General features: G+C 39.2%; 5 protein-coding genes and 1 long non-coding RNA gene across 9 annotated transcripts; 2 read left to right on the forward strand and 4 right to left on the reverse strand.

Annotated features, from left to right (window-relative positions):
* Positions 1-794: 794 nt before the first annotated feature.
* LOC309495195 (GTPase IMAP family member 7-like) lies at positions 795-2528 on the reverse strand. The gene is made up of 2 exons (XM_082164829.1): positions 2454-2528; positions 795-2228 (listed from the first exon to the last, which is right to left on the reverse strand). Exons 1-2 carry the CDS (start codon positions 2470-2472, stop codon positions 1114-1116), a joined length of 1134 nt encoding a protein of 377 aa, XP_082020955.1. The 5' UTR covers positions 2473-2528; the 3' UTR covers positions 795-1113.
* Positions 2529-12075: 9547 nt separating this feature from the next.
* Positions 12076-13401, reverse strand: LOC309495245 (GTPase IMAP family member 4-like). The gene is made up of 2 exons (XM_082164919.1): positions 13326-13401; positions 12076-13220 (listed from the first exon to the last, which is right to left on the reverse strand). The coding sequence occupies exons 1-2, from the start codon at positions 13347-13349 to the stop codon at positions 12345-12347; spliced, it is 900 nt and encodes a 299-aa protein (XP_082021045.1). The 5' UTR covers positions 13350-13401; the 3' UTR covers positions 12076-12344.
* A 3863-nt stretch (positions 13402-17264) lies between these two features.
* On the forward strand, positions 17265-22195 carry LOC309495191 (galactose-3-O-sulfotransferase 2). Its single transcript, XM_082164821.1, has 3 exons — positions 17265-17462; positions 18970-19233; positions 21173-22195. The coding sequence occupies exons 1-3, from the start codon at positions 17344-17346 to the stop codon at positions 22077-22079; spliced, it is 1290 nt and encodes a 429-aa protein (XP_082020947.1). The 5' UTR covers positions 17265-17343; the 3' UTR covers positions 22080-22195.
* Positions 22196-24441: 2246 nt separating this feature from the next.
* On the reverse strand, positions 24442-34196 carry atg4db (autophagy related 4D, cysteine peptidase b). 2 transcript variants are annotated; one of them, XM_082164714.1, is made up of 11 exons: positions 34047-34196; positions 33182-33448; positions 32346-32429; positions 32093-32266; positions 30777-31065; positions 29600-29661; positions 28009-28151; positions 27683-27761; positions 27519-27595; positions 26318-26437; positions 24442-25110 (listed from the first exon to the last, which is right to left on the reverse strand). In XM_082164714.1, the coding sequence occupies exons 2-11, from the start codon at positions 33351-33353 to the stop codon at positions 24940-24942; spliced, it is 1371 nt and encodes a 456-aa protein (XP_082020840.1). In that variant the 5' UTR covers positions 33354-33448; positions 34047-34196; the 3' UTR covers positions 24442-24939. The 2 variants fall into 2 exon arrangements, with proteins under 2 accessions (XP_082020840.1, XP_082020839.1); XM_082164713.1 differs by having other exon boundaries at positions 27519-27761.
* A 12338-nt stretch (positions 34197-46534) lies between these two features.
* Positions 46535-48908, reverse strand: LOC309495179 (zona pellucida sperm-binding protein 3-like). 2 transcript variants are annotated; one of them, XM_082164797.1, is made up of 8 exons: positions 48354-48908; positions 47725-47843; positions 47544-47647; positions 47285-47462; positions 47035-47152; positions 46870-46952; positions 46702-46793; positions 46535-46632 (listed from the first exon to the last, which is right to left on the reverse strand). In XM_082164797.1, exons 1-8 carry the CDS (start codon positions 48888-48890, stop codon positions 46565-46567), a joined length of 1299 nt encoding a protein of 432 aa, XP_082020923.1. In that variant the 5' UTR covers positions 48891-48908; the 3' UTR covers positions 46535-46564. The 2 variants fall into 2 exon arrangements, with proteins under 2 accessions (XP_082020923.1, XP_082020924.1); XM_082164798.1 differs by having other exon boundaries at positions 46538-46632; positions 46702-46764; positions 46862-46952.
* A 3378-nt stretch (positions 48909-52286) lies between these two features.
* Positions 52287-55807, forward strand: LOC309495367. Of its 2 annotated transcripts, XR_014204637.1 has the most exons (7): positions 52287-52323; positions 54186-54304; positions 54429-54726; positions 54827-54887; positions 55054-55147; positions 55238-55356; positions 55464-55807. It is a non-coding gene; the product is annotated as an uncharacterized lncRNA (long non-coding RNA). The 2 variants fall into 2 exon arrangements; XR_014204636.1 differs by having other exon boundaries at positions 55054-55356.
* The last annotated feature ends 15886 nt before the right edge of the window (positions 55808-71693 follow it).

The following is a 71693-nucleotide window of genomic DNA, read 5'->3' on the forward strand; positions in this document are numbered from 1 at the left end:
TAGCAAATCAATCATTGAAGTTATTCAAACTTGCCAGATGTTTAGAAACCTGGTGCATGTGTGATTGTGTACAAACTTACTATGAAATTAGATTAAACTGAGGCTTTTCTGAAATCAGTTTGGCACCACCTGCTCATTCTCTATTGTTCATTGCACATTTACACTATTATTGAGATTAACATTTTTATAAATGAATATTGTTATAAATTAACATTTATAAATGCTTATGAATATCTAGATGGGCTGTTGTGGCAAAAATTAATTAAACAATCATCAACTGCGTAAGAGACACTCTGAGATTCAAATGATCATTAAAAAGTATTTTATTCTTGCAAGAAGGCCCAGTTGAGACACAGAAGTCACCAGTACAGTCTGTGAAACAAGTGTGACGACGAGAGGGAGGGCAGAGGAGCCTTTATACTGCTTTCAACGTCTTCTGCTTACAGGTCCTTATCTAAACAAGGGAAGGTTTCTCTGCTAGTCATCTAATCCTGCTGAGTTTATTCTTACAAACTCACAAGTTCTAAATTGGACAGCCTCTGACCCTAGGGGTCAGAGCCCCTTTTCAATCTGCCTCCTCCTGATGTCTCACCTGTTTCCCAGTGTTTAAAAACACACACACATTAGTCATATGTTGGCAGACCACGTACAGTCCAGCAAGGATCATTTCAATGTCTTACTGAAATAAATGAAAATCAATGAAAATCAAAAATTCCATTACAGGGCCTAGAAATGTAAGAAAAGCCTTAGTGGCAATTCACTTATATTTATATCTTAGGGTTTTATTGCAACTCTGGTCTTATTGTCTAATTGATGTACAGTATGTTCTACCCTGATAAGACAATCCATTTTTTATTTTGCTTTTAAAGATATTACAGAGCATAAACAACTTGATGTGCTCCTGTATCTTTGAACTCTTCAAATAAATGTGAATAATAATCATGAATGTTGATTGTAAGGAATGTTTCTTCTAAAAGTTTATGACACCACACAAATCTTGAGAAATACAACACAGTTGAAGCATGCATTCAGTAGAATATTTACAATCACATTTGTTAAACCTATAATATAGGCTAAAATTGAAAATTAAATGATTATCTGAGTAAAGCTTTTTTATGAAATTACACAATTGTTATTTTTTCTGACACTTTCCTTTACCATTTTTTCAATTTCAGCCCTTGTCAGCCTTTTCTGCTCTTCCAGCTGATGACTTTTTGCTTTATATCTCGTTGATATTTCTTGCTTCTCTTTTTCAAGCCTCTGCATCTCCATCTCCAATCTGCGTCTATGCTGTGCCTCTTCGTTTTTTCTCTTCAACTCCTCGCTCTCCATGTGACGCTGATGCTTTCGCTCCTCTTCTTTCTGTTTTTGCCTTTCTAGATCCATCATTCTCTGATGCTCTGCAGCCTGGACACTTAATGCTGTCTGTATTCTTTCTTCTTCTTGCCAACTCATGCGTTCTATAATTTCCATTTGATGTAGCATAGTAAATACGCTTAACTTTTGGCGCTCCTCCTCCTCTTCTCTCATTTTGATCAATCTGTGAAGCTCAGCCTCTATGGCTTCCTTCTCCCTCCTAGCAGCGTCAGCTTCCCACCGTAGCTCAGCCTCTCTTGTCTTATATTGCTGTAGTAGCTGGTATGTTGTGTTTGTATAGCATCCACCACCATTGCACTGTACCATGTCTTGTATATTTCCCAGGAGTTTGGTCACTTGTGAATAGCTTTTATCTCTATTGTTGAAAACTTGGCATCTGCCATCACATTTGGCAATTAAGGCTTTGAGATCTTCTGTGGCCCCTTTCAAAAAGTCATCAAAAGTTTCATCCTCCAGGTTGTCTCCCTTTGTGAACAGAATCATTGTATATTTCGTAGCTCCTTCCCCAAAGATCTCCTGTATCTGCTGCACTGATTTCTTCTCTTCAGCTGTGAAGCGGTTGCCAATCGCCAAGATGAGTAGAAAGACGTGGGGTCCTGGGTATGACATGTCGATGCACTTCACGGTCTCCTGCGTGATCTCAGCCTCAGAGAGCTCTGTGTCGCACCAGCCAGGGGTGTCCACAACTGTGATTGATATGCTTTTGAAAAGAGTGGTAGCCAGACGGCACTGCTTAGTCACGGACTTGGAGCTCGCTGCTTTGTGAAATACATCTTTTCCAAGTATAGTGTTACCGGTAGAACTTTTCCCAACGCCTGTTTTGCCAATTAGGACAATCCTAATTTCTTCCGCTATATAGATGAAGAAAGAAAGAAAAATAGCAGTGCTGAGAAATAAAACAAAAAAACTATTGTTGCTAAACATTTAATGGACTAGATATTTATTAAAGAGAATATAACATTACAATATTAAAATAACAGATTATCAGTGTGAGCCATTAATGGATTAGATCCTAAATTAGATCCATCAAACTGGAAACTTAGCTTCTGAAAAATTAATAAAAATCTGTTACAGACCTGTGACTTCTGCACTCATTTTGTCTTAGTTTATCAGAGACCTAGAATGAGAGAGTCTTTAGACGAGACACTACAAGAGAGTTTATAAGGGCTTTCTTGTTCCAGCCCATTTTACATCTTGACAGTTTGACAAATTATTGTCTCAAATAGATGACAAGATGAGGCTGCAAGTTTTTTAAGTTTTTTATTGGCAATAATCCTTTTATGATGTTATTATATCTTGTCCAGTGTTACATGCACGCACTTGATTGTCTTTCCACCTGATTTGCAGTAAAGAAGGAGTGACGTTAGATTTATTGCCCACGTTTAAATCAGTGTGATGTTCTTTCTTGCATTTAACAGGTCTGAAGAGTTATCAGGATCAAATCTCATCTGATCTATCTGTAGGGTATCTGTAGGATATCTCATGTAGTTTTGTTCAATAAAAGCTTTAGTGGAATATTCATAATAAAAATGCAGAAAGATTTGTGTATAAACATTACATATTGATTATAAAAACAAGTACCATAAAACAAAGTCTGTGTGTATATTTGAATGATTGCATTGACCTAGTTAGTGTTGAATGTGTTTGATCCTGAGTGTTCACATATGTGTTGGGGTAACAGTGTTTGTGATCAACAGAAATAAAAAAGAAATAAACAAAACATTTCTGAAAACAGATATTTACAATGAAATCAAAGTCTTATTACTGCTTTGTGTGCCTATATTACTGTATGTGAGTGTGCCTATATGCATTTATTTGAACATTTCTATATATACTGTACATTTATCATGTGCAAGATGATGATGCATCAGCCAATGTGTTAGTAAGGGTATATACTGTATATGTATGGGTAAGGGTGTACATTTGGGTAAACGCAATAAGGAAGCCCCTACCAGCACCCTCTTAGAAGAAAAGGTTAGAAGAAACAGCACATGAACAAACTTAATCACTAGAACCTCTTAAAGGAGAACTCCGGTGAATTTTTAAGTTAATCTTGATCGTTTTACCTTTGTGAGTACTGTCTATAGAAAAAAAAACGAACCGGATCGGTGCTTGCAACACGGAGCTGTTACAGTTAATGCCCAGAGCTCCCATTCAGCTAAAACGGCAGTTATGGGGGCATTAACCTAAAGAGTGTCTTTGTGCCTCTTAACAGACACAAAATGCAATTAAAATGTCTGTCCAACATGACCAGGGCCCTTACATGACAACAAGATGCGTTTAGCAACTTAGCCATTGTTTAAACTCACCTAAATAGTGTTTTAGACGGCTAGCTGTAGTCTCGCGCTGAAGTCCCGTGGGAACTCAGTTGTAGCCGGAAAAAGTGCGCGTGATTTTTTTTCCCCAAACCACTTCAGCGGAAAGGGCCCTGTTCATGTTGGACAGACATTTTAATTGCATTTTGTGTCTGTTAAGAGGCACAAAGACACTCTTTAGGTTAATGCCCCCATAACTGCCGTTTTAGCTTACTCACAAAGGTAAAACGATCAAGATTAACTTAAAAATTCACCGGAGTTCTCCTTTAAACATGAAAGTATTAGTCGTTTAAAACATTTTTCTTTATATGGAAACTTTTTTTGCATTAAGGGTTCTTATACCTCATTGAAACATTTGTTTGTGTTATTTCATGAGTAATTTTTTGGCAATAATTTACGGTGGCCGAGAGAGCTCAACTTGAAGAAAACACATGCAAATAGAAAAACACCTGCAAATTAAGAAAACATCTTCATCAGTTTCACAACACATGTGTGCTCCAAATACTCACAACACAACCAAATACAGAAACGCGCTGCAAAAGTTCACAACACAACCAAATACAGAAACGCGCTGCAAATAGGACAGAACACAACGGAAATGTTTCCGGGGAACCCAATAAGTGACGGACCCGGCTGGGACGTTTTTTATTGCTCGTGAGCATTACCAGAGCCCGTCTACGGAGAGCCTTGGCACTTCCTATTAGCCCCATTGTATCGATCTTGGTTGCAGTTCCATTAGAATTCCACTGGAGGTGATCGCGGGCGAGTGCAGACTGAATGGGAGTCTATGGGGCTAGACGGCTAAATTTGTCTCTTTCACCCGATTGCCGTTGAGAAATCTCAGATTTTATTGTAGGTTTTGCAAGTTCAACATGGGTTATAGGTCGAAAGTTGAATGAACGAGTACTTATTTCTTTTCGATTTCTTACAGTTTGAGTTGTTGTTGCCCATAACACGCTAGCATTCTGCTAATGACGTCAGCATTCTGACGTCATTGACATTTTAAAAGACTTTTTAAACCAAATAAGTGACTCTAAAAAATCTAACACCCAGCAATGTGTCATTTCTTTGCATCTCCTTTCGAATACAACATTCAAATTACTAGACAAAAAATTATATCCTGAGAAAAGTGGATTTTGAGGGTTTTTCGCCATAGACCTCCATTCATTCTGCACTCGCCTGCGAGCGCCCCCGCATGGACAGAGACGTGTTACTGCAGCCAGTCCAGAAACCGGAAGTAAGCAGAGAGTGCCAATTCTCTTCCTATTAGACATTCTCTGGCATTACCTATGCCCTAACGTTACTCCCTTAAAAGGGCAGACGGCAGAGCCCTTGACGTGGGCACTTTGGAGGGAGCGGGGCACTTGTGTGCCATTATGTAGCCGTTTGGAACGGACTTGATGAAGGGAGCAACGAAAGCCAATGTAATTTCCTCATTATTTTCTCCTGGGATGTTCCCATGACAACGCAGCGTCGTCTCATATTTGGACCTCTTATATAGCCTACTGTCTATGATTTGGACCCTTCATTCTAACATTTCTTATGAAACTTATTTTAACATAACATGAATGTGTACAATGTAACTGATGTCTTTCCCTCATGTTCTTTTTCTCTATCTTTTTTTTCTTTAATTTATTTTAGTCTTCAGCTTGTTCTTTTCTGATTAGTATTCTTATGACATTGAACATATTACAAATGCATTTTGTATATTGTATACAAAGTTGTATGTCATAAACGTGTAATCTCTGTACGTTTTGCAACAAAAATAAAATAATAAATTAAATTAAATTAAAGTAGACAGCTCCGTAAGCACGTCCCAGCCGGGTCCGTCACTTATTGGCTTCCCCGGAAACATTTCCGTTGTGTTCTGTACTATTTGCAGCGCGTTTCTGTATTTGGTTGTGTTGTGAACTTTTGCAGCGCGTTTCTGTATTTGGTTGTGTTGTGAGTATTTGGAGCACACATGTGTTGTGAAACTGATGAAGATGTTTTCTTAATTTGCAGGTGTTTTTCTATTTGCATGTGTTTTCTTCAGTTGCAGCGCGTTGAGCTCTCTCGGCCACCGTAGGGTTCTTGCATTTGGTTGCAAAGTTCATTAAATGACAATGCATCTAAGATCTGAAGAGTTATCAGGATCCTTTTTTTTTTTTTTTTTTTTTTTTTTGGTTGATAACATATTTTATAATGGCTGTAGAAGAGATAGAGGACATTTAATAAAACGTCAATTCGCCCCACACACTTTTTCATTGGCCCTTTTCAAGTCTGTTCATGAAGAGTTCTTTTATGGGGCAATTTGCATGTATAAATAAGATTTAAAATTCTAAGAGACAAGATAGTATCTATGTGACCTGCACAAAATGGTGTAAAATTAACAGCAAATACTGGCAATTTTGGTTGCCAGTAAGCTTGTAAATTTTACAAGAGTACTGTAAATCAGCACACATCACATGAATGAGTTAAAGAACTTCAATGCATCAGCAACTACACAGTCACTGCTTTAAATAAAGCAACATGCAGCATATCATCAGTGTTTCTCTGCTCATCCAGCACTGAAGCACAGGCTCTTCAGCACAACGGTGACACACAAATAGATAACAGATCACACTAACAGATCTCCACTATATCATTATGTGCAAAAACACATAAAATCACATAAAGTAATTCACATAATTTTACTTTTTTTTTTTTTTTTGTAAATTTGACTTAGATTTTACAGTAAACAACTGACTTCAGACACAGCCTCAGATGAAATCAACTGAAGAGAAAAGAAGACATTAAATCTGTGAAGATCTCAGCAGAGGAGGATTAAACAACTCCACAAACAGCATTACCAGCTTCACTTATTACTAACCAGACTGACTTTATCAGTCAGACTGATATTTCATAATCAGAAGGTATTTTTGAGAATTGATTTCTTTATTTTGTAGTCACCATGATGGTGATCAGTGTTGGCTTTAGTTGGGCTCTTGCCCTTGACATTTGCACAATAGTTATAGCAAAAATGGCAAGAGAAAGGTGATCTGGTGCTTATGGCTGTGTATTGATGATCTCATCAATAGAGCTTATAAATAAGTAGAAACTTTCATCCAGATTTTAATCTCTTCTGTAGTAATCATAAGAGTCTTTCCATATGATAGATTATTAAAATCCTGTGATTTCACATGAGGATGTGTAAAACGTGAATTTTCCAACAGCATTGATATAATTTGAACAATTTAAAGGGATACTTCAGGATTTAGCATTAAGCTTTGTATTAGTAGAAAACCTGTAGTATTTACGAATTACCGTGCTTTATACCCTCATATCCCCCTGAGATGAGAGATTTATGTATTTTTTGTCTGGAAAAAAATCCTCCGATGACGCAAAAATCGTCATTTTGCATCATCTGAGGATTTTTTTGGCCAGAGGCTAAAGACTACAGCCGGTAGTAGGAGCTGTCCCGCATGTTTTCAACCCGCCCATAGAGGGTGGGATCTCACTCACAGAATGTACACATAGTTCAGCTGTCTTTCTTTGGAAGCTAAGCTAGCAGGCTCTTGTTCTGTGGAGAAAGCTGAGTAGTAGGAGAAAGCTGAGTAGTAGGGGTTACCATCCTCTTTTTCCCGGACATGTCCGGCCATCGAGATCGTCCAAAATGTCCGGGATTCGGCTTTTGCTTTCTGCAGTCGCCATTCATTGTTTACATGCAAATCTCTTGTTTCAATCTAACTGAATTCATTCCGATTGGTGAATCTGAATGTAGTGTTTACATGAATGCTAAACAATTGATCGGTTGATGTGCGTTTTAGCATTGCTAAGAAAATTCCCGCTCCTCCGTGAGAGATACGAGACCGGTGCGTCTCACAGGTGTCGCTCATCAGTAGGCTAATCACGTCACCGGCCTCACGCCGTTCTCCCGCGCCCCTCAGTCTCGTCCTGCTCGCCACAGTTAACATGATGAATGGCGACTATAGAACGCAAAAGCCGAATCCCAGACATTTTGGGTGATCTCGAAATCCCGTGCAGACTCGTCACGGAGACTCACTAGTAGCCTAGCCTTGTTGTTTAACTGCGCGCTCTTACCAGTAGGTGTGGCTTGGGAGTGGCCTCCTAGGGCAGCGAAGCAAGTGCATTCTGGGAGTTGTTGTCTTTCATCCACATAAGCCAAAAATACATTTTCTGGCTTTTCTCAGTCTAGAAAGCTCCAAATTCAAAAATAATTTCACATTTCTTCTACATAAATGACCCAATTTAAATACACATTCATCTTTCCAGAGGTGAAGTATCCCTTTAACAAACATTATGCAGAGAAAGTTTTAAAACATCATGTTATTTTGTCAATCACAGACATCAACAATCTTCATATGAATCTCAGAAATGGTGATAATCAAATGCAAAGCTTCATGTTGCAATGCATGCTGGGTACCACCATAGTACAGAACTCCCAACATGCATTGCTGCATGCATAACTTATGCAGCTGAATTGTCTTATTTTCTTTATTCTTTATACGTACTGAATTATAGTTTCTCCTGGTGCCTGAACACGTTTCCTGAAAGCACGGCTCTCAGCCACTATGTTCCGTCGAGGGGTAAAATGCACTTTCAAGGCCGCAATCGCATCTTCCATCGTATCACCTTGATTCGGCAAGGAAAAGAACAATCTTTGTCCTTCAGTCCCCAGACAATGTAGCAGTAGTGCTTGTTTGTGCTCGACCGGCCATGCATCTCCAGAAGCACCAACAACAAGCAAATAATTCTGGAACATCCGTAGCCACGTGTTGAAAGGAATAGTTGGTTCACCAGGACATGGCAAAAAAGGCATGGAAAAAGTAGAAACAGCTGCCATCTTCAAAAAGAAAAGTACCTTGTCGCCAATTTGTTATATCAAGAAGGAATGAAAGGCATTCTTAAATATGTAATTCTTTAATGAACAATAAAAGTAGCAAAATAGAACAGCGCAGATAGCAGCTGGTGCAATGCTTCAGACTCTCTTATTCTTCTGTTCTCAATATACACGTCACAAACATCTACCGCCACCTACTGGCCAATGTGCACAGAAGAACACAACACTATTTAAAGGGATAGTTCACCCAAAAATGAAAATTATGTCAGTAATTACTCACCCTCATGTTGTTCCAACCCCGTAAGACCTTCGTTCATCTTCGGAACACAAATTAAGATATTTTTGATGAAATCTGAGAGCTGGATCACATAGTGTTTTAGCGTAGCGCGTCTGTGTTGCACGTCACACGTAGGCTCACTATTGGCCGACGCTGGTCATGTGTGTGATGCGTGTGACGTACAACACAGAAGCGCTGCGCTAAAACACTACGTGAACTAACTCGAGGGCCAGAGAGAAGGAAATGAATAGTGGGATAAAGTTTTTTTTTTTTTTTTTTTTTTTTGCACAAAAAGTATTCTCGTCGCTTTATAAACTTAAGATTGAGCCACTGGAGTCACTTGGACTATATTAATGATCTCTTTAATAACTTTTATGGGCCAGCAAGTTCAAATCCCTTAGAAGTCTATGGAGGAGTGATCCAGCTCTCAGATTTAATAAAAAAAAATCTTAATTTGTGTTAATTTGTGTCTTACGGGGTTGGAACAACATGAGGGTGAGTAATTACTGACATAATTTTCATTTTTGGGTGAACTAACCCTTTAACATCGTTCAATTTATTAACAGGCACCTACTGCACATTCATTCATTCAACTATTTTAAAAGACTGGAATAAAAGCACCAGCGCACACAAGCAATCCTTTTTATTAGTCAAATTCATTTAAAAATGTAAACTCAAAAGGTATGAAATATGATCAGTAGAGAAAAACACTGTTAATGAGAAGACAAGCACTGGACTGCTGCAGCTTATTGGGGAAATATATTAATTTATTACTCAGAATGCACAGTTGGAAAGAAAATATATTTTGGAACATTTCAACAGGCTCAAGATAGTTCATGTTAACGCAGAGAATATGATTATTTTAGTCAATTGGCAGCCATAAAACCTAGTGATAATCTGCATTCTCACGTAGCCTATGTAGGTGTGCTGAACGCTGTTACTGGAAACTCCAGAGTTGTAAAAAGTAGAACGCAGAAGTAGTTGTGCAAGTATAATTAAGCGACAATAACACTAAAAAATGTCACTGCTATTTACTTTAAAAAAAAATATGGTAACAATATTACACAGAATATTTTTGAGTAGTTAAGGCTTGATTTCTTTCATGGAATCTACCTGAATAAATCATGTAAAATCCACTAATTTATTTAGTCTATGACTCAATGAATTTAATATTTTTAATGAAAAATGCTTTTTTTATTTTAAGTCTCATAATTGTGTGAATGGAAATAACCTGTTTATGTTTGACTTTGAGTTATATTGTATTATTAAAAGACTGCAGATAGAACAGCAACTAACTTGTTACTGCACTATCATTACCAAAATTATTGCTCAATGATCAAAGCAACATGCTTTATTAATACATGCAGTTATTCATAAGCCCTACTCTTCTGCACAATGGTAACGATCAAAACTTAAACCTAACTGAAACTCTTTCAAATGTCAAACATAGCTGAACATTAAACATTAACAGATGTTTCCCTTTACTCAAAAACACATTAAATAACACTTAATTTCAATACTTACTCTCCATTTCCAGCCATATGCGAAAAATGTTGGAAAACAATGGTGTCTCTATATAAAACCGCATAATTGAGCTAATTCTCTTAAAATAAATAGGTAGCCTTTTTTCCTTAATTTTATCAGCTGAATCTGTTTCTCAATTCAAGCCTCATGTTTCCTTAAAAACATTCGTAAACAAATATCTCTTGATTTTATTGGTGAAATGTTCTCAATATTTTCAGTAAAACTGAACCAAAATTTTCTTAATAAAATATACACAATATTTTTTTAATTATCACCTGAATGTTTTTAATTAAAATTACAAGAACCATGATTCATTTTTTATGGGTAAAGGGCGATATTATTTCGATATTATCGAATAAAAAAATAAAATAAAAAATAAATACAAAAATAGTAGGCTATAATAATGCAGCCTACAGTATGCTTAAAACTTGTTATACAGTAATTTTTCTGTGGTATAAAATACAAAAGCCTGCTGGTTATTTGTTGCCTGTAAGTTACTGTTGATACGTTACATACATTTCTTTACAGTGTAGTTATATTCATAACTGCAAATCTCCTGAGTCTTCTTTGAATTATTAAAGACTATCTTTCTGCATCAAGCATGTTGGACTAGCACACTAAGTTTCATAATAAACTAATTTTGATTATAACTTTTGAGGAAAAAACACGTTTGGAGGAGTTTGGTGTAGGATATTTTTTAAAATAATCTTTATCTTTATATTGAGATTTCACATGCCATATATGGGTCCTGTTTTATAAGCCATCTGTTGAACTTTGGACTTAATGGGCATATTGGTTTTTGTGCAGAAAGAGAGGTTTTATATAAATGCATTGTGAAAGTAATTCATCAACTTAAGTAATAAAACAGGTAGGCCTAAAGTATATGGAGAAAATGCTTTTTTTTCCCCTCTTTATCCTCAGGGCAAATGTCCTTATTGTTTGGAATTAGATATTACAAGTCACCTGTCCTGTTTATGTAACACTCAGCAAAAAAAGTATTATAAAACAAAAGACAAAAAAACTCTGCACTTCTTTGGCTTATCTCTTGTAGTCATTTTATATATATATATATATGAAGAGTTCAGATGCAAAAGCCTCTAAGTGCCATCTGAAATTTTCTTCTAGAATGATCATTTTTATCAAGCTCGTATATTTAAATTCAGTAATTTCACTTAAATGGCAATGCAAATTCCCTATTAATTGTCATTTAAGTGAAATTACTTAACTTAAATATACGAGCTTGATAAAAATGATCATTCTAGAAGAAAATTTCAGATGGCACTTAGAGGCTTTTGCATCTGAACTCTTCATATATATATATAATAGAAATGTCACATTAATTCTATTGTGGGACAAGCATAATATAGGCTACTGCTTATATTTTCCAGAGGAATAATATAGAGGAAAAACCAGGTCAAGATGTTCTTTTAGTTTTTAGTTTTTTTTTTGCAAATTAATGAATATGTTTAATGCTTTCGTTGGGTTCAGTGGGGTTGTGATAATGCTCTGTGTTCTGTTCTTAATGAAGAGCGTGTTTTTTTTTTTTTAGAAGTATTTTACTCTGATTTTCATTTTAATTTGTAATTGTAAAGTGGAGCAAAATAATGTTTGAAAAAAAACTGTTCAGTGATCGTTAAAATCTCTCTCTCTCTCTCTCTCTCTCTCTCTCTCTCTCTCTCTCTCTCTCTCTCTCTCTCTCTCACACACACACACACACACACACACACACTTACTTTGAACACGGTGGTTATAGGCTCATCTTGATTTATTGAAAGATAAAACATTTTGATAGCAATAATGAAGGGCAGGGCAGGAGGTCTACCCTCCGCTTTATCCTGCCATCAAAATAAAGTGATACCAAGAATACATTTTGATTTTGCACCTTTCATGGCTCATGATCATCTGGCTAGACAGATTTTTTTAATTAAATGTATTATTTTTTATGTATAAATGACCAAAGATGACGAATTTCACACAAAAATCCGTTCTGTGCATATGAGCCAATAGATTATTAATATTCTTGTTGTAATTATTGATTTTGATATAAGTTCTGTTGCACTGGAAGCAGTTCATTCTTTGTTTTGCCAACTTTCATTATATCATCCTTCTTGTGGTCTATCGCTTTGAGGAAATTCAGCAGTGTCTTGTGGAAGGCTTCAGTTTGCTCTACCATATTCTGCATCAACTTTCTATCAACCAATGCTTCTTTTTCTTCAGCATCACAACTGCTCCTTTGGTCATCATTTTTAGTAGGACTTTTATTTTTTTCTGGCTCTGAATGATCTGCTTCAAGTGTTTGTTTACTCTTGTTTTCATTCATGGCTATGGTGTAACGTTTTCCTTCATTCTTCTCCACCAAGTCATTGATCTTCTTCAGAAGAGAAGAGACTTGCTGGTGATCTGTTTTGTCTCTGTTGTTGAAGACGTGATATCTTTCTCCACATATCTGAATGATTTGCTTCAGATCTGGGTGTCCTTCCTTCAGGTAGTCTTCAATGGGCTTACCTTCCAGATCATCCCCTCCGGTGAACAGCACAATCATATATTTGCTGACTTCATCTCCAAACTCCTTCAGAATATTCATGACTGTTTTTATCTCTTCGTTGGTAAACCTGCCAATAGGCAGCAGCAAGAGAAACACATGCGGCTTGCACTTGTTTATGAAGTTGATGATGTCCGGCTTCATTTCAGTCATAAATTGAGGAGAATCACACCATCCAGGAGTGTCAATCACTTGTACTGTTTGTTTGTCTACAGTGGAGATGCTCATTGAACTCGCTTGAGTGACTCGCTTCGAGCTGGACAATGTGTGAAATGCATGAAAACCCAGAAGAGTGTTTCCAGATGCGCTCTTCCCTGCTCCTTGCTTACCCAACAGAACGATTCTCAGCTTCTTCATTTTAGCCTTTCATTGACAAACAAAAACAAATACATTTTAAGTAAAAAATGAACATGTAATGTAGCCTATTGGTTGAATAAAGCATTAAGTAAACAAGCAATTTCTCTTTACCTCATTATTCAAACCTTTTTCCATGATCAAATAATTATTAGAGTACCTTTTAGTCTCTGTGCTTTGTTGCTGTCTGTTTCTGCTACAGTGAACATGTTGTATGACTGCGCAGAACATTTATACTTTGAGCAGATGCTCCACCCCGTCTATATGATGTCAAAGGCTCTGCTCTGGTTTATCAAGATCCCCAGTCACTGGAACACAACTGACTCAGCAGGTCTTTGCTTTTGTGTTTTATAGGGGTGTAACGATACCCTCATGTCTCTATTCGATACACATCACGATACTGAACTCATGATATTATTGCGATACTCCAAGACATATGGTAAAAGGTTAACAATTTTTTTTTACTGTTGATTAAAATTCTGAAGCTGAAAACTTATTTTAGATGAATATGGATGCACTCTGTCACTGGCTAGATATATTTAAAATAATGTAGGTTATAAAATAATGTAAAAATAACCCATTGCATTATTATACATTATATTCAACATTATATACAGTAGTTTAATGCAGCACTGACACTAAAACTCTGTAAAATTGAATTGTTTCTCACACAGTCATTTTTATTTTGGGTGAACTATATTATACACAATATATATTGTCACTATCCACGATATACTGTTACACCCCTAGTGTTTTATATTTTACATAGATGTATTTTACTATTATGGCATTAGGGAAATGCATGTATATACATTAGGTGTGTCACCTCAGATTTCTTGCTTCTCATTATGAAATTTTATTTTGCACAGAAAACTGTGCTACAATTAATGTAACAAAACATCTCTGGTTACTGATGTAAACTCGGTTCCCAGAGAAGGGAACGAGACGTTGTGTTCAGCTTTAGCTTCTCCTGAGAATACTGAAGCCTGATTCGCTTAATGCCATTATTTCATTTCACTATTTCTAGATTGTATTTTGTGCAGTCCTTAAGTTAGTGAACTTTACACTGTTATTGAACACTTAGTAAACTTCGAGTAATGTCCTGATTTTATAACTAGTGGTCAACTGATATTTAGCTTTTTTTAATGTATTTTTTTATATTGGCATCGGCCGATAAGTTTTTCTGTTTGACCGATGTATTGGAAGTGGGACTTTTATTTTGACTGCACTGAGAATGGCAAAAAAAAACAAAACAAAAAAAACATGGAAATACAATTCTCTTCACCTTTGACACATAATTTTAAACATACTATAATTTAGGAGACATACTAAAAATGAGACTTATCTAAAAAAAAATTAACATTTAAGCATTTGGCGGAACACTTGTTTCCAAAGTGACCACAATCAAAATATGCAAATGTAAGAAAAAAAATGTAAATTGTAATTTAGTATGTAAATATTATAAATTGGAAGTTGTGACACAAATGCAGGAATGTTCAATAACATGATGCAATAATAAATGTGTGTTCTTTCCATACGAATCACATAATACAGTTAAATAAATGAAATAAACCAGTTGAACGTTACAAATCTAAAGGATTGTGGGAAATATCAGTCCTAAAAGCATATGCAGGGATGCACACTTTGAAAAACCAATACTTTTTTTTAAAGCTTCTGTGACATATATAATAAACATGTGACAATGTTAAAAAGGAGAAGAAAAAACTTCCACTGAAAATGTAATTTCATTCACCCTAACCCTCACATATTTACAGGTGACATATTTGTCTCAAATGCTGCACTAGTGACAATCCTGATCTGTAAAGGCAAAGACATCAGAATATAAGAGCCTCCATAAAAACATCTTCTACAATATAAAGATACATTTTTGCAATAAATTTGTGCTGCATTTTATCAGAATGCATTTCTCATATTGGTGTCATTAGAGCATCTACCAGCAGGGGCTAACTAGACCAAGATGTATATCGTATATCAAGGTATAAAAGGTACAAAAACTGGGGCGGATGTACCCGTTCAAAAGGTACTAATATGTACAATTTAAGTACTAATATGTACCTTTTAGGTACTAATATGCACCCTTTAGGGATAAATAAGCAAGCGGGAAGGAAGTCGACCGGAAGTTGAAGCCGGCCGCGTGCCACCATCTTGTAGCAGAACTTCACCTGCTGTTAGCACCCCATTGACTCCCATTCATTTTGGCGTCACTTTGACAGCGAATAACTTTACATCTGAGGCGTTTAAAGACTCCATTTGTCCATTATTTATTTCTAAAGAAACACGACAATGTATAAAATGCCCCATTACCTTGTAGCTTACGTTATGGCCCCGTAAAAACAGTTTTTGTAAAAGTAGGCTAACGATTGCGTCATAACCACACGACTCTCTGTCGCACAGTAGAGAGATTACCGTATTGACGGGAGGAGAAGCTCGCGGGCAATCGGGGGGACGTGGAGGCAAAATGACAAAATAATTAATCAGAATACCTAGCAAAAGTTTCTCCTGCTCCTAGCTCATGGATACCTCCTACTCACGCTCTCCGTCTCTGCAAGATTCGGAAGGGAATGATTCAGATTTCTCATGCAGCCACTAGAAGACAGACGGGTTGCTCACGTCACATCTACGTCGTGAAGCTCAGTTTGAGTCTGCGCGTCAGGAACGGAAGTCCTAAAAAATCGCTGAAAATGGGCTTCACTTGCCTCAATTGAGTTCCAATGAGATGACTCTGTCCATTTCTTATACTGTCTATGTAAATAAGATACAAAAGGTGAATCTTTTGAAAGGGTACCACCCCAGTGAGTGAATCTCACAAAACCTGTCAAGAACGTGCTCATATTCACCATAAAATTAACAGAACATATAAGAGATTACATTTTGCATGAAGACAATTAGGACCTTTTTTTTTTTTTTTTTTATGCTGGCATTATTTTTACGATAATCAAGGACATTGATTATTTTAAAGCAAGAAAACCTTAAGTTCTAAGAAAAAGCTGTAAATAATTGTAATGTTTTTAGAAAAACTGTAGAAAGTGCTGGTAGTATGTTTTCATGTTTTCAAACATATATTTCATGCATTATAATCAATAAATTGTTTTATTTTGTTGAGATTTGCTTATAAAAATGTCACAATATGCACAAAAATAAACTTGTTAAAAAGGTATAATTTGTGAACTACTTACTTAACTTGAACTGACAATGTAAAGTACAATTACAGAAAAAAAAAAAGAAAAAAAAAATCTGTCGATGAATGTGTCCAAACGGTTGCTCACCTGTCTAATAAAACACATTATATATTAAAGCGTCTTTGGTGTTTCCATGGTTTCTACAAATTAAACCGGAAATCGAGCTTAACGCTGTAAAACATTGTTCTAGTGGTTATTGGATATTTTAAGAAAAATCTTACATATTGTGCCTTTAATTAGGCCTACTTATAGAAGAGAGTAATGCTGAGATAACTCACCCACCACTAGAGGACGCCATTGATAAATATTCATCACGTCTCACTGAACACAGTGGCACATCAGAGATGCTTCACGGCTGCCATGGAACTCGACACGGGTCTTATTTCCTGTCGGCCTGTACGAGAATCAACAGAGTCACTGATCAAACTATAAATTATAGTATGTTCGTTCACCCTAACAAACTACAATTTATTGGAGACATATACAGTATGACAGTCTCAACGGCTTCACAAGTGACTATCCTGATCTGTGAAGGCAAAGACAGCAGAATATGAGAGCCTCCATTAAAAAAAAACAAAAAAAACAATAAAACTCTACTACAATATAAAGACAAATATTTGCAATACATTTGCTGCTTATAATTAATGTATTTCATCAGAATACACAGGGATTTTTGCCCTCATGGTTTCATTACAGCATCTATATACCATCTACATGGCTAACAAGACCATGATGTTAAACCAACCTGTTTAAAAACAAAAAAATACTACAGAAAAAAACCCCACACAGATCACAGTGAGACTCACACAGCAGTGTGTGGAGAAAAGAGAGCAGCCGTGAGGAGTGTGTGATGAGTGTTTTCCTGATCCGGCCTACAGGATTAAACAGGTGAGAGGAGGCCGACAGATCCTCAGACACTCAGAGAGCTGAAGATGTTAGTGGAGATGGGCCTGCGCTGGCTGTGGAGGCATCGGGTGAGCGCTTTACTGGCGGCGCTGCTGATCTTCCTCCTGCTGACGCTCCTGACCACACACTCCCTGCAGAACAACAGGTAACACACTCAAATACTGCAATACTGGCAGATAAACACAACTAGATGTGGCAGATGCAGTTATCCGAAGCAAATGCAAGGTGTTACATATCATGCATTCATTAGGAATCAAAGCCATGAACCCTTGCGTTGCCAGATAATCATGATTTACCATTAGAGCTGTTTATGTCTGCAGGGTTATTATAGTTAACTAAAACCCAGAGGACTAAAACTTTTAAATAGCACTGTTTCTCTGGATGAAGGTTTGAATGAACCTGCTAGCAAATCTTCTGGTGTGGACCACACTCAGTTTAACTAGTGTTGGTTGATGTGCGAGGGGTTTTCTGAACTCAGATGCACATCAGTGAAACACAGCAGAGTCTGCATGAAAAAAATGCTCATGGGGTTTGGGTTCTTTCTCTGGTTGATGCAAAAGCTGTTTTCTGAATTGGAATTGGAATTGCATTAGGAAGCCACACTATAAGTTCACTAGAAAATTATTCATTTTAATAATTACTAGGTAATTTGGACTCAAATATGGTTTGCAACCCAGCATGGTTTTGTGGTAAATGCTTGCGTTGCGTATAATAAAATGTATTTCGTGCTTTCAAGTATTTCACTGTAAAAAAAAAATTGTTCACTCATTTCAACTTTTTGAGTAATCTTTTTTGCACCGACTCGGTTAAGTTCTATTTACTTAAAAACTTAAGTATGTTCAACATGACAAATGTAAAGTTTTTTGAACAAAGTTTAGTTGGAATAACTTTATGCAAGTAAGGTGAACTTACTTTTAAGTTTTTGATAAGTTCATGTTCACTCAACTTGTTGAGTTACTGATTACTGATTTCCACATAGACAATTAAGTATTTTTTAACTTTTAACAAATCTAGTTGGAATAACTTTATGAAAGTAAGGTAAATAAACTTTTTTAAAGGAATTGTTCACCCAAAAAAGAAAATTCTGTCATAATTTGGTTTGTTGCAACTTGAAGGTGAGTAAATGATGACAGTATTTTCATTTTTGGGTGAACTATTCCTTTAAGTAAATGGCTACTTTTGAATTAGTAACAGCATTGGGCGAAACGTATAGCTTGACCCAGCCTGGTTTTGTGATAAGTGCTTATGCTGACATTTAATTTGGCCTATTATATTACAATATGTGCTACTTGCTCACTAAAGTCATTGTCTGCTTCAACTCACACCCCTTGCATCTACTGCACATTTATGCTTGTTAACAATACCACAAAAAAACTAAAACATGGGTAAACAAAAAAGTTAAGCTGACAGTGTTTTCTATTGTTGGCATCTTTCTGAGTCATTAACAAGCTAAAGCGGTTAAAAGTTTCTAGTACTCATGTAAGTGGTGCAAATTTAGTGGTTTGAGGTAATCCAAAAGTTATGAATCTCATATTTTTGTTCATCACCATGTCCCTCAATGGGAAATCTCAATGATACTAAAATAGCACTGGCTCAGATCCTAATGATCCCACGTGAAAAGCTCACATCTAACCTGAAGTTTCCCCCTACAGAACTCATGAACTGAGACCTACAGCAGACCGAAGGAGCCAGAGAAAAGCCGTCGAGAAACACACTCCAGTCCCACACCAACCGGTCAGACACACACCGACCGCCAGAGCCGAGCGCCGCAGGAGAGCACAGGCACCCGTGGTCTTCCTGAAAACACACCGGACCGGCAGCAGCACCGTGCAGAACATACTGTTTCGACTCGGGGAACGAGAGAGCGCCACTTTCGCCTTTCCACACCGCACCTACCAGTTTAACTATCCAAACAGGTACGACCGAGCGCACCCAACAATGTAACTTCCCAGCAAGCAATTTCGCATTTAAAAGACATCTAATAGCCATCTAACAGCTAAATCATGACCACAGATTGACCATGTCATGAAATTACACTGATATCTTGTAGATACTACTATTGACATTGGCAACATGATGGGATATCCACCATCTCATGCACTGCCTGGCCAAAAACTACAATGAATCAGTTTTTACTCTAAGTGGGCTATAAATAGCATAGATCATGTCAAAGAAATGAAACCAAACACCTTGTAATCACTGTTGACTTAGCTAACATGATGGAATATCATACATCTCGCAATATATTTAGGCAAAACGACATTTTCAAGGTTATTTTGCCTAGAAGTGGGTTACTCATAGCCGGACTGTATCGGGGTCTACTGAGACCTAGACTGAGAAATTACGGCTACTGCTTGCTGGGTTACTATCCTGCAAAAGTTCAAGCACATGCAGTCAGAGTACCTGTTTCCATTCATCACAGTGCGGGATCTTCTGGAAGTATATGAGCTGCTGAATCAGTTTTTGGTCAAAGGCAGCAGATTCACTAGAACCTATGAAGAGTCAAATATTTCACACTCTTAAGAGCCTCCAAAACACATCTACTATAATATAATGAAAAATGTACAAATTATGTTATTTGCATATTGTTTTGTTAGAGTACATGGCTACTTTTACGCTGTCAATGGAGAAAGATGTTTTTGATGGCCATTTAGTGCCATGCTAATAAATCTAAGGGGCCAAAAGACAATTAAAAATCCATAAACGCCTCCAAAACCAATGATTAGGAAAAAGAAATACGGTTTATGTGTTGCTATCAAATTGGTTTGTTAGCATATAGTAGGCTACATGGCTACTTTTGAATGGCTGACCAATTTTGCAGTAAATTAGTTGATGAAATGGAGCATGAAGTTGACCATGCTAATTAATCTAGTGTAGCAAAAGAAAATTTAAGACAAATATAAGTTAATTGAACAATTTTAAAAACCTCCAAAATATCTACTATAATATCATTATACTGATCATTACTTGCAAAGTATTTTGTTAGCATCCACGACTACTTTTAAGTGACTGTCAATGGAAAAAGATGCATGGGGGTAACTGAACTATGCTAATCCATCTTGATATGTTTCTTGGGTATTGGTTTGCTAGCAGCTACTTTTCCATGGAGAAAGATCAAATTCGACAGCAAATTAGTTAAAGCATTGTGCTAACTGGAGCATGCTAAATATGCTAATCCATCAAGGGTGCCAATTGACAAATGTGATAAAAATACAAGCCCATAAGAGCCTCCAAAAACATGCACTACAATATAACTTACGCATACTTACGATTTAGTCTATATGCGTTGCTAGCAAAGTGGTTTTGAACACGGCTACTTGTGTCCCTGAGCAAGACACTTAACCCCTAGTTGCTCCAGAGGCGTGCGACCTCTGACATATATAGCAATTGTAAGTCGCTTTGGATAAAAGCGTCAGCTAAATGAATAAATGTAAATGTACAGTAGTCAACATTTGAAGTGGATCAAAACCGTTCATTAAAGTTATACCTGAATTTTGAACAATCCCCATTCTTGTCTTAGGACAACTTTGATTAACTTTTTTGATCCACTTCAAATGTTGACTACTGTGGGACCATGCTAATCAGTTTTTTTTTATGATAGTCCAGCGTTAGGGTGCTTAAAGACAATTGGAGACAAACGGCAACGGATGGTGCCCCAAAAATTACCTTAAAAAACATGCCTTGAAAGTGTATAACTCGCTCACTGAATATAAACATTTCTCTAGGGTGGATGGATCAAGCAAGTCAGTCATTAACAACGTATTCTTGATCTCCCCTTCAGACTATTAAATGCCGTTCAAAGGTTAATGAGCTTTAAACCAAACAAGCTCTTCACTCTGGCTCTCTCGGTTTCAGATTTAGAGCAGCGTTTGTGGACCAGCTGCCCGAGGGTTCGTCTCAGTTTGACTTGCTGTGCAGCCACATGCGTTTGGACCTGCCTCAGGTGAGGAAGGTGATGCCCCTGAACACAGTCTTCATCACGCTGTTACGAGACCCGATCGAGACCTTCGAGTCGGTCTTCAGATACCACACCTCCACCGTCCCGGCATTCCTCAGCGCACACCGAGCCGCCGCCAGGGAAGGCAAACCCGCACTCAAGGCGTTCCTGGACTCTCCGGAGACCTTCTGGGACCCGAAGGAACACGGGAATGGATTAGCCAAGAACCCCATGAGCTTCGACATGGGGCTCAACAACCAAAAGTGGAACGGCTCCTGGCCGGAGGACCTTGCGCAACTAGAGGAGGCGTTTCACCTGGTGATGATCGCCGAGCATTTCGACGAATCCCTGGTTCTGTTAGGAGCTCTTCTGGGATTGGAGCATGAGGACTTGGCTTACCTTCGGCTCAACGCTCGTGCCAAAAACAGCGTGACCGAGCTGGATGAGAACATGCGGGCGAAAGTGCGCTTGTGGAACGTCCTGGACACACTTCTCTACGACTTCTTTGCGCAAGTGTTCTGGGAGAAGGTGGGTCAGTTCGGGTTGGACAGATTGAAAGCGGAGGCGGAGAAACTCAGGGAATCTACGGAGAGGATTCGGCGGAGATGCGTCTCCAGGGAGTCGGTTCACCCAGCGGAGCTCGAGGATCTGTTGCGCCCGCGGCAGACGGAGTCGGTCACCATCGTGGGGTTCGAGGTGCGGGGGAACCTCTCGCTGCAGGATCAGGGGTTCTGCGTGCGGATGATGCTGCCTGAGCTTCAGTATCACTCGCACTTGTACTTCAAGCAGTACGGGAGAGATATGAGAGCCGCTCCGGCCGACTGAACCCTGAACTGGTCTTGTTTTGGGTGCTTCAGAAGAGACTCTTCGCAGACAGTCTAGTCGAGGTGAACCAAGATGGCACCATCTTGAACACCAGTCCCGGATAAAACAACAAAGACTTGCACGTTCAACTGATGGATGCACTAGGATAAGAGACTCTTGGCATTAGATATGCACTGATATGAACATTTTAGCCAATACGATAACATTTGAAAGCCGATAACCACTATATTGGCTGATAAATCCAAAATAAAATTTATCATTTTTGAGAGCCTGGTAAACAAAAGTCTCACCCCCTCCAGCAGCGACTCTTCGCATACCAGTGGCCTATACCGTGAAGCCGGTTTAGGTGGCTATCCAGGTATGTTTCAGTTTAGTTTGCGCCAACCCGGTTTTTTTTTTTTAGGTACCATGAAAGTGGTTTGGCTTTTAGCAGAGTTCACCGCCATAGTCAACAGAGAAAGTTGATCATCAGCGTCATGGTACCAACAACGCCTGATTGGATTGGTTTTGTCAACGCGAAACTAACCCTATAACCCTGAGTTTGTTCAACTATCATCATGGTACGGGCCCCAGGTCTGGTGGAGGTGAGCCAAGATGGAAAGATTGCACCATCTGAACACCAGTCCTGGATAAAACATCTAAATCAAGGACTTGCACATGTTCAACTGATGGATGCACTAGGATAAGAGACTCTTGGTATTGGGGATGCACCAACATGAACATTTTGGCCGATACCGATATCCGATAATTCTTTATATTTGTAAGCCGATAACCGATATATTGGCCGATATATTTATGTAATTTTTGAGAGCCTGATTACAAAAACAAATCTCACCATAAAAAGCCATGTCCCAAGCACACAATTATAATGTTCTCATTATAATTGTATGTAGCCGATATGACAGACTTGTGCTGCACATGTTGCACTGAACCGTATTTTCCTTTTGTGAAGTGATTCCAATCATATTTCAAGCAACTCAAAACCCTCATGTTGAACAGTGGCATCTGAAGCGTCTCAGCTGAAGGAAATAGTCCATTATTTATCAGCTTTATAATATCTGTAAACTTTTTTTTATCAGGCCGATAACATAAAACATTTAAATATGTTGGAGGATACCGATATGATAGCCGATATATCGTGCATCCCTTCTTCGATATTTTCACACATCCAGCCTGGCTGTAATCCAGAGGGGTTCAGTCCCGCTCCTGGAGGATCTGCCTTCACATGCTATCGATAATGTCCCACTTCCCACTTCTGAAGTCATAATTACAAGTTTGTAGCATTCAACTGCTTTGTTGTCAGAAAGAAGAGGAATCATCTGAGGACAAAAGGTTCATTCATGCCTATTTCTTGGGGAAATATTTGAAGCCGAAGCCAAAGCCAAAAAGTTTTGAAGACATTTAATTAGTATCCAATGGATTTTGAATAAAAAATAGTGTCCCATTTATTGGAATTTCGGTCAAATAAATTCTGTGTTTGTTATGTAAAATACATACAATATGCATCAAATGGTCGAAAACCCTCATTCACTATTCCCTACATTAGTTCACTAATATAGTGCATTTGAAGGAGTGAATTCGGACACTAAGTGCGACGGAAGGGCTGCCGCTTTGCATAGTTTGTGCGGTTTAATAATCATTTGAAACTTAGCAAACTGGCAGCTCCAGTAGAAAGATGAAAAGATTTATCTTGGACTCTGTCATGGAAACTAGCATGCATAAACCTTAATTAAACAACCTAATAATCAATTAAAAAGGAAGTTACACCTGTATGATATTACGCTGTACCCACTTTGGACCAACATGAATAATGATTCAGTTGTAGGCGCCATCTTCTGGTCAGACGTGGAAATTAATTAGACTCTCACAGTGCATTATGGGTATTCTCTAGCCCTTGAGCGTACATCAATTGTCCACTCGTTAATGCTGTGCATTGTGGGATTGAACGAGTGTACTTGATAATGTCCACTATGGTTTCAGACATCACTACAAATGGCTGTTCCCTCAGATGGTGCCCTATTTAAGGGTATAGATCAGGACATCATTGCCCTAAACTGAATACTAGTATTTGTTTTTCTTACGTAAACAGGAACTGATGTCGAAATGCTGCAATATCAGATCAGAACATTGGCCGAAAAGTTCTAACATTAATGATTCAAATGTACAAGGTTAGGTCATTCTCTATTGGACAGGTAGTTGGAGCGGAGGAGTTAAAAAATAAGAGGGATTTGTGACTTCAGATGAAAAGTGAAAAGGTACATATTTTTTTATATTTGGTTGAAAAATTATGAAAACCTTTTTTCTTTTAAGAATAGAATAAAGCTAGAACTGGGTTTCCCAAACTTGGGTTCACAAACCACTGTTCAATATTTTATTTATTTATTTTTAAGAAAAACAAGACCAGAAAACAAAACCATATATTATGAATGTAAATTCATGTTGTCAGTAGTAGTTGTTCAGTGCTTTACCAGAGAAGATAATATGACTTGGTGAACGGAACGGTGAATGGTGAGTCTCTTGTACAGAAAAATACATAAAAGGAGAGTAAATCACAGTGTTTAAATCCCATGTCTGCCCGTCACAGAGTAATGTCTGTCCGAGAGCCTCACTGTCTGCTGTCATTAGCATCATTCGTGTTAATCTGCTTAGCCACCTGCTCACCAAACGCACGTCACATCCTCCTGTACGGTGCGTTTGCACACGACAGCTGCAGAAGAACAGAAAACAACAGCAGGAGTTTGGAAAAACCCTGCTAACGACTGGCCATCTGTTTTGGACACTCTCCTTGACAGTGAGTGTGAAAGCCCCTGTCACATGACAGGAAGTACTTGAGTAAAAAACAGGAAGTGGAGTCTGCGTGTCACAGGAGCACAAAATCGTCCACGCTGGTCCTCTTTTTGACCCGGCCCAGTCTCCCTTTAGTCTCTGTGTGAGGGACTGAGTCTGAGGCGCAGGCGCAGGCGCTCCCCTCCTCATTATGACCCTCCACAAACGTGAAGATGGGGTACTTCTCCCCCGATGAGCTCAGAGCCTGGCCAGGACAGGGAAAACAAGGAGAAAGTTGGAGATTGCAAGGATGAAAACTCATCAGGGGTGAAAAATGTGACAAAGAATATCAGTAATAACAATAAATATAAACGGAGCAATTCCAAGAGGGTGTGTTATTATTTTCAGTATTTTAATTCTAATATTTATTCTAATTCTAATATATTCTAATTATTATTTTAAATATTATTCTTATTTTGTTAATAAACTTAATAGATATTTGATCAAAATTAGATTTATATATTTTATACATCAATAAAGAAATAATTTTTGTAATAATGCTAATGTACAGAAATAAAAACAAATCTGTATTTAATAATAATAATTTTGATTTACAGAACAAAGTAAAACATTTTGAAATATGTGACCCTGGACCACAAAACCAGTCACATGGGTAATTTTTTTTTAAATTGACATTTATACATCATCTGAAAGCTGAATAAATAAGCTTTCCATTGATGTATGGTTTGTTAGGATATGACAATATTTGGCCGAGATACAACTATTTGAAAATCTGGAATCTGAGGGTGCAAAAAAATCGAAACATTGAGAAAATCGCCTTTAAAGTTGTAAATTTCTATTGGCGATAGTGCTATATTCACTCACAAAATTTTTTTTTTAATATATTCACGGTAGGAAATTTACAAAATATCTTCATGGAACATGATCTTTACTTAATATCCTAATGATTTTTGGCATAAAAGAAAAATCGATAATTTTGACCCATACAATGTATTGTTGGCTATTGCCACAAATATACCTGTGGGACTTATGACTGGTTTTGTGATCCAGGGTCACATTACTTAATTTCGCTTGTAAACATTAACCATAGAACAAGAGCCTAATGCTTTTTTTAAATAAATAAAAAAATAATTCTCCTCTTGGGTTTCCATATTGTTTTTATTAGAATCCGTTAAATATGACTATGTAAAAATAATAATAATAATAAACAACAACAACAACAACAACAATTAATTTACTAATAAAAGTAATAGTATTATTATTGTTGTACAGATTTTTTTAATTATAAAAATTAAATAAATATTACTATAGTAATAACACATTGTACTGTGAAAAAATCAGTACTTAATTATAACATTAATAACAATTTTATTATAGGTGTGTTTTCTATGATCTGGGGTTTTTGGTCGTAGGCGTATAAAATCAAAGGCCGATATGCTTCAGTGTCTCACCTTGGTGATGTCTGAGCACAGAGTCAGGAGATCATCCCTGCTCCGGGCGTAGAAGCCCACCGTGCAGCTCGGGTCCATGCGGCTGAACGACATCTTCCTGACGGACTTACAGTGGAACGACTGCGCACACACACACAGACACACACAGACACACACAGACAGACACAGATACACAGACACACACACACACACACACACACACACACACACACACACACACACACACACACACACACACACACACACACACACACACACACACACACACACACACACACACACACACACACACACACACACACACACACACACACACAGACATTAATATATGGAATCAATTCTGGATTATAACTGGATTCAATTCAATTATACTGAGTCTTTATAATAAGCAAGTTTCAAAGCAGCTTCATGTTACAATCAGGAAGTATTCTATCTATCCATCTATACATATATACAGTCAAACCAAAATGTATTCAGACAACAGATATCATTTTTGATATTTTTTTACTAGTGGATGCAGGACACTATAGTCCATTTATGTAAGTGAGGATTGAAAAATAAAGTAAACTGTGACATATTATACCCAAAAATTCTTCACACAGTGACTACCAGTAAAATGTATACAAATTTGGGACCAAATATTATTCAGACACTTTGACCTGACCATGTTTTGCTGAAGTGTTTTTCTTTAATTGCTAATGCGACCTTTTTACAGCACAGACTGAACAAAATGAAGCATTGCTTGGTCATTGGTTGAGCTAAATGTGTATTATCTAATTGTGTAGTTAAATTTAAGCTGACAGATATTCAACATAATTCATCTGTGAGACAGTCTAACAGAAGGATGGACAAAACCAGTGAAATATCAACTGATTTGATAACTAGAGTTCTTGTCATATTTCATTACCATTTTCTAAACTATAGAGAATAAACTGTGATAATGTGAGAAATGTTGAAGGTGTCTGAATACATTTTAGTTTGACTGTATATCATCAATAATACTAAAATAACCCTGATTTCCCTGATGTTTATAAATAGTTTTAACTACAATAACCCTGTAGTACAAAAAAAAAACACTATAACAAGCATTATAAATATAAGCAGAAGTATAATTTGTTCCTCATTTTTTGGGGACTTTATAGATATTTTGGGGGCGACTACATTAATCATCAGCCAAACTCTCCTTTGAAGATCCGCTCACCTCTAAAGGGAAGTTGTCTTGTTTGACGTCCACAGCAGCCTGACAGTAATGAGGATCCAGATATATCAGCTGATCATCTGCATGAGACACACAGAAACACACACACACAGATGACGATGAGCGATTCACGCACACGCACACGTAACGCGTGTCACATGACTCACCCTGGAATCCCACGAAAAACAGCGAGTGTTTGGGCTTCCCTCCGATGATCCCCACACAGCAGCGCAGCTCCAGCAACCTCTAACACACACACACACACACACACACACACACACACACACACACACACACACACACACACACACACACACACACACACACACACACACACACACACACACACACACACACACACAGTGATTGATGTGAAGCTCTGAGCTCATGTTCTCTCCTCTGTGTGTGTGTGTGTGTGTGTGTGTGTGTGTGTGTGTGTGTGTGTGTGTGTGTGTGTGTGTGTGTGTGTGTGTGTGTGTGTGTTGTAACGCACCTTGACACAGTGGATGTAAGTGGGATTCAGCACATCTGACCCGAGACGCACAGGCACCAGCATAACGAGCGACTTCCACCCAGACCTCGCTGACAGATCCGTACGGGACGTCCCGCACAGCTTCAACACGTCTCCAATGTACACTACACACACACACACAGATTTACTGTTGAGCTGTGCACAAATATACCATCATAACTGCAGTTTGTGACAAAATATTGGCTGCTACGGTTATTGTTACTACTATAAGAGTGGATCTCATTAATTAATTGGATCTCATTAAAACTGTGTAAAGTTTCCTAAAAGCAAGTTACTTTAGTTTTACAATAGTAACAATAACTATGGCACATATGGCATAAATTATGGTTATTGCGATTATGCAAAAATGTACAAGTAAATATGTTTGGGTTTTCCAAACCGGGGTTCACGATTAACTAAATAATTTAAATTAATAAAATAAAAATTAATAAAAAAATTATATTTATTCATATTAAATAATTTATTATTGTCATGTGACCATTAACCAACATCACCGATAGAACAGTGAACATACGTATGTGTTGCAAAATTATTCAAATATGAACTTAAAACTATGATTAGTAAAAGGGGGTTAGTGACAAAAAGTTTGGGAATATAGTGGATTAAATACTTGTTTGAAACGTTTATTGATGTTTTTGTGCTGGTGGAGGATTGTGTTCTCGTGAACAGAGAGAAGTTCTGCTTTCAGGAGAGGCTTTCTTAGGACGCCCGTTTGATGCTAAAACTACCATCCATTAAATCTGTGTTGGGATGTTATGAAACTGGATGAAAGTAATAGTGAATATCTTCAGAGGAATATTCAGAGTTATTTTATTTCAAATGAATGTCTATGGACAGCAGTGGTTCTCAACCGTTTAAATTATTTTTTCGAAATATCAATGTAAATAAAACAAGAAAATACTAGTTCAGTTATTCTACTTATTTCACTTTAAACTCATTGTGTTACTGTCATTTCTGTCTGATTATTTGAGAAATTGACTAGCAATTTCTGAGAGAAAGTTTATTCAAAGTAAATCCTACAGCAATTTTTTTTTTCTGTGAACCTTAAGATGACTTAAACACTAAGAGAAACCAAGCATTAAAATAAGCTAAAACAACTCAAATTAAAGATATTCAACAAGTGTTGTTTCTTTGAAAAGTTAATTATAAAATTCATTGTACTTTTCCAGGTTTTGAAATAAACCTGGAAAAGTACAATGAATTTTATAATTAATATACATTTTCCTAGTTATGCCAAGCTTGAAAATGTTTTATCAGAGATAATTTGTGAGTAAAAATATTATTTTAAAAAAACGTATCCCTAATTAATTTCCAGTAAATCATGAACAACTGAATATTGCTGTGTAAAATGTAAAATGGGGAACCTCTGTCAAAGTCATGAACGTTATTTCGCAAAACAATTTACAAACACTCCATTTCTAGGGTCTGAAATGCAGTCAGAGTGATAATATTGTGTCATTGTCGTAATGTGTGTGTGAGAATGAGAAGACAGCATTAGCACACACTCGAGTCGCACTGCTAACATGAAGACAGTGTTTGAGCACATTCACACCTGTGCAGTCCTGCGCCACGTACACTGCCAGATTCGACAGCTCCGACGCCGACACGGCCTTCCTGAACACACCAACACACACTTTTACATGCAATTTAACATGAATATGAACACGTGTGCTGCTTCTCTCGTATATAAACACTATTGAGAGATATTAATGATGAAATACACCGTGAGAAGCCGTGTGTTACAGTGACTCTACTCTTCTTTATAGGGTGATGTTAGGCATAATGCAACGCAGATTTTTACCATGGTCAAATAAACGGAATCCAAATCAAATTAAATGGCAGCGATATGATAATAGTTTGGAAGTCCATTTCAAAATCATAATTATGATGAAAAAAGTTGAAATTATGACCAAGTCATAATGACAGAAATACATTACATTAAGTTATTACATTATTACATAGATTATTTCATAAATATGCCTTAACATAATACATTTTGACTTTTATGTCATAATTACAAATTTGCAAAGATTTTTTCTTTTGTGGCAGAAATGGGCTTTCATATAATAGACTCCAATATCCAATTAATAACAGCATTTAATAATTAGTATAAAAATGGTTAAAACCGAAACTATAACCTTAAAAAACATTTCCGTTACCTGAAATAAAATGATCTTTAACTGAAATAAAATAACAAATAATAAAGCATTTAATTTAATTTCTAAGGCACACAGGCAACATTTCTCAGTTTTTAGATTAACTTGCTGTACTAAAATAACTAAAACTGAAATAAATTTTTTTTAAACTAATATAAATGACAAAAAAACCACAAAATTAATAAAACTTTAAAATCAAAATGAAAACTTAAAATATGAAATTAACAATAAATTCAAAATATTAATAAAAGCTATAATAGTACATCAATGATATTAAAACAAGACTGTCAGTTCAAGACTCACTCACTTACTGAAATAAAATGATCTTTATCTGAAATAAAATAACAAATAACAAGATAAAAACATCAAGTTTCTCCTTTTTATTTAGTTTAACTTGCTAAAATAACTAAAACTGAAATTAATAAAATGAATAAAAAAGACAAAAAAAACTAAGCTAAAAATGAAAACAGAATCTATGAAAATAACAATAAATTCAAAATACTAATAAAAGCTATAATAGTATGTGATATTCAGAGCTGGAGTAGCAGCATCAGTTCAGACTCAGGGACTTACTGCAGTATGTGCGCGGCGATGGCGGGCCCGTACCAGTCGCCGGCCCGTTTCCCAGAGGCCCGGCCCAACTCCACCAGCCGGTGCAGGCCGAAGGGGGCGGGGGGGTGATCCCCGAACCAGCACACCAGCCTGCGGTGAGACCTCTCCTCCTGAGACTCACAGTCCAGCGCAGTGCCCAGGCTGAGCCGGCGGGGTTTACCCGAGTCTCTGAGGGACCCGGCCTGTGTGTGAGAGTCCAGCACCTGCAGGTCATCTTTAGTCTGATGATGCGTCGCAGGCCACGTCCAGCCTGAGGAGAGCGCACACACACACACACACAGACCAGGGGAACGTTTATATGTACCGTGCAGGACACATTACTAGTGCACTACTGTTTGAAATGCTTTACGTTTCACATACTTAAAAAAAAAAGGCATTTATGACATTATACTACTTAGACATTATGAAGGTGTGTTTGGTTGGACTTATTAGTAGGGATACATAATATAAGTTAGTGGCCAGTATTTATCTGTATCAGTTACCTTTTTAATAACGCATACAAAAACTATGGCCTATTTTCACATTCCAACGCAAGTTTCTAAAGCAGTCAATAAAAAAAAAAATAAAAAAAAAAACATTGTTTCATGTTACCAAGCTTTACAATGTTATTACTACACTTACCACTATTTTATTAACTAAATCAAGTGAGAAATTCTTTGAAATGTCAAATAATACTACATAATAAATAAATAAAATAAATAAATATAATAAATAAATAAATATGTATATTTATTTATTTATTATATTTATTTATTTATTTATTATGTAGTATTATTTGAAATTTCCAAGAATTTATCACTTGATTTAGTGTATATATATATAGTTAAATCAAATAAGAAAGATGATCAATTTTGCATACTGCAATGGTTCACTGGTGGCAGCAGAGTAAAATGTGGACTCCATTTGATACAGTTTATTTGTTATGACACTTACATTTGTTATGTCTGTTTATAGTGTTTATGCATATTTATGACTCAGTCCTAACAGTGTGTGAGATAACAGTGTGTAAAATAAAAAATAAAAATCCACCAAGATATCATGATAAAGCCACAACTGATATCCAGATCAACGATGGCCTGAATGCAAATATAGCTATTTATATTTTTATATGGTTATTTCTCTTAAAAAAAATTAAATGATGTGTATTTTGATAGTATTAACACATTTTCTAAGTTAGGTTCCCATACTAAAAATCCATTTTTAAGAATTTCTTTAACATTACTTCCAGGTCAAAAGTGTCCGAGTGCGTGATGAGGGTTGAGGTTTTTAGTGTGTACCGGCAGGCATGATGTGCAGGATCAGTCCCTGAGCTAACAGCATCTGTGCGCTGCGTAGCATGCATCCCCATCCCGCGTCAGAGCCGAGGGCCGAGCCGTCCAGCGGCGGGAAACCTCTCCTGTAGGTCATCCACAGCAGCGAGGAGAACGCCCGCCGGAAACACTCTCGCTCTCCTGAGAGGAAACACACACACACACTCAGAGCCTGCGCCACTCAGAGCAACGGCACATCATCACAATCCTCTTCGCTCACCAGAGTAGCTCAGCTGATAGGACTGTCCCAGCAGACACACGGGACTCCTCTTACTGAGACGCGGCTTGCCCTTCAGAGACCAGCCTGCACAGAAACACAGATGTGTGTATGTGTGTGTGTGTGTGTAGATTAATCAGTTTTGATCACAGGAAAATAAATTATATTTTAACATACATTCACATAGAAAACAAAGTTCTTTTAAATTGTAATAATATGTTACTGTTTTCTTACTGTATTTCTGATCAAATAAATGCAGCCTTGGTGACAAGAGACATCTTTCAAAAACATTACAAAATATTACCGACTCCAAACTTTTGACTAGTGTATATGCTAAAAGTAACATTAATAATAAATTGACCGTGAAAAACACAAAATTATATAACATTTAATCGGGCCAACAAAGAGTAAATAAATATTCTCATTATAAAATTGTTTTTTTTTTTGTAACATTACTATTATGTTCTCCTGAATATATGGAAGAATTATCTTAGCTGTCAGAACTAACATGCTTATTCAATAAAATGAAATATCTTACATACATTTTAAGACATGAAACTAGTGAAATCCTTTTTACTAAAACATACCGCCCATCTGAGAAGCAGATCTTTTAATAAGATAATGTTTTTAAACATGCGATTATTGTTTAATAAGAGGCATTGTCAAAAACGTTGGTATAGTGTTTGTGTCAGTCAATTATGTAACCAACAACCTACAGATCAAATAAGCTTAAATTCAAAGAAATAAAAATGCTGGACAAACACTGGCCATCAAAAAAACACGTTTATATAAAAATGGTTGCGAAAATTGCTACACAACATCTGCACTTCTCCACACACCTCCATATCTGACGTTATTCCAGGCAGAAACGAGTTTGGTCTTGAGTTTGGTCTTCTCCTTGGACTGCTGGACGTGTCCGTCGACATCAGCGCTGAGATCCAGCAAGCCTGGGTTCGAAGGGTTCGACAGGTGGACCACCTCGAAGGACGCCAGATCATCTGCGGGCTCCATCACTCACATCCATGACCCTGTTGCCATGACGTCGAGAATCTGAATCCCAGCCGTCCAATCAGAGGAGGGATGAGGGGTTACGGGTACGAGTGATGCTGTGGGACAGTGAGAGAACAAAAGTAAAAGTAACTTACTGAGCTCTGTTCAGGACTTTCTCAGGGAAACACTGAGACACGTGACACACATCATGTGACTGAAGGAATCCTACAAATGTGACAAAGCAAAAGTTAAGCCACATTAATATCACTAAAAAAATCCCAAAAGATCTTTGATAATATGTGTTTAGATAACATTTAAGTGTTTATGAAGTAAATATAAATGATTCCGGTTTATCTGCCCTTTAAAGACGGTATTGAGATATATACTCTGAGATTTACCATGGTACTGAATGTACATATTCATATAGTATAGTAGGCTACATCATGATACTGTAGTACTACAATGGCATATGTTTAAAAAAATAAGGTATTGTCATCATACCATGTCCAAATGTACAGTATTTAGGAGGATAACAGCAAATTTCAGATGTGAGTGTGACTTTATACGTTTGTTGTTGGTGGTTTAACGTTAACGTTATTGAGTTGACCGGAAACAATGTTTTGTTTATATGCACTGATTCGGCTTTCGGATACATAGACGGGTCATTTCTTTCACGAAAGGAAGCACATTTTGAATATGTGATAAAATACTTACCTTAAAAGCTGTTGTGACTGTCATGTCATTGTAAATATCGGAGGATTTCTGCTGGAAACTTTCCGCATTACAAACACGCCGCGACGCCACTCGGATTCACTGCCTGTTTCTGCGCCTCTTCCCTCCTTCACACTTGGCAACGAAACTCGTATCTGTCCTCTGATTGGCTGTCTGGAACTTTAACGCTCTCTGATTGGTCAATTAGAAAGTAATAAGCAGGGGCAGTTCTGGGTATAACCTAAACTAACATATCAGAATAATTTGAATTGATTGCAAGATCAAGTAACGTTAGTGTTTGATCTGCATTGTGTTTGATATTTTGTGTCCAAGTGGATTATTTCCCTTTACATTTTGATAAATTCATAACACATATCACTTTATTCTATAAATCCTATATAGTTTGAATACAATTTTAGTACATTCAAATAATTATATTATTTTATGTTTTCATTTATGTTTTAAACAGGGAGCACATTAAAAATTATGTCTGCTGCAAGAGAAGCATATCTTGGGAAAAGTGATGTGATGAATCTTGATAACATTTTGTTTGCAGTCATACCTTTCACATATTTAATGGGTTATTATATAATTTTAATGTGTTTATTCTCATGTTCTAGCTATAAGAGGAGGAAAATAGAGGGAACACATTTTTATTGCAATGCAAAAAAAATCCAATATTCAGCATCCCTGTCATTATCATAGGTCATTATTAATGTTGTGATGCAATAGCGCCTCACAGTGTTCACTCCATTATTACAATACAACATATAGCCTACACATTATACATGAGAGATTTCCCTCTCTCTCTCTCTCTCTTTTTTTTTAAAACAAACATTACTAGAAAATAAGTACAACATCATTTGACAATAACAAGAAACTTATGTTTCTCTTAGGACTATATGGTCACTGTATTAATCCCAGTACCTCTTATACAGTCACTACCAGGCACTCTCCCAAATCTTGACAGTCTCTCATTACTCACTGTGTGAAATTGATCATTTCTCACTGGTAAAATCTTGCCATTCACAGAAGCTGAAGAACTTGCTCTGGCATTAATGTCCACATTGTTTTCCTGCTCTGAATTCTGCTCTAAAGCTTGTGAATCAACAGGTAAGTCTTCAACAGCTTCAGTTTGAGTCGAATGTTACGTTGAGGAGTAGGCTATTTTATGGAGGTATTTTTGGTGCAAAACTACTGAACGCCTGTGACAGTGGAATTTGTAGTTGTAGAGAATAGCCACACATGTGTATCAGTAAATTTTAAGTCACAGAGAGAAATGTTTTAAGAGTTGCAAACTTGTAGACTTTTTTTTATCTTCCACAAACACAACACAACAGTTACACCTTCTCAAATTCTTCATTGCAGGTGCACAAATCCTATTCTACAAATCACAAATTAAGAAACTCATACGCTCACATGTTTGCTACAGTTGCTGCAGTGAATATGGTGCAAAACGTCTCCGGTTACTTTCGTAACCTCGGTTCCCTGAAAGGCAGGAACGAGACATTACGGATGTCGTATATGGGAACTCCTCCCCTACTCCACTTCTGCTGAAATCTTATGGCTAACGCCAGCTGACAGCTGGCCAATTGACGCAAATATGCAAATACTGACAAGCCTGCTGGCAGTATAAATGCAGGTGCCGCGTCAATTTCGTCAGAATCAAAACGAAACACTTGAATCGAACAGCGAACACGGCGGCGAGCGTAATGTCTCGTTCCTGCCTTTCAGGGAACCGAGGTTACGAAAGTAACCGGAGACGTTCCCTTTCAAGGCGGAACTTCGACATTACGGATGTCGTATATGGGAACTGTATAGAATCCCGCCGTGGAAGATGTAAACATGCCACTGACTGACAGAACCCACGACCAAACTCCGCCCCCCCGGAATACACGCGCCTGATAGGCTGAAGCTGGCCAATAGCGAGCTTCTCATCCTGATAGGCCGAGTTGAACCAATCATCCGCCTTTCCAAACCCTGCGCGAATTTGCATATACCAAGCAGTATAACCGGGGGAAGGTTGCACTGAAACAGTCAGGGCAACAACAGTAGAGAACAAGCCAACGCATAGCGGTGACAGTGCACTAAGCATACACATTCATACAACAGAACAACTCATGAGCTAACGCGCAGAGTAGATAACTGTTATTGTGCAGGGGGACTTAACTCACCGAAAGTACTTGAGACGCTACAGAGGGTACATCCAACCTATAAAATCTGGCAAACGTGTTCTGAGACGACCAGCCAGCCGCAAGGCATAAATCCTGAATAGACATACCCTTAGTCCAGGCCCACGAAGAGGCAACCGCCCTCGTTGAATGGGCTCTGATGTTAAGAGGGCATTCCTGCCCTAGGCTATCATAAGCCAACACGATAGCGTCCACGATCCAGTGAGCGAGCCTCTGCTTCGAGACCCCCCGTCCCCTGTTACACCCGCCAAAGCACACGAACAGCTGGTCCGATTGTCTAAAAGCGGCCGAGCGATTAATGTACTCCCGCAGCGCTCTGACTGGGCAAACAGAACTTTGAGCGTCAGAATCCCGCGAGTCTGACGGCTCAGTAGATAAGGCAGGCAAGGTAACAATCTGCGCCCTAAAGGGAGTATTGAGCGACTTAGGGACATAGCCTAGTCTCGGTCTGAGAGTAACACTACAGTCTCCCGGTCCAAAACGAATGCAGTCGACGCTTACCGAGAATGCATGCAGATCCCCGACCCGCTTCGCGGACGCGAGAGCGAGAAGTAGAGCTGTCTTAATGGAAAGCTCTTTTATAGCGATCGAAGCTAGGGGCTCAAATGGTGGAAGAGACAAAGCCTTCAAAACCAGAGCCAAGTCCCACGGCGGCACCGACGGCGGTCGCGCCGGGCATAACCTCCTAGCTCCCCTGAGGAAGCCGATCACTGACGCGTGTCTACCGATAGACTGTCCATCGACCAGGGAATGAAACGCGGCGATGGCGGCCACGTAAACCTTCAGAGTGGACGGCAAACTCCCGTTATCCATCCTGTATTGAAGGAAGCGCAGAACATCCGACACGGAACAGCTCCCCGGGTCGATGTCGATATCCCTGCACCATTTAGAGAAAACTCCCCATTTCAAGGCATACAAACGTCTGGTAGACGGGGCTCGCGCCTCTGCAATGGTGTTTAGAGCTCGCGAATGCAGCGCGTCTTGCCCGCTCAGCGACCCTGTAGCGGCCACACATGGAGGTTCCACAACGCGGGGTTGGGATGCCAGATCGTGCCGCTCGCCTGAGATAACAGATCCCTCCTGAGAGGAATCTCCCAAGGCTGCCCCACCAGCAGCTCCCTGATGTCTGCTAACCACGGCTGGTTCGGCCAGTTGGGAGCTACGAGGATCACAGACGCTTTCTCCTCCCTGATTTTGCACAAAACTGTGGGCAGAGTTTTCACCGGAGGAAAGGCATAGAGTCTGGCTTTCGGCCAGCGCGAAGACAGCACGTCTCCCCCAGCGGGGAGCGAGTTAGCGAGAAGAACGCCTGACAGTGCGTGTTCTCTTCCGTGGCAAAGAGGTCTATTTCCGCTCTGCCGAAACGGTTCCAGATCAGCTGAACCGTCCCTGGGTGAAGCCTCCACTCTCCTTGGGGAATCCCGTTCCTCCACAGCATATGCGCCGCGGTTCAGAACACCGGGGATGTGCGCTGCTCTCACGGAGAGAAAGTGTCGGTCCGCCCATAGCAGGAGGGACTCCGCCTGCTTGAAAAGGGCTCTGGAATGAACACCTCCCTGACGATTTATGTATGAAACCACGGATGTGTTGTCGGTCCGAATCAGCACATGCCGTTGTAACAACAGGGGTTTGAAGGCTTCGAGGGCTAGGGAGACCGCCTTTAGCTCCAGGCGGTTTATGTGCCATCCCCTCTCCGGCTCCGACCACCGACCCGAAGCGGGCTCGCCCAAGCAGACCGCTCCCCAACCTGAGGTCGACGCATCCGTCAAAACCTCTGTGCGTCGTGTCACGACACCCAAGGGGACTCCTGAGCTGAATAACCCCGGGTTTCTCCATGGCGCCAGAGCACGAATGCAGCTGTGGGTAACCATGATGCGCTTGTGGCCGGAGGACCACGCTCCCGGGGGAACTCGAGCTTTTAGCCAGAGTTGAAGCGGTCTCATATGCAGCAGACCCAGGTGACACACTGAGGAAGCCGCCGCCATCCGTCCCAATAGTCTCTGAAAAACCTTCAGCGGGACGGGCTCGCCTGGCCTGAAGAGACCCAGAGATGATCTTAGAGCCTCTACCCACTCCGTGGAGAGACGGGCTCGCATCTTTACCGAGTCCAAACACACCCCCAGAAATGTAGCGGTCTGACTCGGAGTGAACACACTTTTCTGAACGTTTACCCGCATTCCCAGCGTTTTCAAGTGGCAAAGCAGAGCTTCCACATGGCCGATTAACGTCTCTTTCGAGTGGGCGAGAATCAGCCAGTCGTCCAGGTAGTTCAGGATGCGCATTCCGCTCGATCTGAGGGGGGAAAGCGCCGCGTCTACACATTTCGAGAACGTGCGGGTGGCCAGGGCCAGTCCGAACGGGAGCACTGAGTATTGGTACGCCGCGTCCTCGAACGCGAATCTCAGGAAACGTCTGTGACGCTTCACTATCTGGATATGAAAGTACGCGTCCTTTAAGTCCACTGAAGCGAACCAGTCCCCGGGGCGAACTTGCGTCAGGATCTGTTTCAAAGTCGTCATTTTGAAAGCTCGCTTGTGCAGCGCTCTGTTCACGGGTCTCAGGTCCAGGATTGGGCGGAGACCTCCGCCTTTCTTCGGCACTACGAAGTAGCGACTGTAGAAGCCGTTTTCCCGTTCGCTCGGGGGGACCGGTTCTATCGCTCCCTTCTCTAGCAAGCTGCAAACTTCCTGCCTCAGAATGTGAGCGTTTTGGGGCAAAGTTAATGACGGGATCACGCCGCGGAAGCGGGGTGGTCTGCGTTTGAACTGAAGTGTATACCCGTGGCGAATTATGTTTAACACCCACGGCGAAATGCCCGGAATAGCTTCCCACGCGGCTAAAAAATGACTCAGTGGTCGCGGTTCTAAACCTGACACACTGAGGAAGCCGCCGCCATCCGTCCCAATAGTCTCTGAAAAACCTTCAGCGGGACGGGCTCGCCTGGCCTGAAGAGACCCAGAGATGATCTTAGAGCCTCTACCCGCTCCGTGGAGAGACGGGCTCGCATCTTTACCGAGTCCAAACACACCCCCAGAAATGTAGCGGTCTGACTCGGAGTGAACACACTTTTCTGAACGTTTACCCGCATTCCCAGCGTTTTCAAGTGGCAAAGCAGAGCTTCCACATGGCCGATTAACGTCTCTTTCGAGTGGGCGAGAATCAGCCAGTCGTCCAGGTAGTTCAGGATGCGCATTCCGCTCGATCTGAGGGGGGAAAGCGCCGCGTCTACACATTTCGAGAACGTGCGGGTGGCCAGGGCCAGTCCGAACGGGAGCACTGAGTATTGGTACGCCGCGTCCTCGAACGCGAATCTCAGGAAACGTCTGTGACGCTTCACTATCTGGATATGAAAGTACGCGTCCTTTAAGTCCACTGAAGCGAACCAGTCCCCGGGGCGAACTTGCGTCAGGATCTGTTTCAAAGTCGTCATTTTGAAAGCTCGCTTGTGCAGCGCTCTGTTCACGGGTCTCAGGTCCAGGATTGGGCGGAGACCTCCGCCTTTCTTCGGCACTACGAAGTAGCGACTGTAGAAGCCGTTTTCCCGTTCGCTCGGGGGGACCGGTTCTATCGCTCCCTTCTCTAGCAAGCTGCAAACTTCCTGCCTCAGAATGTGAGCGTTTTGGGGCAAAGTTAATGACGGGATCACGCCGCGGAAGCGGGGTGGTCTGCGTTTGAACTGAAGTGTATACCCGTGGCGAATTATGTTTAACACCCACGGCGAAATGCCCGGAATAGCTTCCCACGCGGCTAAAAAATTACTCAGTGGTCGCGGTTCTAAACCTGCGGTCATCGCCGCTGAGGTCGCTGGCGCTGCCGGAGGATTGTGAGTGGGGGGGGACACCTCGCGCCCACGAGGTGGGTTTATAACTATGAACCGTGATTCTGCGCTGCTTGAGGGCAGGGCGAATGACACAGTGTGGGGTGCAAGAGGGAGAAAAGGCTCTTTTTGTGAAGAGATAATTTGCTTTATTGAACATTCTTTTGTTTGAACACAAGCAACAACATTCACACAAACTGAACACGCGTCGCTCAGACTCGAACACTGAGGGACTGTGTGCGTTAGAGCACGACGCTTGGGGGGAGGACCTCCCTGGTGCTCTCTCTCCCTCTTGCCCGGATCGTCAGGACGACTGCTTTGAAGCCGCCGCGTTCGTCGCTGGCTTCCCCCTTTCTCTGCGCGGGCTGTTCCTTCGGGCTGCCCCCCTCTTCCCTGCGCCTTGCCACTGGCCGGTTCGACCGCCGCGGTGATCCGGATCGGTGCGGGGGGTTGATGGCTGCCTGGCAGGAGCCTGAGGACGGCGCGAGGCCGACGAAGAGCGGGAGCGAGGCTGAGGCGGCGGTGCGCGGCGAGGGATGACGTGACTCATCGCCTTCGCTTTCTTCTGCGTCTCGGAGTAGCGCTCCGTGACTTTATCCACCGCGTCCCAGAACAAGCCGGTCGAGGTGATTGGCGCGTTGAGTAGCGTCTTCCTATCGGCGTCCTTTACATCCGATAGGGTGAGCCAGAGGTGCCTGTGAAGGACCACCAGATAGCCCATCGAGCGGCCGACAGCCTGAGCCGCGCGCTTGGTAGCCACGAGCGCGAGGTCCGTCGCTGAACGCAGGTCTCGGATAACGCCAGCATCTGCCGAGGCGGCGCCATCCATGGACTTAAGCAGCTTTGCTTGCATGACTTGTAAGATAGCCATAGCGTGAAGCGCGGATACCGCCTCCCCTGCTGCCCCGTAGGCCTTGTCCGCCTGGTGGGCCGTGAACCTACAGGGTTTGGACGGCAAAGTGCGGTCCGAGCCCAGGGCAGGTGTCGAGTTCGGGCACAGGTGCGCAGCGACTGTTTCTTCGACGGGGGGCATGTGCAGGTATCCGTGAGCCTCTGCATCGTCCACAGGGGCGAACATGGCCTGCGTAGAAGCGAGGGTGCGCGCCGACTGGGGTGCAGCTCAAGACTTCACAACCTGGTCATGTACGTCAGGAAAGAACGGGGTTCCCCTTTTTGAAGCGGCCTGCCGGCGGCTCGACTGGAGGAACCACGTGTCGAGCTTACTCTTGGACGGCTCGTCCGGAGCGTTCCATGAGAGGTCGAGCTCGTCGACGGCCATGGATAGGATCCTAAGGAGCTCGTCCTGGAGGTCCATCGGATTTTCCTGCTCCGACTGGGTGTGCTCGGATCCCCAGTCCTTCTCGGACGCTGACAGGGACATCGAGTCGCCCTCTTCGTTGGCTCCGAAGGAAACAAAGTCAGCGACCTCGAGAGGGGGGCGAAAGGTGGCGTCAGGGAAGCTCACTGCTTCCCGTTCCCTGTCCCTTCGGTTGGGGGGGCTCACCAGCGGCTCTGTGGCGGCGGTGGGCCCGATCCCCGCTGCTGCGCGAGCCTCGTCCCGTCTGGCTTTGAGAGCTCGCATCGGCAGGTCCGCGCAGTTCTCGCACGACATGCCGTCCGATAGGGCTGCCTCGGCGTGAGCCAGTCCCATACACGCGACGCAGAACAGGTGCGTGTCCGGAGGCACAATGGGGCCTGAGCACAAGTTGCACGTGGTCGCCATCGGATGCTGAAGACAGTAATCCACGTATCTTCCTTGCACCTTCAACGACAGCGAATCAAAAGTAGGTTGATAGGTTGATTAGGTTGTTTAGGTTGATATCTCAGTTAGCACACGATTTGAGCGTGAAGAGAGAGATTCTGACGAAATTGACGCGGCACCTGCATTTATACTGCCAGCAGGCTTGTCAGTATTTGCATATTTGCGTCAATTGGCCAGCTGTCAGCTGGCGTTAGCCATAAGATTTCAGCAGAAGTGGAGTAGGGGAGGAGTTCCCATATACGACATCCGTAATGTCGAAGTTCCGCCTTGAAAGGGAACGCATTTACACACCCGCATCAAGAAATGTGAAGTCACGGAGAAATTTTGCTCATCTGCAAATCAGTATGTGAATTCATCCAATGAGAGTTGCACACTTGTAGAATATTTTCTCATAAATGTCTTGTATATTTTTCTAGCACAAACACAAGTACATAACCACAGCTGCTTGAATCTGCTGCGACGAATCTCAAACACTGTTTTTCGCTTTCAAGTGACAAGTTTCGCGCGCTCTCCCTTTTGCACCAAGTGCACCGTGAAATGTGGGGCAAAAGTGAGTTGTGCATCTGTAGAGGCAGTGGGCGGAGCCTACATGAATATTCATGAGTTTCCCGGGCATGCGCGTGGAACTGCTCATTCTAGTTCACGCTCCTCGTTTCTCAGCAGGTTTAATGGATTATTTAAAAAAAGGTAAATATAGTTTCAGCGCGAACTTAAACTACAATTGTGTATCATTTCATAAAGTTCATAATGTTTTTATTAGTTTGCACATTTTGTGCATTCGTTAATGACTAAATGATTGCTGGCATTCACTTCGTGTAGGCCTATATAAAGCACAGCAAACTTCAACTCGTTCATTTCGTTGTGCTTTTCCTCTGTACATTGCAATGCTTTAAACTGTCTTTTGTTATCATTTGTTGAATGTCACTGCAATAAAAATTTTTTTTTTTTTAAATAACATTCCACTTTTACCGTAAAACCAAAAAATTCCAGAACACCTGAATGATTACAGCAACACTTATTTCCAACAGAAGAGCAGAATATTCCTAAATACATGAACCATTACCATTTAATTTATTTATTGCTAAGCTCTTCTGATACCTTACCTTATGAAGCGTGTCCAACCATATCCGTATCCAAATAAACATTTTGCACCCTATACTGATGTTTCTCGTTGTCATGTTCTTTCTTTGACCTTATGTGTTGCTCTGTGTGCCTGGATGATACACAATGATGACCATTGATACAAATGCATGATCTACTTCTGACTTGAACTCTTGAAAATGAAACCTTTGAACTTTGTTGGATCAATGTTAAAACATGACATTCTGGTATTTAAGATTTGCATGACAAAAGTTTGGAATCACTATGATTTAAGAAATGTTATACTTTTATAGCAGGCAAGGTCAATTTCCACACTTCATTAAGCAGCACAACCATTTTCAACTGTGATAATAATCAGAAATGTTTCTTGAGCAGCAAATCAGTATTAGAATGATTTCTGAAGGGTCATGTGACAGAGCTGAATCCTGGAAATGGTGCCATGGACGAGACCCTCCATCTCTCCACCTGCTCTTATGAGACCCTCCATCACTCCACCTGCCCTTACGAGACCCTCCATCACTCCACCTGCTCTTATGAGACCCTCCATCACTCCACCTGCCCTTATGAGACCCTCCATCACTCCACCTGCTCTTATGAGACCCTCCATCTCTCCACCTGCTCTTATGAGACCCTCCATCACTCCACCTGCCCTTACGAGACCCTCCATCACTCCACCTGCTCTTATGAGACCCTCCATCACTCCACCTGCCCTTATGAGACCCTCCATCACTCCACCCGCTCTTATGAGACCCTCCATCACTCCACCTGCCCTTATTGCCTCAGATTGTGAAGCACAACACATCACGCAACAACCTCAGGCACGAAGGAACGGCTCACCTCTGGCGGTCAGCTGATTAATCAGAATAAAGCTGCAGAATGGGAACCGCTGTGTTGAGATGGCAGAAGGATGTGGGGTTCAGCGCCTGTAGCCTACATAGTTTGAATATAGCTTTATTTCATGTGTTGACTTGTATATGCATTTGTTTATTGTGTGATGGTGACTTTCATTCATTCTTTTACTAATTTATTAATATTTCTCATTGTTGTCAGTAAATAAAATAAAATAATTTAATTAATTAATGCTTTAATTAATTGTTTGAATGAAAATGTAAATATGTTCACTATATACACATCTAGAGTGTATTCATGCATAGCTATGTCATATGACATACATTACATTTTGTTTGTTTTATTGAATTATATCATTTTCAGTAAAAAGTAATATAATTAAGTATTGGTCAGCATTTATCGTTGTTATTATTGTATGTTTTGGGGTGGGATAGCAATGCAATTCATTCTGGGGTAATATCAATTTTTTATATTACTGATACTTACATTTTTCGAGTATAAAATCAACAGTTTTCTCCAAAGGCGAATCTTCGCACAGCTGCCCTTTGTGCAGACATTACAAACGCTGAGGAAAACCGTTCTAGGTAGGGCTGTAGAGTTACTGATGTTATGAGGTATGTCATGGGTTCGCATATATACATAATATGAGATTTTATACACAGGAAAAAAGAACCTACAAGGTTGAATATCTTTATATATATTTTCTTAAATAATTCATTATAATACATTTAAAAAATGATTTTTTTGTTATTTATAGGTCTAGGCCTGAGGGATGAAACGAGTTAAATTCAACAAGAAAAAGAGGAAAACATAAAGGAGATTTAAGCTACTTTTGCTTGTGGATGAAAATGTTTGGATATAAAATAAAGAAATTAACAACATATTCAAGAGATGACCATTTTTGGATTTCGTAATAAAAATAAATAATATCGTTAAGAATAAAACGGTGGGTCACATTAGTAGGGTTAAATATAAGAACTTAAATTAAACCTAAATGTATTCACAAAATAAATGGGCAGCAGTTTCTTCAAAAAGACCACAAAATGAGCAAGTTTAATCAATATCAAGATATTTACAGACAGATTAATTAAACATGTTAACACTTGTTAACGCTTGTGATAACGCGTCGTAGGTCACATGATAACGTCATGGCAGATGTCCGGTTCGCATTCATACTTAACGAGATCAGGCTATAAAGTACCTATTCTTTCAGCGCTTTCGAAGTAAGTACTTATTGAAATGAAGTACCTACTCATTGAATATGCGGTTTCGAACGCAGCCCTTGTCTTGCTGTGTCTCAATTCGCCTACTTATACTACACCCTAACAGTATGTACTGTTTTTGTGAAGACTCTCTTCTTGACCATCGGTCGCGCACATCAGCCATGTTTTGTAGTTTTCTGAACACTTTTAACTCGTGTTTGTAGTTCTGAACTGAATCCTCCTCCAAAGCGCAATGGGTTGTGGGCAATATTAGCCGTTATAGTGAGCACGGATCCACACTTCGAAAATCGACCAGAAATAGTAGACCATCTGGGGACTTCTGGCATACTCTTTTCAACATACTATGTTTTGGGACACACTTATTTTAATCTCACATACTGTTTAGGATGGATAGTATGGACATTGAGACACAGGGTCAGTCTCTCTTATTTGATAAAAGGGCTGTATCCAAAATCGCATACTTCCCTACTATATAGTTGGCGAAAAACAGTATATGACAAAAGAAGTATGTTCGAATTTACAGAACTCATAAAAGAGTAGGCAAAAAGCACCCAGATGATGTACTACTTCCGGCTAGATTCGAAAGTGTTCATACGATGGACACTTTACTATCCCATGAGGCCTCAGGAGAGGATTTGTGAATGGCAGTGAAGCGACAACTGATGCTGGAAGGTCACATGACAATGATAACATGGTGAATGTAGTATATATGGATTTCATTCATACTACACAACATACTTTTTAGAGGTTGTGAAATAATTACTAATTCAAAATAAATACCTACTCAATAGAGTATGTGATTTCGGATGCAGCCATTGAGCGGACATTTACATGACACCATTTTCAACTAAAAACAGACAACTTTTTATGCATTTTGGCCACTTATTTTCATCACCACAGAGTTTTGGAGGCCTAAAAACGCAAACATTTAAAAATGGGTTTCAAAGTGCAAGTTTAGCAAACGAGAACAGCCTGGAAAGTCACTAGAAGATTTTACATTATCTTCATTCATTCACAATTTTACAAACAAGCTTGTCCATGACAGAAACTTACTGTAATCTAAAAAGAACCTGAGTTCAAATGATAGACTAGAGATTCATAAATACAGATCCCAGAGAGAGAGGGTGTGTTTAGTTTTGTATGACCTCTAGGGCTTAGTGATCAAACGTCAGATAAAGTTTATTATAAACTATTAAGCATCACAATATTCATATACAAACTGTGAGAGCACAGGAATACAATAGGGAGACCAACTCCATTACATCAGCAGTGCTTCGTGGTACAAGGTGTTCCCGCAGAGCAGTTTTGGAATCATTTGCTTGCCAAATTCTTAAGAATCATGGATATGTTTTTCATTAGGAAATTCTGCTGTTAAACGAAAAACATGTAATGTAAACTGATGGCTTCAAAAGGATATACCAATTAACCTTGGAGCTTACAGTAGCTGCATTTAAAATGCTCAATTTAAGATTACCCATTTATACAGAATTTTATAAACTTCTGGAACCCTATGGTTGTATGGTATTTGATGCAAAATGACAAGTCAGAAACAAGCAAGGATTGGTTTGTCAGTTTTATTAAGAACCTCTCTTTTGCCCTTGAACCATTACAGGACCAAGTGAGGCCTTGCCTTCCCACTGAATGCCTAGAGAGAAGAGAGCCAAGTTAGAGCACTTGAATAAAAGCAACATTAGAAAGAGCAAACGCTACCAACCTCCATAGGGAGAAGCAGCAAATTCACCATCAGGACCACATGTTGAGTCACAGCAACCACAAACTTGGTCATTTCCATCAGCAGCAGACCACCTGCAAAAAGACAAAGACATGAAACCTACAACATCAGAAAAGTCGACTTAAATAAACCCCCAAAAAACCCATGTACCCATTGGCAAAGGAACAGGATTTGCGCTGAGCGTCACTGGGTGCAGAAGCAATAGTTGCCTTCAGAATACACGTTATGTAGATCTGCAAGGCATGACAAACAAGTCACAAGACCAAAGCAGATGGAGGATAAGTCAAATTAACGCATGATATTCATAGTACATACAGAAGGACTGTTGCCCTCCCGGAACATAAATGCCTCCAGCTGGAACTGGAGCTTGTCAACCTGAGACCGAGGCATGAAGCGGGAGCTGGAAGCTGTAGTTTTGGCATCCACAAAGCACCTGACGACAAAGCAATCACAGAGTAACTCATGAATGTCAACTGTAGAGCATCAAGCAACTTGACCTTACCCATGACTGTGGTTACAAAAAGCAACTTAAACAGTCCTACCGCATCAAGGGCCATGACCTTACCCATGATTCTCAATGAAGGAAAATCTTGGAAGGGAGTTCACATCAGGTACTTGAGTGGCCACACAGCGGTCCACAAACACACGCAGAGGCACATGATTGTACTGCTTCACAGATGCCTCGATGTTAATAACACCACCCAGGAAATAGGTGTATGAAGGCCTCTGATAGGACCAATCATCTATACAAAAAACACTTTAGGCACAGCCACAATTGCAAGGGTAAAGGTTTATTTTATTGAAAAAAAAAAACCTGTACCAACCCATCATGATCTTCAGGGAGAAGAGCAAGACTTCTTCACCAGCCTTGGTTGAGGCATAAGGGAACCATGTTGGCCTCAAGGCATCACTGCTTACATTTTGGAGCCTGCGGTTCATGAAAGTACCCATTAAATGGTCTCCCAGTTTCACGAGAAAGTGCAGAAAGTCACAGAGATCACTTACCTTTGATAATGGCATTGTACACCAACAATTGCACCATCAGACCGGGTAATCGGAGTACCCGCAAGCGCCTCAGGGGTGTAGGTAAGAGAGAAGGTGTAGACAAGTTCATCCTCATTCATCTGGAAAAAGATTGTGGTTACCAAGAGGGTCATCCCAGAGACTCAACATATACCAAGACTCTCATATTGCCATGAATGGGAGAAGGTGTACTGTGCAATATGGATGAATTCCTGAAGAGCAAATCACCAATTAGTCAAGTCTTCACATCACTACAGCTGCCCTCAGAAGCTCCAGTGTTGCCAGAGATAGTCAATGTTTTGGAGACATGCGCATTGGCTGTTCCTGGGTAAAAACTAGCTTTAACACTATTAAGGCACAAGATTTGTTCTGGTTTCTTAAGCTCCTTTCATACCGTTTGTGGGATAGTTTACATCAGATGTTGGTTTGAAGGGTTATTTAAAAGGCAAGTAGCTTGAAAATTCAGGATTTTTCCTCCATTTAAATAAATAGAACTTGGTCTTAGCTGCCCTGGAATTGTAAATGACAACCAAGTTAACCGACTTTCCTTGAAAGATTTTGGCTTTCTTCTATCACACCAAAATAACCCATTAAGATTCATGAGTTCTTACCATCAGCACGCTGTTGCAGTCCTGTAATTCATCCTCAAAGATGAGCACTCTAGACTCAGGATCCTGACCAACAACAGGACATCCACCTAAAGACAGACCAGTTGGCTGGATCAACTGACCATTGCTGAAAAGGTCTTGCTGGACCTCTACAAGAACCCGGTTCTCGCCGCATTGAACCGCTACGCTGCCGGGAGTCACGGGTTGCCTCATCGGGAAGTTCTCCACCAACTCACTCTGCACCTCAGGAACAGTGGGATACCTCCAATCCAAAGGCTTCACTGGACCCTGCAACAGCTGCTTCTCTTGAAGGCCAAAAGGCTCCTGTGCAAGGCTTTTGAAGTTGGGACCCAAAGGACTCTGAAACTGAGAAGCCACTTGCAAAGGGTTCCAGAGCCCTAGAGGAGAAAGGGCAGGACTTCTGGAAGCTGGATCTGATTTTGGCCCCATGCTTCTTGGACTATGACTGTACCTTAAACTTCCCCAGACATCATGCAGCTCAAATGCAACAATCACTAAGACAACTATCAGGAACCCCATCCTAAAAAAAACTTTGACTCAAACACCACAACACATACCAGTAATTGGCTTTGCCTGTTGTATACCTTTGAATTAAGGTGGCTCCACCCCTTTTACCTTAATTGATTACCTTTGATTCTCCTCTGGACCTGTAGAATTTATGCATTAGCCAATGAGAGCGTGCTATAATGTCACTAGCCAAAAAAGGCTTGAGGTTTTAATCTAAAGTCTTTTTGCAATTAGGAAACTGACAGTTTATCCATGTTAGAAACTTTGGCTGCGTTCGAAACCACATACTTCCCTACTATATAGTAGGGGAAAAAGAGTAGGCGAGCGAAAAAGTATGTACGAATCCTCTGTATTCATAAAAGAGTAGGCGAGAATTACCTGGGTGACGTACTAATTATCGCGAAATTCGGACGTACGTATACTTACAGTGCGTTCGAATATGCCTACTTTCCTACTATATAGTAGGCGAAAACAGTACGTGAAAGAAAAATTATGTTCGAAACATCAGTATTCATAAAAGAGTAGGCGAGAAGTTCCCGGATGATCTACTGCTTCCGGCCAGATTTTCGAGTGATGGATACTTTTCTATCCCAGGAGGCCACGCGAGAGCTACGTTTTTGTCAAACATCGCAAATGCTGTGCTTTCAAATGTGAGTAAACACGGTTCCTTGTGTTAAAATTGCATGTGTTGAACTAATGTAGAGTAAACTATTGAATTAATAATATTAATATTATTATTATTATTATTATTAATTGTTAAAGGTGTAAAGACGTTACACAGTATAGTATAGTTGTGATGTTGCTGTAAAAACACATTTTATTATGTATAGCTAACAGGGGAGCTCCAGTAAGGACACGTAAGTTACGTCTCTAAAGTGGATTTACATAAACCATATACATCTTAAAGACGCTTATTTTAAATGTCTATTTACATCTGGCAGGAAAATCTTCAATAAGTATTGCAGAAGAGCACATCACAACATGAAATAGACATCTGAGTGATGTATGTGTGCTATTATGTAGAACAAATCTATAAAGTAACTAAACATAAGTTATCTATTTTATTTGTCCATTAGTACTGTTGATAAATTGAAGAACATTTATGTTGGATAAAAAGTTAAAACAACCTCAACATGTAAATGTAGTGTTGAGCTCATAAATCACAGAAGTAATGTGAATCTCATCTGGATGTTACAGGGTCAGATGAACAGATGTGTGTTTATCCGGTGGAGAGTGGCTCATGAAGCTGAATGCTGCCATCAAACACTGCATGAAAAGTGGGATTTTCGACAGTTACCGGCGCTGTAGATTGTCGTGGAAGTTCAGGTTTACGACTGCAAACGGCAATTTACAGGCAACACTGCAAACTGTCGGAAATTGTCGGAAATTGACGTGGGACTTGCTTGCCCCGTGACCCCCCTCCCTCTAATGCTTTAACATGTAAATGAGACTGCTGTGAGCTTTACAAATGCAAATGAGGGTAGCAGGGGGAGTTTTATCCCAGGTGACTCAAAGGTATTAACTTAATTCTAAAAAAAATACAATATTTATTTATAACGCAAAATTAAAAACAGCCAAGGCTGACCAAAGTGCTGTACAGGGCAATAGATAAAATGCAGGGCAGAAACAGGACAATTAAAAAAAAAAAAAATAGTTGTGTCAAGGGGTATTAAAAGTTTTCAAGGATGTTTTGAAGATGGAAATTGAGGGAGCTAGTCTGATATAGAGGGGTAGACTGTTCCAAAGTTTTGGGCCTGCAGTCGCAAAAGTGCAGTCGCCTCGTTTTTTAAGTCTGGATCTGGGCACGATAAGAAGACAGTGATCACTGGATCTCAAAGTACGAGATGGAGTGTACGGGCAGAGGAGTTTGGTCAGATATTGGGGGGCCGGTTTGTTAAGAGCTTTATACACAAATAGTAAAATTTTAAAATCAATCCTGAATGTGACAGGTAGCCAGTGGAGTTTGAATAAAATAGGGGTGATCGACTTGCGTGTCCCGGTGAGAAGTCTAGCCGCTGCCTTTTGAACTAGCTGTAGACGAGAGAGAGAGGCCTGAGATAGCCCAAAATAAAGTGAGTTACAATAGTCTAAGGCCATCCTTAAAAATATTCTTGTTTGCCGTAACCCGACCGACCCTGTCAATTAAGTAGCCTACCGACCCAATTATTTATTTTTTCCCCCTTTTAGGCCGACCGACTTGCCGGCTGAAACTTGTGTTAAGACCGACCGCTTTTTTGTAACTCTTCAAACAACTAATATAAATGCAATAAAATAATATTAGTTATTAAGTATTGTGAATATAAATTCCGTAGGCCTGCATATAAACATAAGCTATAGCAGTGTGATTTTTATTTCAAAATAAGAGATTTTTGTTTAACGGTAACACCAGTGACACAACTCCAGGGGACCACTACTTTCATTATAAATTTTATAATATGTATTCTGCATTTTTTTTTATATATATCATTTACATAATATATTTGATAGTTATGTATACATTATTGTATTTTAAATGGTGTAAAAATCTGGTATTGTCCTCAAAATAAAGCATTTTCCCTCTGTACATGACTGTGGGGACGAGCACTTCTGTGGTGCTTGAAATTCTATATAATTCATAAAAATCAAATATTGCCACATTGATGGCTCAAGAGGGTGTAATTGTTCAAATAACATATTGTTTTATTTTAAAATGTAAAGAAATTGTAACCCTAAAGTGTTTTTTAAGTGTAATATTTCTGTAAAGGCTAGGGACAGAAAAATGGACATTTTCATTTTCACCCTCTTACATTTTAGCTTAAATTGATATATTTAATGAAAGTAGCTAGATTAGTTACTATGTGTCATTAGCAATAGCCAATGTTATGTAAAAAAGACACAAAACCATTTATTTCAACAATTAATTTCAATCAGGCTTTGCCACAAAGGTAAAATGTGCATTCCATGCAAACAGCATCACAATCTCTTAGAGCCCAACCACTGTGCATAATACAAAACGAACAGAAGATTGTATTTGACTCATGCTGCATACACATACGCAATGACAAGAATTATGCCTACTGTACATATAGAGTTACAACTACGATTAGAGTTGTTTACATAAAATGTACCTCGTTTCTATTTTGCATTAAAAATGTTTGTGGCCCCTTTAAGAAATCCCTCTCTTCTCGCGATACTATTCACTTTTGCTGGACGCGTGCGCGCGACCAGAGAACGGCAGCCATTATTCATTGTTCAGGAGAGTTCCATGACGGTGCGTGCATCGATCGGATTCTGTGTTATACGTTCTTCTTTCTTGGTAAATATTACTCCAATATCTTTAATATGCACAAATAAGTTGTGAAGCGAAGTTAAAAGAACATTTGATGTGTACATTTTTGCTTATAGATTTATTTGCAGCGCATGTGTGACGAGTGAACCTCGTGGTGATCGGACGGTAAAGGATTGGGTATGTACGTTTCATGGTTTATGGGGGAAATTACTGATGGCATGTTTATATGATAAATCTGTTAATGAGTTGAATCTATATTCTGTGATTATACAGTATAACTTTATGGTTAAATGCATATTTCTGGTTCCGCATGGCATGATTAAACGTGGGTTGTGGCTTTGTTAAAGTGCTTTTATTTCTCTTGTAACTTAGGCCTAAGTTACCTCAGCCACTGCAGTATTCCAGTTTGTGTTATCGTATTTAATTGTAGCCTAACATATTTTGGTTTGGAGAAATCAATTTAAATCTGACCAGTTGCAGTGTATTACACTGCATTTCAGTTTGAATTGAGTTAAGTATTCTGTGGATTTGGGCATTGATCCACTGGTTAAGCTTTTTGTGACATTTGATTGTCATCTTCAAATTTACTGTAAACTGTTTCTACAATTTCTTTTTTTTTTTTTTTTTTTTTAACTAGTGAAATCTATTTTTTTTTCTTGTGAAATCTCTTCGACCAAGGCAAACTTTTTTCTTAATCAGACTTTTATCTGTTTAATTGTGCTTCCATTGACCGCTGTCACTTATTTTAAACAGCAGTCAGAATAAAACCCCAATTTCAAAAAGCATAGTTTGCTTCCGGTGTGTATTTCTGCAATTTCACCCGGTTGCATTTTTTGTCCTTTGTTTAATTTTACTGTGACTTTATGTTGTTATTAATTTTACTGTGACTTATGTTGTTCTTATACTACAGGGCCGTTGAATGCTTGAATCTGATTGGTTGACGAACGTTCTAAGGTGTGCATTATTTTCAGGGAAACGCACGGCTAAAGTAGTTCCAGGCAGGTCTTGACCGCATTACCGTTCCATATCACTTCGCGTAGTCAACTGTAATAACGGAAAATAGGATACAATTCATAACAAGAAAAAGCATTTCGCCCCGTGCGCTTGATCTGCAATTTTCAATGTCTAGCTTCACAATCAATAGAAACATGCAGTTTAATTTGAATAAATAAACTATAAAGTCCTATCTAATCAATAGAAAATTAAACTGAATATAGGCTAAATAAATGGATAGTCCTGCAGCACGGATTTTTATTGCAGATAATTTAACAAATAAATAATTATTGATAGGCCTACTTGTTAAAAGGGCTTTGGGTTTCATTTATTTGGCTAGTCTGTCATCTGTCAATAATAGAAAGAAAAAAAGAATGAACGAATTCATTAAAACGAATTGAATTAATTAATACATAATAATATTGACGCACATGCTTTTCTGTCTCATTATTGCAACATCTCTCTCTAATAACTGCATTAATAACTGCATAAAGCCGGGAACACACTTTAAGGCCGGTTATGAATGTAATTTGATACTTATATGACTGATCATGCCCAAACGCGTGTTCAGCGCGTTCAGTCTGTGTTCAAAGTCGGTGTTTAAAATCTGCTGCAGTCGATGAAAACAGTCAGAGAATGTGTCAGCTAGTCGTGTGTCCCAGCATTAGTCTGCTATCAGCGGCTCAAACCTCCGTTACTAACTCTGAAATGACGTTTTGGAATTAGCAACGGAGGCATGGGATTAGATGCGTAAGAAATTAGTCCTACATACAAGAGCGTTTTAATGACAAAAACTTTACAAACGTCTTGAAATACATAATCTGAACAATGTTTCGAGGTGTGGTAACTGTAGTATAAGCGGAATAATTGACTTCAGGCCGTTGAATTATTAGAAAAATAATGCACACCCGAGGTGTAACGGCCACTCCGCTTCGCGTCGTGACCGCATTACCACCTCGGGTGTGCATTATTTTTCTAATAATTCAACGGCCTGTCGTCAATTATTCCTTACTTATTAATATTACTCTCAATTAATTGTTTTCCAGCTGCCTTTAAGACATATTACACGACAGTGCGCAGGAGCTTCAGGTACAAACAACCAGATCTTGCATTGCAGGCGGAAGCTGTGGTGAATTCAGCTCGGAGTCGAGCGAGAAGAAAGACGGTAAGATTTATTAGATTAGATTCGTTTTTGGTCAATGTGACTATTTTTCAGGTGCATTAATAGATGTGTGTTGTCCATACGCAGTGCATTGCGCAGTATTGATTGTCTTTATTGGTTTTAACAGCTGCTAAAAGCGAGACAGAGTGTGCTAGCTGAGTATGAGGTGGGCCTTCGGAAGTGTGCTACCATAGACCTGATGTCTGATGAGGAAGACTGCATCGTCGGCGGGGTGTCTGGATGGATTGTGCGACCTCCGTCCTGTCGCAGCCAGGAGCTCACCGAGCTCTGTGCCACGCTGCAGTCGAGATTAGAGGCGACTCCAAAGTACAGGGCAACGCACCACAGACGTCTGCAAAATGGACCGAATTCAGACAGAATGCCGCTAGTTACCTGCAGCTGTATTTTGTCAGGCCTTGTGAAATGTAAGAATATTCTGTTTTTCATGATTTCATCAAAGCAAGAGGTCATGGGAGTGATGGCTATTATTTGTTTAATAATTGTAAATAATCCTGTAATTTACAGGAAGCAGTATGCCATCTTCACAACTCTGAGACAAATTGTGGGAGCTACGAACTGGATCAAGGTAAAAAAAATAAATAAAAGAATCTTACATTCTTTTATTTTTTTACTTTCATAAAAACTTACAAACATTTTAAAGGTAAGATTCAAAGAATATGCTTTCATTCTCTTGTATAAGAAAATAGATCCGTTATAGTTTACGATCTTAATCATACATTTTGTTTCCACAGAGTAACCTCGCCTCATAACGAGGGCGTAACCTCACATTTACTCAGAGCTATGTCTGCAAGTCCAGATTTTCATGACGCTGATCATGACGACATTGTAAGTAACTTTTACTATTTTCTCCTTGTTTCATTTTACTGTGACTTGCGTTGTTTTTATTCATATCACTCTCATTTAATTGTTTTCCAGCTGCCTGTAAGACGTACTACGAGACAGTACGCAGGAGCTTCAGGTACAAACATCCAGATCTGGCGTTGCAGGCCGAAGCTGTGAAGAGTTCAGCTCGGAGTCGAGCGAGAAGAAAGAGGGTACGATTTTTAGTCAATGTGACTATTTTTCACGTGCATTAATAGATGTTTTGTGTCCATACACAGTGCATCACAGTACTGATTGTCTGTATTGGTTGTTTTTACAGCTGCTAGAAGCGAGACGGTGTGCTAGGTGAGGATGACGTGGGCATTTGGAAGTGCGCCACCATAGATCTGATGTCCGATGAAGTTCAACCACCAGCCAGGAGCTCACAGAGCTCTGTGCTACGCTGCAGTCGAGATTAGAGGCGACTCCTAAATACAGGGCAACGCACCACAGACGTTTTCAAAGTGGATCGAATTCAGAGAGAACGCCGCTAGTCACCTACAGCTCCGAAGATGAAAACAGACACTGAGCTTCCAATTTGTTGTGTGTGCAGATGATCTATGCTTTGTACATAGGTGTATATTGTTTTGTGTCTGTGCTAATAAAGCTCTTTCTTTGAATAAACAGCATGTCCCTGGCAAATTTTCCTTTCCTTTATAAATTCATGTCCTTGATGGTAATAATAGTGTAGTGCAGGGGTCGGGAACCTTTTTTGACCAAAGAGCCATTTTTTCATTTTTGGATAATGCATTTTTCCAAAAGAGCCACAGTAGAAAAAAATTTATATATATATATATATATATATATATATATAAATTAAAGACGTGCTTTTTTCAATAAAAAATTCAACAGTAGTAGGCTAATTATTAGGTCCATAGACAACTAAAAACAAACAAATATTCAGCAAACAATAAATTAGTTGCAATATGGAATTAATTGTGCAGGGCTTTCACTGTGAGGTTGAGTTACCAAGTGATGAGCATAAATCCTCTTATGTGTGCGTGTGTGAGAGAGAGAGAGTGAATGCACAGAGTACATCTGCTGTGTTTACGTGAATACTCGACTTGCCATTTTGAAATATTTCTGTTTATTTGGCCGCTTAGGCGCGCAACCGAAGACAAAGGCTACTTGTCCGTGTTGCGCTCGGAGCGCGCGCACAGCGTCCTGTCAGTAGAATTCAGTTCTCTTTCGCGACTTATCACGCTTTTAATATTTATTTTCAATATAAAGCACATCCTGTTATTTTCTTTCTCATTCATTCATGTTTTGTTATTAATAACTTTAAACAGAATCGTCAACTGAAATTGCGCGGATTATCAAAAAATACGACACATTTATAGGACATAAAGGGTCTCTGCGCAAATGTCTCTTTGCACAGCAAAGCCCCCGTTTCAATAAAAGGATATATTAAAGTTTATAAAGCCTACTTTTACATTTTCGCTGCTGTTCTAGAATGGTTTTCGCCAGCTTGAATCCAGTGCAGGAGCTGTAGGTTACCACAGAACACTCCCGAACAGCACTGAACACGCACTTTTGCCGGTACAACTTGAATATTATTATTATCATAAACTTTTAATTAACTTAAGTAGGCTGGACTACAACAAGGGAATTGTAATTGGCTGCTTTTTCTGCAGAGAGCCGATCTCTGTTGATGTGTTTTAATTGTTTCATCGATGGTTTGTTGGTAAAGGGTGAGAGACCTCGCGAGCCACATGATTTTTGCCAAAGAGCCAGATGTGGCTCGCGAGCCATAGGTTCCCGACCACTAGTCCATAGGTTAACAATGACATGAATATACCACAGAATAGCATATTATGAATATAAAAAAATAATTTATATATTATTTATATGAATATTATAATTTTTTGAATTTTTAATGAGCGAGGGTGGCCAATAGTAACAGATCTGCCAACCAATCACGAGTGATTTTTCTTGTTTAAACCACGTGGGTTCAACCAATAGTGAGTGAGGAAATTCAAGCCTTTCTCTGGCGGGAGCTGCTATTCATATGGTAATTAGAGCCATTCACACCTCCGGCGCGAGCGCTCTGCATACGTCATGGTTCGTTTCCGACAATATTCGGCACAGACGAACGCGACGTTCACAGGCTGTAAATTGTCGTTAACTGCCGAAAATTAGGGAGATTTACGGCCGTTTACGGGGTCGGAAATCCCAATTTTCATGCAGTGAAAGGCTTTGAGTGAGTATACTACAGAAGTGAATAACAACAACTATTTAAATATTAAGTTGTAGTTTATTTTAATTATTGTAATTTTAAACAGAGCTATTACAGCACTTTTCTGATTCTTGATTTCTGTGCATTTGCTGCACAGCTTTTGTGGTAGAGCAGGACCTGCAAGGAAAGGTGATGGCGGCGTTTGTGAAAAAAAGCGTTTTTGTCTTCTAAATAATAATGAAATCAAATGACATTGTGCTGTTAAAATGACTGCAGTTATGTATGTGCATTTTTGTAGGATCTGAAATGTCAGCAGACCGGTGTGAGCACTGAGGATGAAGAGCACAGACTGTGACACTGAAATCTAGAGTAAAATGAGCTCTGCCATCACAATATTTTTTTTTTTAAACATTAAAATAGAAAACAGTTGATAAAAATATTTCACAATATTACTGTTTTTCAGATAAATGTAGTCTTGGTACCTTAGAGGTACCTTACCTTAGAACCTTACTAATACCATACTTTTGAACAGTGTATTATTATATCAAAACCAGCACAAGCACACCTTGCAATCAAAACATTAAAAATAATATAGTTACATTATTTTGCCAGTATGTTTGTAAATATCTTTTTTTAGAACATCAAATTTGTGGCTTATTATATTCCGTAAAATAATGTTAAGTGTTTTTTGTTTCTCATTTACAGTAACCTAGTTGTATCAAATGTAATTTATCCACTTTTGTCCATACAATTTTGTTTAATCCAAATTGTACGTATATGTATTAAAGCAACACATTCATGCTTGAGTTTGGTCTTAAATGATTTGGCTTATTTAAACGAACAAGAATTTAAGAACAATCACACCAGGATATATTATATATCTTTTAAAAAGTGTTAGCCCACAGATACATTTATGAGGGTTTATTTAATTTATTGCAATCAACAAATGATAACAATTAGTAAAAGCCACAGTTTTAAAGCTTCGCAAGGTGCAATTTATGTTGTATACTGGCCTACACGAAGTGAATGCCAGCAATCATTCAGTCAGTGACGAATTAATAAAAACATTATGAGTTTAACAAAACGATACACAATTGTAGTTTAAGTTCGCGCTGAAACTATATTTACCTTTTTTTAAATAATCCATTAAACCTGCTGAGAAACGAGGAGCGTGAACTAGAATGAGCAGTTCCACGCGCATGCCCGGGAAACTCATGAATATTCATGTAGGCTCCGCCCACTGCCTCTACAGATGCACAACTCACTTTTGCCCCACATTTCACGGTGCACTTGGTGCAAAAGGGAGAGCGCGCGAAACTTGTCACTTGAAAGCGAAAAACAGTGTTTGAGATTCGTCGCAGCAGATTCAAGCAGCTGTAGTTATGTACTTGTGTTTGTGCTAGAAAAATATACAAGACATTTATGAGAAAATATTCTACAAGTGTGCAACTCTCATTGGATGAATTCACATACTGATTTGCAGATGAGCAAAACTTCTCCGTGACTTCACATTTCTTGATGCAGGTGTGTAAATGTGTTTTGCACCATATTCACTCCAGCAACTGTAGCAAACATGTGAGCGTATGAGTTTCTTAATTTGTGATTTGTAGAATAGGATTTGTGCACCTGCAATGAAGAATTTGAGAAGGTGTAACTGTTGTGTTTGTGGAAGATAAAAAAAAGTCTACAAGTTTGCAACTCTTAAAACATTTCTCTCTGTGACTTAAAATTTACTGATACACATGTGTGGCTATTCTCTACAACTACAAATTCCACTGTCACAGGCGTTCAGTAGTTTTGCACCAAAAATACCTCCATACTATTTGTGTATGTGTCTCTCCGTGACGTAACACATACCAAAGGACACACTATCTTTTTTATTTTAAGCAAAGTCCCTGTTCCTTCTAGATGTGACTGCATGTCTAGTGTTTAAACAATCTAAGACCTGTTGTTCAAGTTTATCAAGAATCATTGCAGGTTGCCATTTGCTATCCTGTCTAATCCTCACTCTTTCACCTTTCTTCATTTCAGGTAGCTCTCATTTCAAAATGGGGTGTGTTTTTCCCCCCAAAACTACTTCAGCGGAAATCCCGCCATTCTAAAGATTTTATTGGTCATGTCAATCACAGTACTGATTGTCTACACTAAACACTGATCCCTAAACCTACCCCTCATTGTAACCTTAACCAATGAAATTAGCTGCAGGGCTGGATCTCCGCTTAACTGGTTTGCACCCAGTGGTATTATTCTTTTTTTATATATATATAGAAAGATAAAAAATACAGGAGATTAATTCTCAACAAGAACGTTTGTACATGTATGAAATAAATAATGTTAAACTGGTTTGTAAACTGTAAACACTCAGTGTGGCTGGAAGTCAGTAGGTTTGTCTTTTTTCTGTTCTTGTTTCTCTGTCCTTCAGTGATTCTGCTTATCAGTGATCATCAGTGTCTCAATTCACTCACTTCTTTTCATTGACTATATTAGTGAGCTAATGTAGGGAATAGTGAATGAGGGTATAGGGTGTGATTGTGAAAACAGCCTCTGAGTGTCGATTTTGAGCACGGTTAATTTACAGTATATTCCTGTAGGCTATTTTCTCGAAAATGACTAATATTACCCAGAATGCATTGTTTCTACGGTAGATCACTGTTTTAATGGAAAATGGTATGATACTGTCAGAATTTGACCTTTTTTTACAGCAAGGGTTAATATTGCACATACACAGCAAAATCCCCAGTGTTAAATCAACACTGCTCAGAGCAAATATGGTCCCACTCTACAGAGGGCGTTTTTCCACTGGGTTCGTTTGCTGCGGTCCGAACCCGAGTGCGCTAGTTCCCGGCGCCCCCCGCAGCGTTGGTCTGGTTTCACACTCAATTAGTTGTATCAAACCCAGGTGCGTTTGCAGTGATCTTACGTCATCGCAAACGCACACGGAAAACGCATGGAGAATACAACTCGACTGAGCATAGCTGTAATTTGTCTGTTTTTTTGGTGCTATTATGCACAACATAGTGAGAGACAACTACGTTTATGTTCATTACATGGTGTAATTCAGCACATATCCAGGGGACGCCGTGTTTCTGCTGCTCGCAGAAGATTTTTCACTGATGCGACAGTGATACGCATGCGCGGGATAGTATACTTCCTGAACAAGCACGCACCCGAGTCCGTGTTGCTTGCACATTAACGCGAACCGCGCCACGGTTCGGGAGCAACCGAGCTCAGACCACCTCCTCCAGGTAGTCTCGGGTTCGGTACTCTAGTGCGCACCCGGGTCCGATGACAGCGTTCACATTAGCGATTTTTCATGCGAACCGTGCCCCGGTCCGCACTAAACTGCCAGTGTGAAAGCGCCCAGAGTGTTAAAATAACACTGAAGCAGTGTTAAAGTTAATGAGATAATTGAGTGATTAATTGAGTGATGATTGAGCATTAGTGATGAACACCTGCAGTTAACAAGCAGAATCACTGAAGGAAAGAGAAACACAAGAACTACAACTGACTTCAGCCACAGTATTAGATTAAATCAACTAAAGATAAAAAGAAGACATTAAATCTGTGAAGATCTCAGCAGAGGAGGATTAAACAACTCCACAAAAGCATTACCAGCTTCACTTATTACTAACCAGATTGACTTTATTTCTGTCAGACGTCTACAGTTCTTATTGAGAATTAACAGAGGTTTAGATGTTGATATTTTAAAATCACCATTTAAAAATCACCATTATGGTGAACAGTGTTGCCTTTAGTTGTGCAATTTGACTCTTGACTTCTTATGGGAGTTTATGGTCTTTGTAACAGTGTTTACTTAAACACATAATCTGTTGCATGGAAAGCCAGAACCAAAGACAGTCAGGTGATAAGCCTATAGTTATCAACATCATAAAGTTTACAAATTTGATCATTGACTGAAAGTGAATATTTGTTATATATTTTTTAACAACATTGACTTCTTTCTTCAGATCAGACATCAATTTTTTTTTTTTTTTTTTTTTTTTTTTTTTTTTATTATTGGGGAAGTAATCTTTGGACAAACACACAGACATCAAGAATCCACATATGAATCTCAACAATGGTGGCATGCGTTGTATGCCGCAATGCATTCTGTGAGGCACCATAGTATAAAACGCTTGGCTCCCTGTATGCATTGCAGTATGAAGCATGTCACCATTGTTGAGATTCATATGCTGCTTCTTGATGTCTGTTTGTTCCTAAAAAAAATAAATGAAAGAAAATAATGATTTTCCAAAAAAATTCAGCAACGTAGGCCTATATAAAAATAAAAACATCTGCTCTGTATCAAGAAAGGTGTAAGCTATTTAAAAACAAAACAAATGACAACTTATGATCAGGGAAAAGATTAGTGAATCACTCTACTTTATAATAATGAAAACTATACCACCTGACCACCTTTGTTTTTGGCATTCTTTGTAACAAATTATGTGCTTTGGTAAATACTGTTACAAAGAACAAAATTGTACTTAAAATACCAAAAATGTACTTAAAATGCCAAGATTCAAACTGCCCAACTAAAGGAAACACCGATCACCACAATGGTGGCCAAACATTTTAAAACATCAACATCTAAACCTCTGTTCATATGACAGAAATAAAGTCAGTCTGGTTAGTATTAAGTGAAGCTGGTAATGCTGTTTGTGGAGTTGTTTAATCCTCTTCTGCTGAGATCTTCACAGATTTAATGTCTTCTTTTCTCTTCAGTGGATTTCATCTTAGACTGTGACTGAAGTCAGTTGTAGTTCTTGTGTTTCTCTTTCCTTCAGTGATTCTGCTTGTTAACTACAGGTGTTCATCACTAATGTTCAATCATCACTCAATTAATCACTTAATTATCTCATTAACTTTAACTCTGCTTCAGTGTTATTTTAACACTCTGTAGAGTGGGACCATATTTGCTCTGAGCAGTGTTGATTTAACACTGGGGATTTTGCTGTGAAGTCCATTCTGAAACGCGTCCGAAAATGAACAATAACTCAGCGAATACTCAGTCAAACAGGCATACAGACACCAAGGCATGAAGCTTGAATTCTCTTCTTTTAATGTCAAACCAAAATTTTTATTTTTTCCAACTCAACGTTTTACCTTAACCCAAAGTACGCAGCAAAAACTCCAGTGTTAAATTAACACTCAAGAGTGTTAAAGTTAATGAGATAATTAAGTGATTAATTGAGTGATGATTGAACATTATTGAAAACACCTGATGTTAACAAGCAGAATCACCGAAGGAGAAAATCATTTTTAAGACACCATTATGGTGATCAGTGTTTGCTTTAGTTGGGCTCTTGACCCCTTAAATCGTTAACTTTATATTGTTTTCGGCTGTTGTATCCGAGTTGTAACTCTCAGATGAACAAAGAGAAAAGTTGATCAGGTGGTGTTGGTTATGTTTAGACATAATCATAATTTGACCTGAAGCCCAAATCTCATTTAGTGAGTTATGTCTAACTTGTTGATTACAGCAGCCCTGTGATTCTACAGCAAATGATGTTCAGCATTTCCAATATAATCAAAAAATATTTCTTAAAAGTTGCTCTGATCAAAAGACTTTTAAAATTACAAAAGAATATTACTTCATTTAGACACACTGACATCAATAATCAGCCTGTGAATCTCAACAATGGTGACAATAATAAAGCATGTTGCAGTGCATTCTGGGTTCCACCAATCAAAACTCATTCATGGCTCCCATCATGCATTGCGGTATGAATAAATTATGATCTGAATTGTCTTAGTAATTTCCTTTCCCTAATTGAATATTATGTTTGTCACCATTGTTGAGATTCATACACTGATTCTTGATGTCTGTGTGTGGCTAAAAGAAAGATTTTGTTTTATCAGAACAATTTTAAGAAATCCTTTAAAATTATTTAGAAAATGCTGGATCTTATGCTGTAGAATCACAGTGATGCTGTAATCAACAATATACATTTAAGTCAGAGATTAGACTCTAAATGAGTTCAGTGATTCAGGTCAAATTATGATTATGTCAAAACATAACCAACACCACCTGATCAACTTTTCTCTTTGTTCATCTGAGAGTTACAACTCAGATCCAACAGCCAGACAAAATCTAAAGTTAATGATATAAGGGTCAAGAGCCCAACTAAAGCAAACAATGATCACCATAACGGTGTCTTAAAAAATTAGATTCTCTCCTTCAGTGATTCTGCTTGTTAACATCAGGTGTCTTCAATAATGCTCAATCATCACTCAATGAATCCCTTAATTAGCTCATTAACTTTAACACTCATATTTTAACACTTTAACACTCTTGAGCCTGGAGCCATATAAACTCCCAGAAGAGTTCATTTAACACTGGAGTTTTTGCTGTGTAACTAAAATAGCTTGTGCAGTGTTCATTTACAGCCAACTTAAACAGCTTTGTTCTTCACTGCTGTGCGTGTGTTTAAAGGGGTCCTATTATATCCTTTTACAAAGTCTTGATTTTGTTTTTGTGGTGTACTAGAATATGTTTTCATGTTCAAAAAACACATTATTTTTCAAATTTTTACATTATTACAGCTCCTCTCTCCCCAGTCTGGTTGAACGTGTCGTTTTCGAAGTCCCTCCTTCCGACATACGAAATGTGCTGTGATTGGTTAGCTGGAACAGTGTGTTGTGATTCGCAAAGCTTAGCGTGTATTCAGGAATTGTCCCGCCCCTACATAACCGCAAGCTCTACTCAGATGCAAATATTAACGATGGCATCAATTTCAAACCATTTCAAACCCGATTCAGACCCTGACAATGTTAACGAACAAGAAGATCGTGCAGAACGGATTTCAAGCATGGACTTTGCAAGCTCGAATTTCACAGAGCATTTCAGAGTGGTATGTTTTTTTTTTGTTTTTTTCTTATAGAAATCAATGAGGTTCATTGTTGTGTTACGCAGCACATCTGTTCTATGATGTATGTTTAAATGTGAATAAAAGTCTAAATTAAATCTGTTCATCATATAAAGCGATTGAGTCTCTTCAGAAAATTTAGACTAAGCCGCTCAATTCATATGGATCAGTTTTGCGATCTCTTTATGCATTTTTTTGAAGTGTCAAAGTTGTAGTTGCGTAGCTGTCAATGGAGGAACAGAAATCTCTCAGATTTTATTAAAAAGATCTTCATTTGTGTTCTGAAGATGAACGAAAGTCTTACGCGTTTGGAACGACACAAGGGTGAGTAATTAATGACAGAATTTTCATTTTTGGGTGAACTAACCCTTAAAATCTAGTTCCAGACTAAACTGAATGTTTGAGCTGTTTTAACTGAAAGCAACTTGCACTGGCATATCTTAAAATAATTATGTCTGTACCATTATTTTGTCTCAAAATGCACACCAGTAATGTTTTTTTCTTCTAAGACACATTTATAAAAGCTACTTAAAAGTCCTAATTTAACTAAGGCCTAATCCTGGCTTAATCTAAGCCCTGTTTGTGAAACCAGGCCTTGAGGTATAAGACAGTGAGAACGTCTTTTATGAGGAAATGAAATGCTTATTACTGATAATCATGTAATTGAATCAGAAACAACAGTATAATGGTCTGTCTTAGAATGGTCTGTTCCTCTATGAATCTTCAAGAAAAAGACTTCTGCTTTGTTGGGAAACAGACTTCTGACCTTAAAAACTGAGGGAGGCCTTCACAGGAAAGAGCTGTTGAGGCAAAAACAATAATTAAACAATCATCATCAATGCATAAGAGACACCAAGAATCAAATTGTATTTAAAAGATATTTATTCTCCTCCATGAGGCTTAGTCACAAAATCACAGCAGCTACCCCGTGACGTGAGCAAGACCTGACACCCAGCCCAGGAAATTCCCTCCTTATACTCCTTCTTCAAGGTCTTTTCTCTGTAGTTTTCCACTCACCCAGCATGGCTACATCACATTTAGAATAGAATGACCCCTCTAACCCCCCTTGGCTAAATTATCTTCCATACCTAAAGAGTTAAAGGTTAACCATTTGTCTTACTGTGCGTGTCTTGCTTACGCCAGGTGTACAAACATACATATATCCTGTTCACATTCCACAATATAGACATGTGACATTATGTTGCAATATATGTTGAAGATCAATGGAAATAAAATTTTCCCATTACAATTCCCCCTTTTTATCATTCTCTGATAAACGATTGGTTTCATTAACACTACATTAGTACTCATGCTTGTTTATAATGCTAAGAAAACTCATACATGATTATAATTTCACTCAACATCAAACCCATAAATGATTATAATTGTTTCAAGTCTTTACATCACAGTTATACTCTTCATGTCTGATTTTCGTATACCTGATCACTCTACTTGAACCTTATGGAAAAAGATTAAAAGGGAAAAAGCTTAGGCTGTTTTTGTAAGGATAGGCCCTTAATTTCATAGCAAGCAAGTAAAGGTTTATCTGAAGCCGGGCTAAATAAGCAAGCACTGTTGCTGTATTCCCGACCTAGGTCGGACCCTCAGTCACCTCAGTATAAACAAGAAATAGTATAGATTGTATTAGTGGGAAAAACATATCAATTCAACAAGCTATAAAAATAGCTTGATCCAGCAAGCTATAAAAATACAAATAATAAATAGTAGATAAAAATCCCTCATTTCAAACCCTGTCCTTTTACGCCACCTCGTAACACGGATGACTGCTGCTTTTAACCCTCTTTACATATCATCGTCCTCAGAAAATAAGAAAAATAAGAAAAGAAAACATACCCCAATTTAATACATTTCATTGTAGCTTCCCCTACTTCCATCATCTTTACATTTGTGTTCACCATTATCATCATCAGGATAGACTTTTATTTTCACCAATTGAACAGACATCCCTGCTCTCACCAGTCTCTGTACTGAGCTGGAAACACATTTCATAAAACATGGCAAGCATAACAATATCGCCAATCCTACTGCTAAAATTGGCAGTATTGGATCACCCATGCCCACCCTCCCCAGAGAGTCATGAACCGACCAACCCATTTGTCATTCGCATACTTCACATCATTGAATAGATTTTCTACTTTTCCTGAAAACATTTGCACCAATCAAATCATTAGATCTATATCAATACTAAGCCCTAGTTTGATTTAATCAAATAATCATCAAAATCGTCACAAATCAAATTATTCTGCTAAACTTAAACCATTAGTTGGTCCACATCTTCCTCCAGGTGTGTTGATCATCTTGTTCGCCCCATGGACATTCCGTCTTCACCACGTTGCTAGCACGAGCCCTTGATCCCTCACTTTCTGCTCTATGGGATGGTTGAGGCTTGTCGGTGTAGTCTTAGGTGAGAGGCTTGGACCCAGGTGTCACACTCTCCAACCATTTTCTGATCATTACAAGACTGTTCCCTCAGATCACGACCGCACCCCCACTGAAATGAACCATTTCCTGCCTGCTGTCACCTGTGAATGGAGACCTTAAGCATTTGGGTTAGTGACCGCTTGTCTAGCCGGTCGTCCTTTTGGTCTGACCTGTGGAATCAACAACCTGAAACATATTATCACCAGATAATTTCGTGCTCACTTAATAGCACTCAGAGTCCTTTTTTCCCACTGAAAAACACTCAACCCACTTTGCTCATGTTAACAAAACAATATTTATACATTTGGAACAGAATCAGTTCTGTTTGATGCAATCCATCCTGACATTCTGCAAAAGGAAAGTTTTAAGTTATGCGCTGCGCAGGTGGCACCTTTCTGCCACAATAATAACCCAGGCCAGGATAGTTAGCCAAATTCATCCATAGCCATTATGGGCACATTCTGCCCTGTATCAAAAGTCTGCATGCTCTGTAAAGAAAAACAAATATTGAGGTTACTGTCAGATAGTAAAGTACACATAGTTTCTTTTGTCTGTTGTGCTGCCGCGGCCTTCGCTGCCGCATCTGCCCTGGCTTTTCCTGTTGAAACAGTCCCTGTTATTAGCACACTTACAGACAGCAATTTTGTTAGGGAAAAGAATGACTTCTTGCAGGGCTTTTTCCCAATTAAACCCTGTGTCCTCCCAACATTTATTGTCCCACCTGTTCGATTGCATTCAGCAAATGTGAACCCCTTGTTATGGCATTGTTACCATCCCCCTTTTGATGCATGATCCAACTCGTTCATCAATTTAACATAATGGTGTTTTGGTAAACACTAACCCAAACGTTGTCCTTCAGCCAAATTTCCCCCAGACATCTTTCTCTGCCTCTGAAACAAAACATTACATTCTTCACTCCAAGCTACAATCTCATCTTCTTATCGAAGTATTTGAATGGCAGCAGCCCTCAGTTTCACCGCATATCCTGCTTTTCGGGCCTGTTGTTTGGTCTCGCAACTCAGTCATCTACAACATTTTCCAATGTCAAAGTCATCAATTGTTTCTATCAGGTCAGGTCGTGGTGTACAGACTTGGTCAGTATCAGTCAAACAACATTCTCCTCCTTTGTTCAGTTCACAATATTCATAAATGTGAAGGGCTCTCTGGATAAGTTGATATTGACTTAGCCAATGTGTCACTTTTGTTGTTGCCATCAAATCTGTAACATTTTCTCAACCCATAATGGACGGCGATCTGCAACTTCACAATTCCAATTTACATAAATACTTAAACTGATCCAGAAAGTAATTCAAATCAACACCATAAATGTCAAAAGTAATCACTGCCAGACAGAGCTTGATGACTAATCACCTTAAAGCTTGCCCCATGTTCTGTATTGTCTTTTCATCAGATTTTTGGCTTCTTTAAAATTTGTCATTTGCCTTAACCCATCTGTAATGATAAAACTCATTCCAGAGGTTAATGACACAATATACACACTATTCAGATGGAATAGCTCCCCTAAACAAACACATACCAAACATGAATTAACACTCATAAAACATACAATGCTGTCACCATCAAACACACACACGCATACCTGACTATGAACCGCTCATATTCTCATATTCATATCTTTTGGTGTTTACTCTAAACATATTTAAATTTTAAATAAGATTTTAAACTTCACATTTTCCTGTAGCTTTTATCTAATTTTACATGGTCTCTTAACCAGTTTCAAAGCACGTCTGTTCATTATTCATCTTTTTCTTAGAAAAGTCAGCTGGGTTGTTTTGGTTCATTATCATTATTTTGCTTCAGCTTGCTTTAGCAGGCTGATAACAGAAAGACAGACAGAGTACCATCCCTTCCTCCACTCAAGCAGTCTCTCCGTCGCACTATAAACAAATAATCTTTTCAACAGCCTCCTAAGACTGTAACTTAGACAAAATATAATAATAAATTCATTACAATAACCTTTGACCATTAACCTTTATCCAGACTTTTCTTGAATCTACAAAAGCTGTAGATTCACAGCTTTTACAAATTTTTACATTTACAAATTTCCCTTTAAATGTATGAAATTTTTTTGCAGTTATCATTGTAAATAATCCGTGAGATTAGTCGCTCTATATCATCTAAACCATTTTAAAGTGTTCCATTAAAACACAATCATCCCTTTCGTTACTTTTATGTATTTTGCAACTCATATTTTGTCATTATCTGTAATTTTACATCAACCTGTATTCATCAATTCACTAGCTCTTTCTTTCAAAAGGATTCCCTTAAGACTTAAATCTTATAACCTTCAATATTCTTACGACTTCCATCTATCAACTTTCCTTTAACTTTCTTTTCTCCCTTATTTACTTGCACGTTCTTTTCACTTTCTTTAGCACTGCGTTCACATTCTTAGTTCTTTCTCAGACGAAAACTTTAATATCGTCATTTAAATACTGTTCTACTTTCAAACCCACATTAATACACGTCACTTTCTTTTACACTTTCTTTTACACCTTCTGAGTGGGCATTTAGTTACGGGCTAAATGCCCTGCTGACCATAATTAAAACCCTCTCTGTCACCTTGCCTATAGTTTGATCATTGAGCTTTCAAACGGCTCCAACTTACTGCACACCCTTGAAGCAGTGTGTCCCAATCAGGAATGTAAACAGAGCCACTGATAAGCAGTTCTCTGTATTCTTTTGACAGTCCACCAGTGGCGGATTCAGTGGCGGTCTTTTGACATCACAATAGCCGAATCATAATCTTCAACATTATTATTGGCAGCACATTAATTTTCATAAGCTGCACAGAAAATCACTCATCATATTCTAAGGGGTTTTCACAATGTTTCTGTTTAACTTGAATCACCTTTGTCCAAGGAAATGATCCCCGACCCATAATTACATTTACTTGCTTTTTGTAATCATCGGCAGCAATACAAGGCTAAAAAATTTAAAATGTTCAGTTCCTTTCTTTGTTTGTAGCCAGTCAAGTTATTGTTTAAATATTCCAAACAGAATCAAAACTCTTACTAAACGTTTTCTTTTTAATTTCACATTTCTTTGAAGTCAGAGCTTCAGAGCACAGCTGCTTACAGCGTTTGCTCTCTTCTGTCTCATTGTTTGTTTCAGGACTCTTCATAAAGTATAAAATGTATACTGTATGTCATCAATTTCATTAAAACTGGTTTGTTGGTTCTGGTCTGCAGATTCAACTTAATGTTATCATTATTTTCTCAGTCCCACTTATCTCTGCTGTTTCACAGAACCCAAAATATTATATTACTCATATCTCAATCCCTAAATTGCACAGACAGCCATTATAGCTGCTTTCTCCTTCAACTCTCGTTAGGAAAATTCTCTAGACATCATTATTTTACCGATAAAATACATAATTGTTTCCCATTCTGCTTAATAAAACTTTTGTTCATTGCTCATCTTTCCCTCTTCCATCAAATCTCTCACCGCTGTCAGCCTAGTGACACTTCACATTCCCTCCCTGGGAAAATCATGGTATTTTATTAACTTCTTGCATACAGAACGCCATCTCGGTGTGCCATACTTTGCCGCGGAAGGACAAGGCTAATCCAGCTATCATCTTGCGTTTTGCAAATCGCAAACATAAGACAGAACTCATGCGTCAAGGGAAGAAGTTAAAGGGAACATCAGTGTATCTGAATGATCATCTCACAAAGAAAGCGGCTGGTATTGCCAGAGAAGCGCGTATTCTGAAAAAAAATGGGAAGATCAAAGCGACATGGACGAGGAACTGTAAGATATTTATCCAGCTAAATGGGCGCACTCCGGAACAAGCTAAAGTCATATTGGTAAGACAAATGAAAGACCTTGACCAATTTAAATAATGTTGAGAATTCCACTGAGTATTATTCTTGATACAACTCGAGAGAAGACAAGTCCTAGTGTTTATGTTTCCTGGATGAATAATTTAACACGAAGTAGCCAATGGATCAATGGATATTTTTTTGTTAGACTGAGGATATATTGTAACGCTGCAAATGGACAGAGTGTGTTCGTTTTGCGTTGGATGGAGTACTTAAGTTTTGGGACATTTTTCTCAAGGGATATAATGACAGTGAGTCTCTTTCCTATTAGTGGTTGTTTCAATGGTATTCAGTGGAGTCAACAAGTGGATATCAATATTTTGAACACTCGGACTTTGGGCTTTGGATTCGGGAGGACTGGGAACTGTATGGGACATTTCCAAATGGACTGTAGTTTTATGTGTGTGTCTGAGTGTGTTCTGTGTGCGCGCGTGTGTGTGATTATTAGTGTGTTGCCCGGGCATAAATCTGGATCGGTACGCTGTCTGTGTGCGTGTCCTGCGTATGTGTGCATAAACGTACGCTCTATGAGTGTGAAGGGTCCTGGGGTTGGGTGGTCCAACGTTATGTATTTTTGGTGGGAAGGTGTTGGTAGGAAAAAACTAAAAACAAATGTACGACAGTGAGGATGAATCAAGTGATGTGGATATTGACAATAATAATGTAGAATTTATAAATGGTAGTGAAGACATCATTCAGTACGATGATATAAATTATATAGAGCAAATGAGTTTGGCTGCGACATAGATCCGGATGAGCATTTGTTTAATAATATAATTAATGATTGTGTTTACTACACTGACGAGCAATTTAAATGCATTAATATGAATGGTGCCTTTAGTATTATACACTTTAATAGTAGGAGTTTGAATAAAAATCATAACGACATTAAACAATATCTTAGTCAGTTTAATAAATTCAGTGTCATTGCTGTTTCTGAGACTTGGTTGGATGCAGACAGGTGCTGTGAAGTAGAATTAGATGGATATGAATTGTTCACTACCAATCGGATAAATAAAAGAGGTGGGGGTGTTGCACTATACATACAGATCTGGGGTTTGAGAGGATTGGTAGTGAGTCAACCACCATTGATGATGTTCTGGAGTGTATAACATGTGAAATTATTTTAGAAAAATCTAAAAATATTGTTGTTAGTTGTGTGTACAGAACACCTGGAT

This window comes from Leuciscus leuciscus, assembly GCF_965113295.1.
Source record: "Leuciscus leuciscus genome assembly, chromosome: 1".
In the NCBI taxonomy this organism is placed as follows: Eukaryota; Metazoa; Chordata; class Actinopteri; order Cypriniformes; family Leuciscidae; genus Leuciscus; species Leuciscus leuciscus.

Excerpts from the sequence above, each read along its gene's own strand:
- LOC309495245 (XM_082164919.1), bottom strand. The coding sequence starts at position 13,349 with ATGGAAAAAGGTTTGAATAATGAG. Across the intron at positions 13,221-13,325 it reads AAAAAGGTTTGAATAATGAG|GCTAAAATGAAGAAGCTGAG; the intron begins GTAAAGAGAAAT and ends TGTCAATGAAAG.
- LOC309495191 (XM_082164821.1), top strand. The coding sequence starts at position 17,344 with ATGTTAGTGGAGATGGGCCTGCGCTGGCTGTGGAGGCATCGGGTGAGC. Across the intron at positions 17,463-18,969 it reads CACTCCCTGCAGAACAACAG|AACTCATGAACTGAGACCTA; the intron begins GTAACACACTCA and ends TTCCCCCTACAG. Across the intron at positions 19,234-21,172 it reads CAGTTTAACTATCCAAACAG|ATTTAGAGCAGCGTTTGTGG; the intron begins GTACGACCGAGC and ends TCTCGGTTTCAG.
- atg4db (XM_082164713.1), bottom strand. The coding sequence starts at position 33,353 with ATGGAGCCCGCAGATGATCTGGCGTCCTTCGAGGTGGTCCACCTGTCG. Across the intron at positions 29,662-30,776 it reads ATCGCCGCGCACATACTGCA|GAAGGCCGTGTCGGCGTCGG; the intron begins GTAAGTCCCTGA and ends TGGTGTGTTCAG. Across the intron at positions 27,762-28,008 it reads CTTACATCCACTGTGTCAAG|AGGTTGCTGGAGCTGCGCTG; the intron begins GTGCGTTACAAC and ends TGTGTGTGTTAG.
- LOC309495179 (XM_082164797.1), bottom strand. The coding sequence starts at position 48,890 with ATGGGGTTCCTGATAGTTGTCTTAGTGATTGTTGCATTTGAGCTGCAT. Across the intron at positions 47,153-47,284 it reads TCCTTCATTGAGAATCATGG|GTGCTTTGTGGATGCCAAAA; the intron begins GTAAGGTCATGG and ends CTTTGTCGTCAG. Across the intron at positions 46,794-46,869 it reads TCCTGTTCCTTTGCCAATGG|GTGGTCTGCTGCTGATGGAA; the intron begins GTACATGGGTTT and ends GTCTTTTTGCAG.